Below are 72,089 nucleotides of genomic sequence, written 5' to 3'. Positions count from 1 at the left end.
TTAAATAAATAAATAAAAACTTTAAGAAAATAAAATATACTAGTTGTCCTACCTTAAATTTAATCATCTCCAACCAAAGAAGTGGGTCTTGAAGAACTCCCTAAGTCTTCCATAAGCTCTACACAAAAAGGAAAAAATAAAGCATAATAATTAAAACAAATTACTAATATGATATACATTTTAAAAACACTTAAAGAAAAGGTGAATGATGCTACATACCTGTATCAAATTTCTCAAACTCCTCAACATCATCCATTAAAGTGCGAATGTTTAACGGGGTAGAAGATGAGCGAAGTCGATTTTGTGTATAGATAAGGGCTTCAACCATAAGTGGAGATAGGCTAATGCGGAAAGGATCAAGTACTCGACCTGCTGTGCTAAAAGCCGACTCAGAAGCCACTGTAGATATCGGAACTGCAAGAACATCCCGCGCAACTTTTGAAAGCACGGGGTATCTAATGCTGTTAACCTTCCACCAATTCAACAAGTCAAATTTTGGATTACTCTTTTCACATTTTTCAATTAAATACCTCTCCAATTCAGATTTACTCTCCAAAGAGTTCTCCGACTCCAACCGCATCTGAACTTTTAAACGAATATATGATCCCATTGATCCAAAATCACCTTCACCTACCCCAGGATTTGAACTTGTAGTAGTAGCCCATCCCTCACTTGATTGGCTCATAGTTTGATCTTGTGCCCCAACATTACTTTCCTCATTTGCACAATAACTATCATATAAACGAGTCAAAGCATCTTTAACTAAATCCAACAACATAAGAACTTTTGAAGTGTTATCCTCATAGAATCATTCAAAAAGAATATCTAGACATCGCATTTTATATTGAGGATCAAGAATCAATGCAATATACAACAAAAGATTCATTTTTTCAATATTTCTCCAATACTTCTCAAATTTAGATTTCATATTAAATGTCATTGTCCTCAATTTATTAGGCCCTTCCGTACACTCCAAATTAATTGCAGCATGAATTGTCGCAAGCTCAAATGCAAAACAGTTGCAAGTGACATAATTGGCCCCAGAGAAACGCAAGGTTACATCATAAAAAAGTTTTAGAAATTTTACAAACAACCTACTCTTATCCCAATCATCCATGGTTGGAGGCCCTAACTTGGATGCCCCTCCTTTACCCAACTCACTAACACCATCATCATCCTCACTGTCATCCTTCCCAAGGCTCTTAACATATCCTGAATCTTCATGTTTTAGCCGTTGAAATGCTTTTTGAAACTTTTCAGCCCTATCCAACATCATAAAAGTGGAGTTCCAACGAGTTGGTACATCTAAACATACACTACTTTTACAAGTAATATCCTCACTATTACAACATTGCTTAAATGTGTTCCACCTTTGTGGAGATGATTTCACATACTTCACAGCTGCTCGAATTTGTGCAATTGATTGATCATATTCTTTCAACCCATCCCGAACAATTAAGTTCAAGATATGAGCACAACATCTCATATGCAAGAACTCATGTTCCAAAATCGTATCTTTTTTTATTCCTTGTCTTTCTTTTGATATACGAAACTATCTCATTATTTGAACTTGTATTATCAAGTGTAATTGTAAATATTTTGGGCCTCCCCCATTCAAGCAAACACATTTCAATTTTTTTCCCAATGTCTCACCCTTATGGTTTTCCACCTTACAAAAGCGGATAATTCTTTTGTTCATTTTCCAATCTTCATCAATAAAATGTGCAGTGAGACACATGTAGTTAAAATTTTGCACGGATGTCCATGTATCCGTGGTTAGACAAATTTGCTGCCCCTTAAGAGCACTTTTCAGCTTGTCTTTCTCTCTCAAATAAAGTTTAAAAATATCTTTTGCAACCGTTACACGTGATGGAATCCCATTCCATCTAGGTTGTACAACAAGCATAAATTTCTTAAACCCTTCCCTTTCGACAAATTTAAAAGGAAGCTCATCAATAACCAACATTTCAGCTAAGGCTGCTTTACAAGTCTCAACACTAAAAGCAATAGATACAAGCCCCCCACTGCTTTCTTCAGACTGGAAACATAATACAGATTGGTTTCTATCCACTTTCTTAAGTGGAGACTTCTTACAGGTTTTTTCCAAGTGCTGTAACATTGAATTTGTGCCATTTATATTAGGATCACAAGCATAAGTAGTCCCGCAAAAATTACATGCAGCTCTAGGTCTTGAATTATCTTCAGTTTTAATCTTTTTAAAATAGTCCCAAACTACAGATCTCTTCCTACCACTCTCAGATGGCTTACTTACATTGGAAGGTGGAGAAAGTGGATCATTAGTCACCGTTGATTCTATGGTCTTTTGACTCATTTCCTTTGAAGGTCTTACATCACCGAGTGTTTCATTTGATTGATCCATCTATAGTAACAACAATAAATAGCATTAATATTAGATTACAATCACATACTTTATAAAATAATAGACCAAGCAATTTAGCAATCACATGCTTTATAAAATAATGTTCCAAGAAATTTAGCAATCACACACTTTATAAAATAATAGACCAAGCAATTTAAAAAACATATTAATATTATTTAAGCCACATGCACGTACAAGTAGTAATTTAGCAAATTACCAAAATAATGTTCATCAAATAAATAAACTAACAAAGAAAAAATATATCACATTGCCGGATCGTGTTAAACTCCAATAGATTTCTTTTTTCACTAACCAAGAATATACTACGGTTACTACCAAAATAATATTCATCAAATAAATAAACTAAAATATATATATATATATATATATACTAGGTGGGAGCAACGTGCAAAGCACGTTTATCTAATTTTATGAAATGATTATTTGTAAAAAATAATATATATTTTATAAAAATTATTGATGTCACTTAATAATTTAAGGCATGTTGGAGAAGATAAAAAAATTAGTTCAAAATATCATATAATCTAATACATATTTATAACATCCATAATTTTAGCAAAGATGTATACGAAAAATTTAATAAAAGTCTAACACAAACGGTAGTTCAAAATATGTGTCGTTTAATATTTGTATTATAATTCATCAATTTATGTAATCCTATAGACGATCAATAGAGACAATATTGAAATTCTTATTTTACTGTTGGTTGAATCGATCAAGATCAACATAAAGTTAAAATATAATTTTTTTATAAAATTTGTGGTATAATATTTTTTATATATAGCTTATATATAAATCCTAAAATATATTTTGAAGTTGTTGGCCGAATTTACTTTTTCTTGATTAGCTCAAGGATCACGACCTTTGTCACATGCCCATCATAGCAAGCTCACGTGTGGAATATGACTTAGTGGAAGCTACGTCCTACTACCATGGAAAAAAAAAACACTTTGATTAAACACACTTGTATTATATATTATATGAGATTTTTAAATTTAGAATACTCAATAATCTGATTTAATGAAACGTATAATACACATGTATTATACTTAAGAATTCACGTCTTATGCACCTAATACACGTGTATATGTTAAGGAGAAAGAGAAAAATATAATAACTAATATTTAATTACTTATTATTATATAAACTATTAAGTATTGTAATTATTGTGATTAATAAATCATATAACAACATTGAATATTATCTTTCTCAACATTTATGTCTTCATTCTATATGCCCATTACATTCACACGTATTTAAACAAACGGTGTTAACTTTAACGGAAAAACAAGAAAAACCGTTAAAACAAGATTTTCCGTTTTATACACACTTTTTATATATAGAAGATATATGTGAACTAGCAGTTAAGTTAGTCTGTAGTCTACAAGCTTGTGAAATCCATAGTCTACAACCTGAACAAAACTACAACTTCTGACATCCGTAGTCTACAACCTGTACAAAACTACAACTTGTGAAATCCGTTGTCTACAAGCTTTCTAATTAGTCTAACTACAAGCCCCTCAACCGGCTCAACGTAATTCTGTACACATCTTCATTTATTGCAAGAACTAATGAAGTGCTCTAGCCTCTAAGCCTCTAACTACTAACTAGCCTTGTAGTTGTAGTTGTATAATAAATGCAATAAAGGATAAACGGTACCATACATGTATCAAGAAAGAGCCTCGTAGTTGTAGCGTGCTTCAGTGCTTGGTCCAGCTGGCGTTAAAGCAGAGAAGAAGAAGAAGAAGAAGAAGAAGAAGAAGAAGAAGAAGAAGAAGAAGAAGAGGAGTCGGCGCAGTAGATGGTCTGGAAGCAGAAAAAAAAGTCTAGCATGCTTTACTCTTTAGTTTAACCTAATTTGAACTGGGTTGCTGACTGGGCCGGGTCGGATCGCTGGGCTGTGGTGGCTGGGCTTAAAATAGATTCCAAAATACACTTATATGGTTAAAATAAGTGTCCAATAAAATAAAAATAGTACAATAAAATAAATATAAGACAATTAAAAACACTATAACAATTATATTATTAAATACAAAACAATGACTAAAACTATTATAGTATTAGTGTCACTACTACATATAATGATATTAATACTATAAGTCTATATATAGGCTATATAGTTATACATTAAATAATATAATTATTAATGACTATTAATATTAGTATATATATAATAAACTATTAGTATTAATACTATAAGTCTATATTAAACTATTAGTATAAGTATATAAATATTAGTATTAGTTATAGTTATATAATATATTAGACAATATAATAGTATTATTGGTAAACTATTAGTATAGTTATATCTTAGTATTAGTTATGGACCTTATGGTGAATTGGTGATTTAGTATAACTATATCAGTATGAGTATAACTATAGTCTATATTAGACTATTAGTATCATTATAAATATTAGTATTCATTATAGTGATTATAGCTACCATATAATGATATTAATATTTGTTAATTGTTATAGTGAGTTTATTTTATTATAAGTATATTACTGATAGACTATACTGATAGTATTAGTATATTAATTTAGTATTAGTGTTATTATATCATTATTTTATATATGATTATTTAGTATAATGATTTATATACTAATTTATAAAATTATACATAGACTTAAAGTATAATACTAATAGTAATATAGTTTTAGATTATTAGTATTTAGTATTAGGTCATACAATTTAAATTGTATTAATATAATAGACTATATATATATAATAGACTACATAGTTATACATAATAAATTAAAGAATATAACAATGCAATATAGTATTAATACTATAAGTCTATAAGTCTATATTAGACTATTAGTATTAGTATATATATTAGTATTAGTTATAGCTATATAACTAATATTAGACTATATTAGATTATATAATAGTAATAGACTATATAATAGTAATAGTATTAATATTAGACTATTAGTATAGCAATATATTAGTATTAGTTTTGGTGATTTAGTATAACTATATTAGTATGAGTATAACTATAACCTATATTAGAATATTAGTATTAGACTATTAGTATATATGTGATTATTTTTTATGTAATTAATGATTATATAGACTTAAAGTATATTACAAATAGTACTATAGTATTAGACAATTAATATCATTATAAATATTAGTGATTATTATAACTATATTATTAATAGACTATAGTGATTATTTTATATGTGATTATTTAGTGTAGTGATTTAGTTACTAAAATTAGTATAGTAGTTTAAACTTTAGTATTAGCTTATTATAGTTTATACATAGACTGAAAGTATAATATTAATAGTAAATTAGTAATATAATATTAGACTATTAGTATTTAGTATTAAGTCATAATATTTGACTATTTAGTATTAGTGATTATTTCAAAATTTAGTAATAATATTTGACTATTTGAGTAATTTTTTTTTTCTTAGTTCTTACTTCTTATAATAAAATGTTATTAATAATATATATTTATAATATTATATATTAAAAGCATATGATGAATTACATTTTTATGTTCAAGATTAAACATTTATTTTATAAATTATAATAACATTATCTTATATATAATTATAATTTATATTATTTTATATAAAAAGTATATATAATATAAAACATATTATATATAATATTAATAAATATATATATATATAAACAGTACCGGTCCGGTCCGGTCCGGTCCACTATTAAGCGGAACCGGACCGGTACTGTCCGGTTTCCTATTTATAAAAACCGATTCCGGACCGGACCGGTTCAAAACCGGCACAACTGGTCCGGGCCGGTTTTCTAGTTTTCTGGATTTTTTTTACACCCCTAACTACGCACAAGAAATCTCTCTCTCAACTTTTGCTGAGCAGTTATAAGGTGGCTATTTTGAGTTTCACCATGGTTTCTACTAATTATGGTGCACTCTACCTCTAGGAGGAAGAAATGAGATGATAATTTTAAGAGTACTATTTATAAGTTGGTATGAAAAACAATCTTTAGAACATTGACATGACATGATTTAATTTGTAAGAAATTTGAATTTTAAATTGAATTTTTCTAATTTTAAATGAGTTTTAATACGTAAAAGTTGGTGTTAACACATCAATTGTTGTGGGACCCATTACAACTTTTAAAAAATGAAAAAAGCAATTATTTTTTAACATAGTTAATGTGAAAAAAAATACTCTGGAATGAGCATAAGACTTTCCAACATTACCAAGTTAGTATGCACAACGGAATTAACTGCCAATATTACAAAGCCAATGATCGAAAGTGAAGTGCTTTAGTAATTGCTTACTCTTTTTCATGTACTCATCATAACTATGAGAGCATGCATGCCTCACACCAATGCATCAATTCACTTCCGGCCTATAGTATAGTCACAAGTTGTTAGTTGGTTTTCCTTGAAGTTATTTATTTATTTCTTTAACTTGTTTCATTTCATATAAACAATATATTAGTTGTGTAAAAAATAAGGCTTGTAAATAAAATTTTCATTTTAAAGAGGAAAATTATAAATGAGATAATAATTTCTTAGAGAAAAATTATTTGTATAAGTTGTCGACACTGTTAACATGACATAATTTGATTTGTAAGTGAAATTTATAATTAAATTCTCTTTATCAAATCACGATATGTCATCGGCATGAATGATGTGTCCTCTACACCAATTTATAACTAACATTACTCTTTCAAAGATTTGTGAGTTTAAATGTGAGTGTAAAGATATGGGTATGCGCATGTGTGTCAGTGTGTGTGGGTGTGATCTGTTGGTGTAGTATGTGTTGTTTGTATGTGAAAGGGACTAGGTGTAGGAACATGTGTGTGGGTGGGTGTGGAACTGTGGGTGTGGGTATTGGTATTTGCTTGTTTGTGTAGTGTGTGGAGAAGCTTTTTACTTGCAAGATGGTCTAAAGAACACACCCTTCACAAGTTTGTGTGTGATGACCCGCTTTTGCGTGTATTTTCCCTGAATGATTGTTTTTAATTTAATTAATATATTGGTTTATTTATTTTAAATTATTACGTTTTAAAATTGATTTTTATTTATTTGATGTTGTGTTTTATTTATTTAGTCGTTTTACAGTTTTTAATGTCGTTTTCGGCGGATCCGTTTTGGTTTCCGGAGTGAGGATTGGACCTTATTTCTTTCCTACATCTTTTCTTTTCCCTTTTTCCTTTTTCTCTTTTTCTCTTTTCTTTCTTTTTCTTTTTTCTTCTTTCTTTTTTCTCCTTTTTTTTCTTTTTCCCCCGAGCCCCCCCGTGCGTCGACCCTCTCTCTCTCTCCTCTCCTTCACGCCGTTCGACCATCAGCCCTGTCCCACTGCCATTCGGCCACCGTGGTCGACACCACCCCCGCCGGTCGACTCCCCTCCAGCCGGCGCACCACCCCACCGAATCCCAACCCCAGCCGTGCCGCCGTTTAACGGGAAATAGCCCTTTAAGCCCCACGAATTTTGCTCCGATCCGCCGCCGTCGCTCCACCTCTGGCCACCACCTCTTCATCACTTCATCACCGACTCCTTGCCGTCCTAACCCACCCATTTCCGACCTCTAATAGTCACCGGAACAGCTCCCACGAGCTAGCTTTCCATTTTGGGAAATCCGGCCATCAACCACCGTTTCCGCCGCCACCCACGGCCAACCTCCACTTCCACTAGCTTCATAAACATTCTTAGACCCTTCCCTATCAATCCCGAGCCTTGGTTTGTCCCTATTCAAAAGTGGGTATTTTACAACCCACGACCATAGTGAAATTTCATTGTTACGTTGCTTTCCTCTGCCGTTTGCAACGCCGCGTATTTTCTAAAAATACCATATAGCGCTGTAAGTATTTTCCAAACCCTACTTTCAGATTTAAATATATTTTGCTCATTCAATAATTATTTGACTGCTGGTTGGTTGATTCCGGACTGAGTCTGAGGAGTTCGGGGGTCGGATGGATGGAGGACGGAGTTGTTTATTTTATTGATTTATGGTTGGTTGATCTTTTTGTGCATTGATATCGCATTTACATGGTGCATGCACGTGCGTTTTTATTTAATTGAGAAAAGCCTGTTTTATTGGCGTAAATGGATTTTCGGGTGCGTGTGTATCAAGACCCCAAGCCGGAATGGGGTATTATCTCGGTGGAGCTCCTCTGGTCACTCGGGAGCGGAATAAACTGAGTGATGTCCCCTGAGTTGTCGCTGGGCGACGACAGGAGCGGGGGCTAGGGGATGCTTGGCTACGAACGCGCCGGGCGCGGAACCAGGCATCGCTCTACACACCGAGTTCGTGGCCCTTCGCTGGCGAGGGCTAGAGGATGCTTGGCTACGAACGCGCGGGGCGCAAAACTGGGTATCGCTCGTTAGGTGTCACATGCGTGGTCGTAACCTGCGGTGTGACAGTGGAGCCAGAGTGTGCGGATGACCCCTAGGGGAGGTCATGGTGCATACGGATTAATTGGATAATGGTTTGAGATGGATATGGGCCAAATGTGACTTTTGGCGTGATATTTGGAAAGGATATGTTTTTGGGCCAAACGAGATTTTTTTGGCGTGCGTGGAAAAATATGTTTTTATGGGTTTTGAGATGTGGTTTATGAGACATGTGCATTGGGCATACTTCATGCATATTGTTTGAGTTTTATATATTTTTATCTGGTGGTGTTTGGATTTTACTTACCTGCGGCGCCATTTTGGTTCCGTAGATTTTGGTGCAGGATTTGAGGAGGAGAAGGAGGCTGAGCCCGAGGATGCGGCTCCGCCAGAGTTTTGAGTTGAAGTTATGCGTTGTAGCTATTTTTAAAACTATATTTGTGTTATGTAGTATTTTATTTATGTATGTTTTAAACAGCTTGTATTATATTAAAAAAAATTCTGGTATTTAGTTATATGACTTTCGTTATCCGCTACATTTCTTTTTGCACATTTGTTGCTCTTACACACACTTGGCACTCGTCGATAGGGTGGTGACCCGGGTTGTCATCATCCAGACATCTCGATTTCCCCGTGTCCGTGCGTGGGGATTTGGGAGTGTTACATTGTGTATTGATGTATGTGTGGTGTGGGTCTGGATATTTGTGTAAGGAGTCCTTCAACCTACAAATTGGTGTGGATGATACACTATCCACATTACTTATATGAAAGATTTGATTTTTCCTAGAGATTGAGAGCCCCTTGCCTCACCTTTTTTAGTCTCTCGTTATTGCTTGCTTACTTAGCAATATTTAAATATTTAAATTTTTCTTTCAAATGAAATCATAACATATGAGTGGAGTGAAAGATATATCCTCTATATGATTTTTCATGTGCGGGTGTGTATGGTGTGTGGGTGCTATATGGATATGGGGAGTCCTACTTACAAATCAGTGTGAAAAAACACACCATTTACATGTCTTTTATATCATTAACATGACAGAATTTGATCTATAAGAGATTTTACTTTTATGTTGAGAAAACTATTGTCAAATTTACATTCTTTTGCTATTTTCAAAACTAGTACATAGGATTTAAAAAATTTAGAGCTAATATTTATGTTAGAGACTAGATGTCGGACCACATGTGTGGGTAGCTCTGGGTATGTGGTGGTGTGTGGGTGTAGGGGTATGGAGAAGTTCTTTACTTGCAAGATGGTGTGAAGAACACATACACCATTCACAAGTCTATGTATGGTGTGGGTCTAGGTGTTTGTGTGAAGAGTCATTCTATTTGCAAATGAGTTTTGCTACACATAAGTCCACATGCCACACATTATACATTTTTTTTTAAATTTTTTACTTTTTTTTATTTATTCTTCTTAAACTAATTGAATTCTTCTACTCATTATCCATATTCCAAACATTTGGTAAAAAAAAAAAAAATAAGAAAAAAAAGTGTGGTGTTGTGTGTGGGCTTATGTTTAGAATTTTTCTTTACAAATTGGTGTAGATGATACACCATCCACATTGCTTACATGGTGTGAAGAATACACACCCTTCACAATTTGATTTTCTTACAATTCAAATCATGACATATGAGTGAAGTGAACGATATATCTTCCAAACTAGCTTCTAAATATGATTTTTCATATGCAAGTGTGTATGGTGTGTGGATGGTATATGGATATAGGGAGTCCTACCTACAAATCAGTGTAAAATACACACCCTTCACGTGTCCTCCATATCACTAACATGATAGAATTTGATTTGTACTAGATTTTGTTTTAAATTCAAAAAATACTATCAAATTTATGTGGTTTGCACTTTTTCAAAACCGGTACATAGGATTTAAAAAGTTTAGATCTAACATTTATAGTTATGGACTGGATACGGGACCATGTGTGTGAGTGGATGTGGGACTGGGGGTGGTTGTGGGTATGAGTATGCGGTTGTGTGTGTGGTGTGTGGGTGTATGGGTGTGGGGAAGTTTTTTACTTTCAAGATGATATGAAGAACACACACCCTTCACAAGTTTGTGTGTGGTGTGGGTTTAGGTGTTTGTTTGAAGAGTCCTTCTACTTGCAATCTAGTGTGGATGATGCACCATTCACTTTGCTTATATGGAAAGATTTGATTTGCAATATTTAAATTTTTTAATTTTTTTTTTAGAAATCAAATCATGACATATGAGTTGAGTGAAAGATATATCCTCCCCATTAACTTACAAATATGACTTTTCATGTGTAGGTTTGTATGTTGTGTGGGTGGTATGTGGATATGAGAAGTCATATTTACAAGAAAAAATCTATTCATCATCCTAATTCTCATCATTCTATGATTTGGCATTAGATAATAGGTTCACAAATAAAATATAATAAATAATCTCCAATCATCTAATGCCACATCATAAGATAATGGGAGGATGACGAGAATTAGGATAATGAGTAGCATTACTGTATTTACAAATTGGTGTGGAAAAATATACATTTCACATGTTTTTTATATTGCTAACATGACATAATTAGACTTGTAAGATATTTAACTTTAAATTGAGAAAATATTGTAAAATTAGCTTTTTCAAAACTGGTACATAAGATTTGAAAAGTTTAGAGCTAACATCTATAGTTAGAGATTAGGTGTGATTGGGTGTGGGACTGTAGGTGTGTGTGGGTGGGTATGGATATGTGGTTGTGTGTGTGGTGTGTGGGTGTATAGGTGTGGGGAAGCTTTTTACTTGCAAGATGCTGTGAAGAATACACACCAATCACAAGTCTATGTGTAGATGTGTGTATGGTCTGTGTCTTTGGGTCTAGGTGTTTGGGTGAAGTTGTGAAGAGTCAATCTACTTGCAAACTGGTGTGGATGATATACCATCCATACTACTTATATAAAAAGATTTGATTTGCAATATTTAAATTTTTAAGTTTTTCTTACAAATTAAATCATGACATTTGAGTGAAGTGAAAGATATATCCTCCACACTGGGTTTCAAATATGATTTTTCATGTGTGGATATGTATGATATGTGAGTATTATATGGATATGGGGAGTCGGCTTACTTACAAATCAGTATGAAAAAAAAACACCATTCACATGTTTTCCATATCGCTACCATGATAGAATTTAATTTGTAAAAGATTTTACTTTAAATTGATAAAAATACTGTCAAATTTACGTGGTTTGCGCTTTTCAAAATTGGTATATAGGATTTAAAAAGTTTAGAGCTAGCATCTAAGATTAGGGACTGGTTGTGGGACCATGTGTGTCAGTGGGTGTGGGTACATGGGTGTGTGGGTGTAAGGGTGTAGGGAAGAACACACACCCTTCACAAGTCTGTGCAGATGTGTGTGTGGTGTATGTCTGGGATTGATCCATGGGTTTCTCTATTTGTGTGAAAAATCCTTCTACTTGCTAACTGGTGTGGATGATACACCACCATTCACACTGCTTACATGAAAAGATTTAATTTGTAATTTTTAAACTTTTCTTTGGAATCAAATCATGATATATGAGTGTGAAACTATATCTTCCACGCTAGCTTCAGTAGCAGAACCACATTTAGTAAAAATTTATGAAAAATCCAAACTAATTAAGTTGTTAAAGTGACTAAATTATTTAACTAAAAAAATGAATTAAACACTTAATTATGCAATAAATTATAAACTGGAGTCAATTGTTAAATCATGATATTTTGCCCTTAAAAAGTTTGTAATGAAGCTGGCACACTCACATAGTTAAGACATCAAAGTTAATCTTCTCATCTTACCCTTATATGCTGAAAACTTAACTCTAATTGTGTAGGGTAATTTTGAAATTAGGACTGTCAACTAGACTCGCTGATATGAAGGACCACCACTTGGAAAAGAAATTGTAATAGGAGATGGAGAGATGGTCTATGGGTGCCAAGGCAGAGCACGATGAACCTGTGCAGAACCTCACGGACAGCAGAGGAAATGAACGCAGAGCAGGGAAACGCGCAGCAGATCAAAAAGCATAGAACAATGGGCAGTTTCGCATTGTTATTTGGGGATATTTTTGTTGGATATTATTTAATTTATTTCTTGTTTTTAGAAGGACTAGAAGTCCGCAATCTATGACTTTTTTTCTGCAATTTCTTTTCTTGTTTCTTTAGTTTTTAGGCTTTTAGTTGGCAGGTCTTAGGCTCTCTCGTTAGTTTTTAATTTCACTTCTAGTTTTGGTTTTGGTAGGAGGTTCCAGACCTTAAGGGGTCGGCAGCTAATTTTATTTTCCTTTACTTTACGTTTTCATTCCAGTTTTCATCTTTTTCTCAATGATTACTCAACACATTTTATGTTCTTCGGCTGGTTTTATTTTGATTTGAAGCTTAAGTTTCGTTTCAGACCTTTTGGTGAAGAGTTTATTTTCAGCATTTGATTATTTTCTGCACTTGCTTCTTGCGCAGCAGTTATTTTTCTTGGCTATTTCTTTTATTTATTTTTCTTTAGTTTATTTTTACTTCAGTTTTTTTTTTTCAATAGATTGACAAATGTTTAGAGAATACATTTATTTTGAGATGTTAGACTAAATTTCTAAGCCTACGTTTTGGGGAGGAACCCATATTTGGATTAGAGTTGATTTCTCACAATTCATCCATTGATTTCTTTTTCATACTCTATTGCTTTATGAAACAAGTTATATTTGTGAAAGTTTGGAGTGCTTATTGCTGATCTTGATTTGTTGATGATGTAAAACACAACTAATGCTTGATTGTGACTTAAGACTCCATAAATTTCTTTCCTCTTACATTGACTAAACTTGTTTTACAACTCGGTAGGATTTTTTTGGACAAACTATAAACCGGACATAAATTGTTTTAATTTTCAGTCATTATCTCTTTGAATGAGTGAATGATTGAGTAAAAAAATGAATATGAGGAATGTTCAATTCTAATTCATGAATGGGTGAAACCTAAAACTTAGGTGTTTGATAAATTGTTTTTTAAAATCCCTTTTTGAAATCCCAAGTATTTTTAGTTTAGATTTTTGCCACTTTTATTTTTCTTGCACTTATTTCTCTAGTATTTATGTGATGACCCGTTTTTTAGTGCATTTTCGCTGAAATATTTGTTTTTATTTTAATTAATATATTAGCTATTTATTTTAATTTATTTGCGTTTTTTAAGTTGTTTTTTTTTAGTTAATTGAATTTATTTGAGGTTGTGTTTTATTTCTTTTAGTTGTTTTGTGGTCTTAATCTTTTTGGCGGTTTGTCTCGTTTTCCCGGAGTGAGGATTGGACCTCATCTCTTTTCACATCTTTTCCTTTTTTCCCTTTTTCTTTTTTTTCTTTTTCCCTTCTTTTCCTTTTTCCTTCTTTTTCTTTTTTTCTTTTTTTCTTTTTTTCTTTTTTTCTTTTCTCTTCCTCTCTCCCGCGTTCGGACCCCCCCCGTGCTCTCTCTCTCTTCCCTCCCTCTCCCCCGCGCCGGCTCTCTCTCTCTTCCAGCCCAGCGCCGTCCGGCCACCTCCCGACCTCCCACCGGTCCCATTTTCTTCCCCTCCCTCCGGTGTACCTCCCCACCGAAAACCACCCCCAACCGGCCGGCCATTTGGCCGGAAAAAGCTTCCAAAGGGCGCACGGATTTCACTCCGATTCGCCGCCGTCGCTCCACCTCCGGCCACCATTTCTTCACCACTTCATCACCGGCCTCTTGCCGTCCTAACCCACCCATTTCCAGCCTCCAACGACCACCGGAGCAGCTCCCACGAGCTTGTTTTCCGATTTGCTCTTTTTGGCCATTTTCGGCCATTCCGCCGCCACCCACGGCCGTCCGTCACTTCCAATAGCTTCACAACCACCTCTAGACCATTCCCTATCAATCTCGTGTCCTAGTTCGTCCCCGTTCAAAAGTGGGTTTTTCGGACCCACGGCCACAGTGAATTTTCACTGTGACGTTGCTGTTTTTCCGCCGTTTGCAACGCCGCGAGCTTTCTAAAAATACCGTATAGCGCTGTAAGTATTTTCCAAACCCTATTTTCAGATTTTAATATATATTGCTCATTCAATTGTTTTATTTATTTAATTATATATTTTATTAATTGTTGTTGGTTGTTGATTCCGGACTGAGTCCGAGGAGTTTCGGGGGTCGGATGGATTGAGGACGGAGTGTTTGTTTGGTTGGTTGTGATTGGTTGGTTTGGTTGTGCCGTGCGGCGTGTGTTGCTCTTTATTTGCGTGCGTTGCATTTTATTGGTGTGCGTTGCATATTGTGTGCATGTGCTTTTTGGTTTATTTGTGTAATCATGTTTATCGGCGTTTGTGGGTGTTTGGTTGCGTGTGTATCACGAGCCCAAGCCGGGATGGGTTATTATCACGGTGGAGCTCCTCTGGTCACTCGGGAGCGGTCAATACTGAGTGACGTCCCCTGAGTTGTCGTCTGGGCGCTGACGAGTTCGGTACTAGAGGATGGGTCTAGCCCGGTACGTGCTGAGCACGAGTCTAGGCATCGCTCTATTCACCGATTCTGAGGCCCTGCGCGATGACGGGAGTAGTATTAGAGGATGGGTCTAGCCCGGTACGTGCTGAGCACGAGTCTAGGCATCGCTCTACTCACTGACTCCGGGAACGGAAATTAGAGGATGGGTCTAGCCCGGTACGTGCTGAGCACGAGTCTAGGCATCGCTCTATTCACCGACTCCGTGGCCCTTCGCTGGCGAGGGCTAGAGGATGGCCCGGCCCGGTACGTGCTTGGCACGAGTCTGGGCATCGCTCGTTTAGGTGTCGCACGCGTAGCCGTTCTCTACGGTGTGGCACTGAGCCAGGGTGTGCGGATGATCCCTAGGGGAGATCATAGTGCATACGGAGCGGGTTGTGGTATGGTTTTTCGGTTATGATCCATTTTCTGGGAAAATGGTGGTTTGGGCCATTATCAGGGATAATGGCGAGGTTTGGCTTTATGGAGGTTGGTGGGCCTTATGGTTTTTTTTGGCGTGCGTGGTAATATTTGTGTTGCGGGGCGTGTGTTTGTTTGATCTTGCATTCTTGTTGTTTGGGTTATATATATTTTCATCAGGTAGTGTTTGGGTCATACTTACCTGCGGAACCTTTCTTGGTTCCGTAGCTTTTGGTGCAGAGTTCGAGGAAGAGGAGGAGGAGGTTGAGCCCGAGGATGCGGCTCCGCCGGGTTGCTGATGCTGTGCTTTTTATCTGTTTTTAAACCTGTATTTGTGTTTTGTAATATTTTATTTAAGTATGTTTTAAACAGTTTGTATTACGTTAAGAAAAATTCTGGTACTTATTTATTGACTTGCTTTTCGCTGCGTTTATCTTGTGCACTTTGTTACTCTTGCACACACTTGGCACCCGTCGATAGGATGGTGACCCGGGTTGTCACCATCCGGACGTCTCGATTTCCCCGTGTTCGGGCGTGGGGATTTGGGGGCGTCACAGGTGGTATCAGAGCGGTTTGGCTCTGGGTAAAACCACATGTCCCGTAGGTAGTACCAGAATGTTTTAAAGTTGTGTTTTAAAAATTATGTTAAGTATCGTTGATTCCTTTGTTTTATTTGTTTGTGCTTGTTTGCTTGTTTTTATTTATTTAGTTATGTTTTTTGCATGTTGGTTCCTTTTGTTTCTCGCTGTGTAGTGTTGTTTTGTTTTGTTGGTTTTACGATGGTTTTATTTGTTTTCTTAAAGGAGGGTCAAGTGTGGTGTTGTGTCAGGAAAATGGGAAGACCAGGAAGACCAAGGAAAAATACTCAGGAACCATAGGACAATACTTCCAGAGATGACTCCATAGCCGAGGCAATAAGGCAGATGACGGAGTTTATGCAACAGAGTGCGAGGCCACAACAGGCAGGGCCTTGGCCACCACAAGGACCCTGGCCACCACAAGGGGATCCTTGGCCACCACAAGGAGGGCCTTGTCCACCACCCGGAGGGCCTTGTCCGCCACAGGGAGTGTATTGGCCACAACCAGGAGGTCCTTGGCCATATCAGGGAGGGCCTTGGATGTATCCAGGCGGGTCAAGTAGCATGGTGCAAGCCGGATGCACCTATGAGCGCTTCCTAGCGCATCGGACTCCACACTTCACTGGAAATGAGGATCCTCTTCAGGCTGGAAGATGGATCAGAGACCTGGAGAAAACCTTTGAGGTGTGTGGATGTACTGAAGCTCAGCAAGTACTCTACGCCAGCTATCTTTTGCAGGGTATCGCTTCTGATTGGTGGGATACCAGGAGGGTGATGCTGGAAGCTGAGTTGGGATCCTTCGCTGCGGTGACCTGGCAGCGTTTCAAGAAGGAGTTCAATGACCGCTTCTTTCCCGCCTCGGTAAGAAAACAAAAGGCAAGAGAATTCTCTAATTTGGTCCAAGGGGGCGCATCAGTGGAACAATACGCCCGGAGGTTCATAGAACTTGAGCAATTTGCTCCTCATCTTGTTGCCACTGAGGAGTTGCGAGCAGAGCGTTTCCAGGAGGGACTACGCCCTGATATACGCCGTTTGGTGGTCAGCCATCGGATATCCACTTTTCAGGAGTTAGTGGATGTGGCCACCCTTATAGAGCGGGAAAATAATCTGGGTATGGGCTCCCCTCCAGGGTAAAAGAGGCGGAGTTTTTCTGGTGAAGGAAGCAGCTCGGGTTCGCCCCAGAAGTTTGTTCAGCGGTCCGGGACTCGATCACAAGCATCCTCAAGTGTTCGCATGGGAGGGCGTGTACCTGTATGTGGAGTTTGTAATAGAGCCCACGTGGGCGAGTGCTCTTCTGGTGGAGCTCGATGTTTTACTTGTGGCCAGCAGGGCCACTTTTCCCGAGAATGTCCAAGAATGGTTCAAGGGAACCGTGGAGGTAGGCGCGGTGGAAGAACCAACCCGAGACAAGCAGTGCAAGCCCGGGTATATGCTGTCACACCCGGAGAGGTGGATGATGAGGCACCAGCGACCCATGATGCAGGAGTAATCACAGGTATGGATTAAATTAATTTTAAGTTGGATTTAATTTTTGGTGCATTTGGTTCTTTCTTTGGTTTTTTTTTTGGATTTCATGGGTTGTGTGTTTGGTTCAGGAAGAGTTCGTTTGTATGAGTTTTATGCTTGTACTTTGTTTAATTCCGGTGCTTCACAATCGTTTGTGTCTTCCACGTTTGCTCGGGTGTGTAACTTGGTCACGGAACCGTTGCCGAAGGCTATGGTAGTGGCCCTACCCGATGGTGAGAGGGTGTGGTGTTCCAAGGTTGCTTTGGGATGCCCGTTAAATTTTGAGGGAAGGTTTTTGGATGCTGATCTGGTAGTGTTCAAGCTGTTGGGTTTTGATATCATCCTCGGAATGGATTGGCTATACCGATATTCTGCGACTATTAATTGCAGGAGTCGGACAGTTAGCTTTCAGCTTCCGGATGGTGATTGTCTGGAATTCGCGGGGAGTAAATTGAAAGAAAAACCGATGATTATATCGGCGATACAGGCAAGAAGAGAAATTGCATGGGGAGCTGATGCATTCTTGGTCCAGATGGTGTCCACGCCGTCTGAGAAGAAGTTCTTGGCAGACATTCCAGTTGTGGAAGAGTTCCCCGATGTGTTTGTGGATGACTTACCCGGACTACCCCCCCGTGCGAGAGATGGAGTTTGTTATAGACTTGGAACCTGGAGCGGCTCCTGTGCATAAGGCTCCTTACCGCATGGCACCGGCTGAATTGAAAGAGTTGAAGACTCAGTTGCAAGAATTAGTAGAGAAGGGGTTTATTCAGCCTAGTACGTCGCCGTGGGGTGCTCCAGTTTTATTTGTTAAAAAGAAAGATGGAACTCTTCGTATGTGCATTGACTATCGGGAGTTGAACAAGGTGACCATCAAAAATAAATATCCTCTCCCGCGGATAGATGATTTATTTGACCAGCTTCAGGGAGCAGCCGTGTTCTCTAAAATTGATCTGAGGTCGGGATACTACCAGCTGAGAATCAGAGAGCAGGATGTGTCTAAAACTGCCTTCAGGTCGAGGTATGGACACTATGAATTTAAAGTGATGCCGTTTGGGCTAGCTAATGCTCCTGCTGCTTTCATGGATTTAATGAATCGGGTGTTCCAACCTTATCTGGATTCTTTTGTGGTGGTATTTATTGATGATATACTGATTTATTCTCGAGATGTTGAAGAGCATGTGTATCATCTTAGTTTGGTGCTTGAGAAATTGAGAGAACACCAGCTGTATGCCAAGCTCAGTAAGTGTGAATTCTGGTTGGAAGAAGTTAAATTTCTTGGGCATGTTATTTCCTGAGACGGAGTAGCTGTTGATCCCAGTAAAGTAGAAGCCATCTTGTCATGGCCACGCCCGACTACAGTGCGCGAGATCCGGAGTTTCTTGGGGCTTGCCGGATACTACCGAAGATTTGTTGAAGGTTTTGCTCGCCTATCCGGACCTCTCACAGCCTTGACTCGGAAGAATACAGAATTTGTATGGTCAGATAAATGTGAGAGAAGCTTCCAGGAATTAAAGAACAGGTTGACGACGGCACCAGTGTTAGCACTCCCAGAACCCCATAAGCCTTTCGTAGTCTTCAGTGATGCGTCAAAGTTTGGTTTGGGTTGTGTCCTTATGCAGGAAGGACGGGTTGTAGCCTATGCATCTCGCAGCTAAAGGACCATGAAAAGAATTACCCGACGCACGATCTAGAATTGGCTGCGATTGTTTTTGCACTCAAGATCTGGCGGCATTTCTTGTATGGGGAAGCTTGTGAGGTATTTACTGATCACAAGAGTCTGAAGCATTTGTTTTCCCAGAAAAATTTGAATATGAGGCAAAGGCGGTGGTTGGAGCTAATCAGTGACTATCAGTGTGAGATCAAGTACCATCCAGGAAAGGCTAATATAGTTGCTGATGCTTTGAGTCGGAAGTTACATTTGGAAGATGAAGCTGAGTCGTCGGAAGTGGATTCGTTGCTTTGTGGGATGAGAAGGCTCCTATTAGAGAGTTCGCAGCAAGTGGAGATCTTATCATCAGTTCTTGATATTCGGGTAACTGATTTTGAAGAATTGAAAGCTCTCCAAAGAAAGGATTCGAAGCTGCTGAACATCAGGAAAAGAGTCAGAAAATCTCGAGGACTGTTGCATTATAGCATGGATAATGATGGGATACTTCGGTTCCGAGATCGCAGAGTGGTCCCAAAGGACTCAGAATTCAAAGAGCGGATCATGGCGGAAGCTCATGCGGCCCCTTATTCGGTTCATCCCGGCAGTACAAAGATGTATCGGGATTTGAAGAAAAATTACTGGTGGGATGGAATGAAGAAGGACATCGCCTTACATGTTGAAAAATGCCACACATGCCGACAGGTAAAGGCCGAACATCAGAGACCTGCAGGTGTGCTCCAACCCCTCCCTATTCCTGAGTGGAAATGGGAGGACATCACGATGGATTTTGTTGTGGGTTTGCCGAGAACGCCTAGTGGGAAGAATTCTGTTTGGGTGATTGTGGACCGGTTGACGAAGAGTGCTCATTTTCTGCCTGTTAATAACACCGACTCTTTGGGTAAGTTGACCCGCTTGTATGTCAAGGAGATAGTGCGGCTGCACGGCATACCAAAGAGTATAGTGTCGGACCGAGACCCGAGGTTCACGTCGCAGTTCTGGAAGAGTTTGCAGGCAGCTTTGGGTACTAAATTGAAGTTCAGTACTGCTTATCACCCGCAGACAGACGGCCAGTCAGAACGCACCATTCAGACTCTGGAAGACATGCTGCGAGCGTGTGTTATGGAATTCCAAGGGAGTTGGGAAAATCATTTGCCGCTCATTGAGTTTGCCTACAATAACAGCTTCCATGCGACCATTCAGATGGCTCCCTATGAAGCTCTTTATGGGAGAAAGTGCAGGTCGCCCTTGTGTTGGGATGAAGTTGGGGAGAGTAGAATTATTGGACCCGAAATAATTCAAGAGATGCAAAGCCAAGTCCGGATCATCAGAGATAAAATGGCGGCAGCTCAGAGTCGCCAGAAAAGCTACGCTGATACCAGGAGGAGAGAATTGTCATTTGAAGTTGGTGATTGGGTGTACCTTAAAGTCTCTCCCATGAGAGGTGTCAAGCGTTTTGGTAAGAAAAGGAAGCTAGATCCGAGGTATGTCGGCCCTTTTCAGATTCTGGAGAGAGTAGGGTCCGTCGCCTACAGAGTTGCTTTGCCAGATTATTTTGGGGATGTTCATGATGTCTTCCACGTATCATCCCTGAAGAAGAGCTTTGGACAGCAAGAGCCACGCTTCGTCGACCCAGCAAGTATTCAGTTGCAACCGGATCTCACTTATGAAGTTGTTCCGTCGCAGATTTTGGATTGGAAGGAGCAACAGTTGAGGTCCAAGACGATACCGTTAGTTAAAGTGGCTTGGGGAGATCCGTTAGCACAAGACTTCTCTTGGGAGCGAGTGGCGGACATGAGGGAGCAGTATCCATATTTGTTTGAATGATGAAGGTATGTATTTTAATCTTGGTCTCAGTTGGTTTATGAGCGTTTATGTGGCTTGCTTTAAGTTGGTGGTTGATTTGCAATTTCGAGGACGAAATTGTTTTTAAGGAGGGGAGGATGTGATGACCCGTTTTTGAGTGCATTTTCGCTGAAATATTTATTTTTATTTTAATTAATATATTAGCTATTTATTTTAATTTATTTGCGTTTTTTAAGTTGTTTTTTTTTAGTTAATTTAATTTATTTGAGGTTGTGTTTTATTTCTTTTAGTTGTTTTGTGGTCTTAATCTTTTTGGCGGTTTGTCTCGTTTTCCCGGAGTGAGGATTGGACCTCATCTCTTTTCACATCTTTTCCTTTTTTCCCTTTTTCTTTTTTTTCTTTTTCCCTTCTTTTCCTTTTTCCTTCTTTTTCTTTTTTTCTTTTTTTCTTTTTTTCTTTTCTCTTCCTCTCTCCCGCGTTCGACCCCCCCCCCTCGTGCTCTCTCTCTCTTCCCTCCCTCTCCCCCGCGCCGGCTCTCTCTCTCTTCCAGCCCAGCGCCGTCCGGCCACCTCCCGACCTCCCACCGGTCCCATTTTCTTCCCCTCCCTCCGGTGTACCTCCCCACCGAAAACCACCCCCAACCAGCAGGCCATTTGGCCGGAAAAAGCTTCCAAAGGGTGCACGGATTTCACTCCGATCCGCCGCCGTCGCTCCACCTCCGGCCACCATTTCTTCACCACTTCATCATCGGCCTCTTGCCGTCCTAACCCACCCATTTCCGGCCTCCAACGACCACCGGAGCAGCTCCCACGAGCTTGTTTTCCGATTTGCTCTTTTTGGCCATTTCCGGCCATTCCGCCGCCACCCACGGCCGTCCGTCACTTCCAATAGCTTCACAACCACCTCTAGACCATTCCCTATCAATCTCGTGTCCTAGTTCGTCCCCGTTCAAAAGTGGGTTTTTCGGACCCACGGCCACAGTGAATTTTCACTGTGACGTTGCTGTTTTTCCGCCGTTTGCAACGCCGCGAGCTTTCTAAAAATACCGTATAGCGCTGTAAGTATTTTCCAAACCCTATTTTCAGATTTTAATATATATTGCTCATTCAATTGTTTTATTTATTTAATTATATATTTTATTAATTGTTGTTGGTTGTTGATTCCAGACTGAGTCCGAGGAGTTTCGGGGGTCGGATGGATTGAGGACGGAGTGTTTGTTTGGTTGGTTGTGATTGGTTGGTTTGGTTGTGCCGTGCGGCGTGTGTTGCTCTTTATTTGCGTGCGTTGCATTTTATTGGTGTGCGTTGCATATTGTGTGCATGTGCTTTTTGGTTTATTTGTGTAATCATGTTTATCGGCGTTTGTGGGTGTTTGGTTGCGTGTGTATCACGAGCCCAAGCCGGGATGGGTTATTATCACGGTGGAGCTCCTCTGGTCACTCGGGAGCGGTCAATACTGAGTGACGTCCCCTGAGTTGTCGTCTGGGCGCTGACGAGTTCGGTACTAGAGGATGGGTCTAGCCCGGTACGTGCTGAGCACGAGTCTAGGCATCGCTCTATTCACCGATTCTGAGGCCCTGCGCGATGACGGGAGTAGTATTAGAGGATGGGTCTAGCCCGGTACGTGCTGAGCACGAGTCTAGGCATCGCTCTACTCACTGACTCCGGGAGCGGAAATTAGAGGATGGGTCTAGCCCGGTACGTGCTGAGCACGAGTCTAGGCATCGCTCTATTCACCGACTCCGTGGCCCTTCGCTGGCGAGGGCTAGAGGATGGCCCGGCCCGGTACGTGCTTGGCACGAGTCTGGGCATCGCTCGTTTAGGTGTCGCACGCGTAGCCGTTCTCTACGGTGTGGCACTGAGCCAGGGTGTGCGGATGATCCCTAGGGGAGATCATGGTGCATACGGAGCGGGTTGTGGTATGGTTTTTCGGTTATGATCCATTTTCTGGGAAAATGGTGGTTTGGGCCATTATCAGGGATAATGGCGAGGTTTGGCTTTATGGAGGTTGGTGGGCCTTATGGTTTTTTTTGGCATGCGTGGTAATATTTGTGTTGCGGGGCGTGTGTTTGTTTGATCTTGCATTCTTGTTGTTTGGGTTATATATATTTTCATCAGGTAGTGTTTGGGTCATACTTACCTGCGGAACCTTTTTTGGTTCCGTAGCTTTTGGTGCAGAGTTCGAGGAAGAGGAGGAGGAGGCTGAGCCCGAGGATGCGGCTCCGCCGGGTTGCTGATGCTGTGCTTTTTATCTGTTTTTAAACCTGTATTTGTGTTTTGTAATATTTTATTTAAGTATGTTTTAAACAGTTTGTATTACGTTAAGAAAAATTCTGGTACTTATTTATTGACTTGCTTTTCGCTGCGTTTATCTTGTGCACTTTGTTACTCTTGCACACACTTGGCACCCGTCGATAGGATGGTGACCCGGGTTGTCACCATCCGGACGTCTCGATTTCCCCGTGTTCGGGCGTGGGGATTTGGGGGCGTCACAATTTATCTCTTTACTTCTTTTAATTTAACAAGCATTCAGAAAATTATTCCGTGAAAATATAGAGAAAAGATCCAAATCATTTTTCATTAATCCATTCCACATTAGTACATAAATTCCATTTGTTTGTTTCTTTTCTTAGTTGTGTAAATAGCCCCTTTTACAAACACGCCCCTCACACAAACACGACTCATTATTTTCTTACTCTTCATGAACATTGTTGTCCCTGTGGAAATGACTTTGGAACTCATCCATGTACTACTTTGATAGCTTCTACACTTGGAAGACAGATTTAGCAAGCTATCAATATATGAGTGTGAAACTATATCTTCTACACTGGCTTCAGTAGCGGAACCACAATTAGCAAAAATTTATGGAAAATCCAAACTAATTCCAAGATTCTAAGACTGTAGTCAATCTAATTTTATAAATATAGAAAATGGCCTCCTCTAAAAAATTTATAATCCTCCTATACTTTTTGAAATTTTCTAGAATTTCATTATACTTTGAAATGTCTCTCTCCAATTTGTTTTTCCTTATAGTTCCTAAATTTTGGATAATTTCTATATAAAATCTATTTTCAAGGATGTGGTCTCACCAAAATTAAATTAAAATTAATAAAGAAAATAATAAATTTATTAATTTGGATCCCGAAAATTTTTATTATACAATAATAGGTTTCTTAAATGTATGGAGTCTAAATTAAAATTAATATAAGAAAAATCATTTAAGGCTGATAATTTATATGAAAAATAATTGAGAATTTTTATCCTCTAGAATTCATTAAGCAAGAAAAAAATGTATTTAAAGTCTTAATTATAAGATTACATGTTTAATGTAACATAAAAATATCTAGATTTCAAATAAAATTTAATAAACTAGCTTACATACTAAAATAAAAAATGACATTCTAAAATATCACTTGATAGTTTTTATGAAAAAAATTAAATTCTAAATATATTCATTACACAAATAATAATGGTTTAATATTATTTTAGGAAACATTATTATCAGAAATCTGAAACATGTATTAAGTTGTACTTTTAGTTATTTCTACGTGAATATAGTGAATTATCGAGATCCTATTTTATATGTAGTAATGTTTTTATGATTTTTTAATTTCTGTTTATTTTACATAAATGTGTTATACTGTAAAAAAGTTAGCCATTCCTCAAAGAAATTATTAGTTTCTCCACTAGCTGGCTTACAAATATGATTTTTCATATGCAAATGTGTATAGTGTGTGGGTGGTATGTGAATATGGTATGTGAAAAACACACCATTCACGTATCTTCTATATCGTTAACATGATATAATTTGATTTGTAAGATATTTTTATTTTAAATTGAGAAAACTAATGTCAAATTTACGAGGTTTACACTTTTTAAAATTGATACATAGGAATTAAAAAGTTTAGAGTTCACATTTATAGTTAGGGACAAGTTTCAAAATGGTTCCTTTGTAAGTACTTCATTAGTCTTTTGACAAAATCAGATAACGTGATTATTGATCGATATATCATATCCAATAAAAAAATGTTACTTTTTATTCTTACATCCATTCAATTTTTAAAAACTAAAAAAGAATAATTATATTCTCGAGTTAATGTGTAGAGCACATTTAGTAAAATGCTTACATGACATAATTTGCATTTAAAGATTAATGTTAAAATTTGAATTTTACAAATCAAATTTCACCATTTAAGTAATGTGGATGGTGATCCACACACCAACTTGAGAATAGAATAACTCATCAAAGATTTACGAGTATGGGTGGGGTGTAGAGATGTGGGTGTGCGTGTACATGTGTGTGTAGGTGTGATATATGTGGTTTATATGTGGAGGGGTGTGGGACCATGTATGTGTGTGCGGGACTGTGAGTAAAGGATCATGGGTGTACGTATGGGTGTGGGTGTGTGGTTGTGTGTGTGGTGTGTGGATGTAAAGGTGTAGGGATTTTTTTTTTACTTGCAAGATGTGTGAAGAACACACCTTTCACACGGCTATGTGTGGAAGTGTGTGATATAGGTCTGGGAGTGACTGGTGGGTGTGATTATGGATATGGTGTGTTTGTGTGGAGGAAAAATTATATTTATAAGTCGGTGTAGATAATACACCTAGTAAAGTACTTACATGTCATAATTTGATTTGGGAATACTATTATTCTAAGTCATCTACACCACACATACCTTACAAGATATAATTTAATTTGGAAGATAAATTTTAAAATTTGAACTTATAAATCAAGTCTTATCATTTAAGTAATGTGGATGATGTATTCCACACACCAGTTTGAAAATATAATCAGATCTTTTAGGTTAGCATTTCACCCAACATTTATAGGGTTCAATCATGTCCAACCCACTTTTAAGGTCAACCAGACTTAACTCGGGTGGGTTGGGCTCACAGTGTTTATGCACATTCTTATCTTTCACCATTGTTTTGGATTCATTAATCTCTTAATTGAAGTCAATATTTTTGTTTAAGACAATAATTGAAGATCAGCTAGAGATTGAAGGTGAAACATCTAGAATTATTATAAGATGATGCTAAACATGGTTTGTTGGTACAACCACGAGGGAGTCATTTGACCACGTCAAACTAATGAAACCATTATGTTTCATTGAGAAGAACTTGCAGCTGGGTGGGGAGATAAAAAAAATTGCAACCTAGGCGAGAACTTGAATTTGCTAAAATAAGGGAAACTGCTTAATGAAATAGTATGTTTCATTTAAACACAAAAACATACCGTTTTGATCTCCCTCTTCATCAAAAGTTAAACACACTGCAGTGATCAAAACGCTCTGTTTATACATCAAAGATTCCTCTTCATTTCTGTCACAACAGAACCCTAAGCCCCGCTCTTTCCTCCCTTCTTCATCTTCTTTCTACTATAAGCCCAGTGACCAAAATTCTTATGCGTCCCCTTCTTATTCGATCTTGTTAGAGATAAAGTCCCTCCTAAGCCTTGAGATAGAGTCTGTTAACCCTAAGCTTAGCGGTAGAGTCTCTCTCTACCTATTTCACCAAGACAAAATCCTAACCTTAAGCCTCGTGAAATTTCAAATTCATCATACTCATCACACGTTGGCTCTATTGTAGATGGAACACTGAAGCTCACCACTCTAATAGTTGAGGGTTTTTGTCCTTTTTTGTGCATTATATCTCTTATTTGATTTAGTTAAGGGGTGACATATGTATTAATGGAAAAATTCATTGAAAGAGTTCTATGCAATACATGTTTTAGGTAGTACATTTCCCTCTTTCGGCATTTGTCGATTAAATTTAGAAATAGGTTTTAGGTACTAAAGCATACTAGTAGATGACACTTGTAACATCCAACCTCTAGCTTAGTCAAATCAAATGACGTAAGATTTGAATGATGAAATTAACTGGTAGTATGCTAGCTAATGTTTATGCGAGAATAATGCAGTTTGGACATGTATTACCTATTTTTAATTGTCCAGCATCATGTTTATGTATTAGAGAAGATCAAAAGGTTATTTTAATAAATTTAGTATTTATATCCAATATTTCAACTTTGGACATGAGAGTTTTGAATGCTTCAATCTTCATGGGCTTGCTTGAGGTTAGCAATCAAATATCACACCTCATATTTCAGTAAACTAAATATTTCATATACAAGTTTAACCAAATTGCAAACTGGAATGTTCTTCTTATGAGCCTTGAATGTGTTCAATTGCCCATATTTCTTTTTAACTTATGTTAGATGCGAAATTTAGGACATAATAATTGGCACGTAGCATTAATTTATTGGACTAGTGGTCTCACATGGTTGCCTATTGCCTGCTTATCTTGTTGGAAAAACTCAAAAATAAATTTGTGGACCAATCGCCTTACAAACTTAGGAAAGCTCAAAATGGTACACTGATTGATTATTTTCCCATGTAACCAAGTTTATTGCACGACAAAAGGCTAGCAAACAATTTTAGTAAAAATAACATGTGAATCTTTGTGTCATTTCTTAATTTGCTGCATTTTTTGTCAATCTTTCATATATTTCTTTGCCTCTCAGATTTGCAGTTAAAAACACCTTAGTTTGATTTTGTACAACTTTTATACACCATTTTGTGACAATTGGAATGTCATTGTTAGTTTCTTAATCGTTGTTTGTTCATCGTACCTTAAGTCAAGTTTAGATGTGCATATGTAATCATAAAACCACGCCCAAAAAATCTAGTACACAAAAAATCATAGACGATCATTTTTTGTGTGTCCAAAGTACAATACATAGGTGAATTGACTTCATGGCTTCATCCACATATACATATTAAAATAAAATTGTTGACATCTCGGTGAAAAGTAACTCAGTGATCTTGGTGCAAAAATTATAAAAGTTAGAGACTTCCATATCCATGGTTGGCAATGTGATCAAAGATACAAAGGAGCTCATGAATTGTTTTCAAAACTATGAAGTGAGACATGTTGGAAGAATATATAATAGAGCTGCACATAGATTTGCGAGATTTGCTTGAAATGTTAATGACATTAGCTTGTGGTGGGGATTCTTTCCCTGATGTAATTGCTTAAGTCCTTAGGACTGAGAGGCATTTGTAAAGTTGATGTCTTTTAATGAAGGTGGTTTTCTATTTAAAAAAAAGAAAGAAAGAAATTGTTGACATATGACATGATCTGTTTTATGTGTAATATTAACATGGATTACATTTTTGCAATTACTTCAAATGGGCTAACAATAATGATCAAAGAAAGCAAGAACTTAAAATAGAAAATGAATTGTTAAAAAATGAGGAAGAGATCCACAAGAGAGAGGTTGAGATCAAGAAGAGAGACAGTACTTCACAAGAGAAGTAATCATATTGAGAAGAGAGTGTTGGAGCTCCATAACACACAACTTGAGCTTTTGAAGCAACAAGAAAAAGTGCGGCGTTTATGCACACTACTTTTTGTGTAATGGAGATTTTTTATACTCACTTAATGTTATTTGATAAGATCGTTGTGAACTAAAAATTGTCTTACTTTTGTTAAAAAACAATTGTACTAACCATATGGTGGTTTATGTAACAGTTGGATATGCTAGGTTAACTATATATGTAACTGTTATGTTTTATAAGCTTTATTTGAGAAAACTCGATCTTAAATGTTTGTGTTCAATATCTTAATATATATATATATATATATACATGTTAATCTAAACAACTTCATATCAATTGTTGACGACAAATAGATTTGGCTAAGTAGAAGAGAAGTTGATGTGATTATTTGATCTGTTTTTATGTATTTATACTACCCATTTTCATAATTGTGAGTGGGTAGCATAACTGAGTAAGTAAATTTAATAAAATGATGATGGTGGTGAGTGGGTAATATACCTGAGCAAGTTTGACAATAAGTTCCTCCCCATCTACAATCTCACTTTATTCATTCATTTTCTATTTTCTATTTTCTCTCTACAATTAGATAGTAATATTAACAGGCATGAAACAAACAATCTTGGAAACAACCCTAAGAATACACAAAGGTTTTACAATTATATACATACACAAAGCAACTAAAATAACTCAAAATTTAGAAAAAAAAAATTATCCCCCAAATATATATATATATATATAAAGCGAAGTCCACAAATGTCATTACAGGAAACTCCCCAAATGTAAGAGTTCTTGAACCCCAAGAATTCAAAAACTGCCAAAAGTTATTGAACACCAAGAATACACAAATCAGCAAAATAAATGTAAAATATGTATTCTACACGAAGATTGTTACGAACCATACTAGACAACTGAACATAAAAAATACACCAGTTCAATTTTTCGAACTAATACTTGAGGAAACTCAACAACAAAATCTTGTACTTGTCATTCTTCATCACAAACTAATGCAATAACAATATGCTTCATGAACTCCCAGTATTTAACTGCAAAAGCTCCAACATACTCCAAGTATCAAGAATAAATAATTTTTGAAAACATCGTTAATAGAAACATATACTGCATCCTACTTAATTACCTGTTGATGTTCTAAAAATTGCACAACAGGCTGGAAGGGGAGAAAAAGTCATTCCCCATCCACTGAGACCATCTGGGGTTCAAACAAAGTGGTCTGATGTCACCGGCAGTAGTCTGATGTGGCATGTACGGTGTCGATGCTTACACTCATACTATAAGGAAATAGATGTAGAGAAAATCGTGAAGTAGACACACATATTTAGGTGGTTTGGCGCAATGCCTACGTCCACGGGTATTTGAGGAAAAGGAATTCACTATAATATTTTTATTTACAGTCTCTCATAATCTCTCACTTCTCACTGTACAATGATAGTTTTGGATACATTTGCTGAAGAGGAACACCTGTGCTAGAGCTCTCTGTCCAGAGGTTGAAGGTGGAGTTGAAGAAGAAGAGAAAACTGAGGAAGAAGAAGACCCTAAGAAGAAGAAGAGACAACCCCTTTTAAGGTGGGGGCTCTGTCTATGTGACATCCTTTCCCTTGCCAGCCCCATGCCCGTTACACCCCCTGACCCCATGCGACCCACAACCTCCTGCTCCCCCTTGACACTCCATGTCCCCCCCCCCACACTCCTCCCGACGATTACCTCCTAACTCCCTGACTCCCCTTTTGTCTCCAATCTCCTTTCTTCTCTTGTCCCTAGTGATGGTTTGACAGGCTTAGCCTAAATATGAGTTAAGTTTTTTACTCCCCTCACATTACCCATTTAACATAATAATCAATTTGTTGTAAAAATTACCCATTAATTTGCATTATACTTACTTCTACAATAGGTGCTCCAGCTGTGTGACATCCATCCCAAGTTGCATCTATGAGCATAATAAAGTGGATGTTCAACAATTATAAACGGTGCAAAGATAGTAAATATTAAAAAGTTATAACTGCGTACACTTTCTTGAATCCCAATCATTGGTTGTCTCAATTATGTTTCACTAGCTTCCAAAGTTGAGGTGTCCACCCTATGCAGCTATAATTTATGCACAACAAATTATAGAGTCAATCAAATAAATGCAAATACAATAAAAACCAACAAACAATAAACTACATTTGGATATAGTCAAATTATTGTACTTAATATACCTGAATGAGAAGAGTCTCAAATGTACCAATGACTAATAGGCTAAATAAATTAACGCTTGTGTCTATAACTTGGATATCTCCTCCAAGTGCCTAAGAACCAATAAAGAAAAAAACTAAATCCATATTATATAACTGCTTGTAATGTACAAGATGTGCATTAAGTAATAAATGAATTTGTTAACCTGTTTGCGATTTTCCTTTCTAGTAGCTTTCTTCTTCTTTGTTTTTATCTTCGTCAATTCTTTCTCCATCCTGGATGCCCTCCTTAGAGATGTGGGTCTCCTTTTGCCTCACCTAACTTGGGGACTACGTACTTTCATCGAACTCCTAGCAATAGTTGTATTGACTATTGCAACTTCAACACTGGAACCTGTTCGGTGAGAGGGCTTGTTGATGTGGTAAATATCGTTCATTGCATATAACTTCTCAACCATATCTTTAGTATGCTTATCGCATGACGCACATTTGTTATCACATCGTAACAAATATTTAGGAGACATGAATATCTGTGAGCGTATAGCCTCTAATCAGGTACATCTTAGCTACTTTGGATAAGAGTGTATATCCTTTTGATGTTCTTCTTCCATCGATTCAAAATGCATTTATCTGGCAATGAATGTACTCAGTTTAATTAGGAAATGATTAGGATATGTCTACATAGTATCCCCCTTATCTTAAACAATCCACATGAACACTTCACCTCGCACTCCACCTTATTCAAGTCCACAGAATGTTAACCTCTTTGATGAAATTATCGACATAAATTTCATCCTCTACAAGATATATTGAAATTATACTATCTTTTTGTTGTAGAGATGGAGCACAATCAACCATCCTCATTACTTGTTGCTGAACTTCTTTAAATTTAGCGTTCATGTATACATCATGAAATCTTTTTTTAAGTGGAAAAGTAAAAATGCAAGGAATTATGACATTGAAAGAGTGGAAGTCCATCTCATTTTCATTCTTAATCTTCTTCCTCAAAGAATTGTTGAACCAGTCGACAAACTCTTTTAAGTTTTTCTTAGCATGAACATATATATCAAAGAAGGCATACATGCTCTCACTTCATTATATTGTACGCATTCCTGTCCAAAAGTAATTTTTTAGGCATACTAGTACCTAATGCCCACGCTCATTGTATAAATTTTACAACTAAGCATTTTCATGCAAGTTATACATGGTTATTAACACGTCTCAACATCTCTCAAACTCTTCAATAATTTGAGAGCCATACATATTTCATCAACTGAGTTTTCAATTTGATTTTATATGTAGCATGAGAATATAGCTTCTTAGGCACTTTTTCAATATGTGCTACAAGTAAAATCTATGTTGACTATATGAGAAAATAATAACAATTGTATTTTTCATTACTATCTCGGTTTATAATAAAAAGCCTTTAGAGTTTTACCATCCACATACTACAACCAGGTTTGAAATAATTATGTAAAGGTCTTTGTATTTTCGCTAGAAATCAAAGTTGCTCCCAACAGAATTGATTGGTCATGGTGGTTTATACCCACGGAGGGTGTAAAAGGCATACTATATCGATTTGTTAAGTATGTGGTATCAAATGTTATAACATCACTAAAATATCTGTTGGTTGCCTTACTTCATGCAACCACCCAAAAAATATTCCCTAACCTACCATCATCATCTAAACCGGTCAGTGCAAAAAAGCCATCATTCTTACACTGCATCCTATAAAAATACTCACAAACCTTTCCAGCACCACCTTTCTCAAGTCGTAGATGTCGTGCATTGTTAATGTAATTGCAACAATCATTTTCCACGAATAGAAGGTTCTCAAATCTATCCACATCAATGATAAGAGAGTTGAAACTCTTATTCATTAGAATGCTAGCTAAATCATTTGTATCTAAAACTCTCTTTACCGAGTCACTCACTTCTCTATTGCATCAAAAGAATTGGTATATATGTGTACTTAGGTCTTGATTGTGGGTATACTGAACCATTTTTAACCACAACATCCCATCCATTTTTAAGGCATTTATCATTGCCTTATAGTCCATCTTTCTCACTGGACGTGGCTTGGCGACATTTGACATCCTATTTAGTGTCATGCCACCACAAGCACAACCAATTGTGACATATTTGATACTCATCCTCTCCTCTCTCACTCTTTTGTGTCATTACCCTAAAACTGCATTGTTTAACGTATCGCTTATAATAAGCAATTAATTCTTCCAAATAATTAAATTGTATCCCTAACTTTTGCTCATTAATGCTATCACCCCCACCAATTTGCACTATCTAGGGTATCCTGGAATTGTTATCGTCATTTTTTGTTTTATTGATATTATCTAAAGATGAATCTCACATTACTTCAGTTGCCCTGGAACTTGGTATGACCTCTTTAATTTCTTTCACAACTCTTCAGCTTGTAGCGTTGAGTATCGAGGGGGGGCCAATTGCATTCTGAAATGGGTATGCAATATTTGACTATAATAAACAAGACCAAAAACATAAATGAATCATTGTAATTAGTTGTTAACAACGAAAGTAAAATATCTTTAAGTTGAATTCATCACATGGTTGCTCAATGGATAAGAGTTAGCATTTGGACGAGGCACAAAAGGTGGAAAAGAGGAACTAGGTAGCGATTGAACTTCTATAGGGTGTATAGCGGTGGGCCTCATCAGAGAGTTAGGTCCACCGTGTAATGGGTAATTTTGCTGCAATTTATCCCAATAACAAACATTAGAAAAATAATAACAACATCAAAACACACTTAAAGCACAATAAATCCCTTAACTACTTCACATCGCCTAGTAGTGACTTGGATATGGATTGGCAGCTGGACAAGGCATAAAAGGTGGTAACCATGCATGTGACATTGTTCCATAGTAACCATCCATGTATTTTGCATAGTTTCAATAAAGTCGTCTAGGTATATCCTAATACCAAAAAAATAATGATAATGAACCCAAGGTTACTGTACTAAAAATACATATCAATTCGACACATAGATACTAAATTTGAAACAATATTGTAATACCTAGGTTGGAGGATTTGAGGTAGGAGATGTTAGGGTGTTCTTTCCATTTCCCCATCTAGGTGATCTCAATAAGAACTATATCTATGAGTAGTACAACAAATACATGTAGACTGACTTCAAATAAGAAAAAAAAAAAAGAAAAAAAAAAGACATAAGAACTCATAAAATAAATCACTAATAATTTGAATTTCCTCTAATGCTATTCCAATGATAGAAATCCCCTTTTATAATAGTGCAAAACTAGGAACTCAATCAACAGTTATCTCATTTGCAAGAGTGAAAGAACACCATCTGTGTTAGCTATTCCAAACATTTATACCATTTCAACAATTATAACGATTTTTGAAATGCAACAATTGCATAATACTCAAAATATTTTTGCAAAATTGCTCCCTCTTTTTAAAAATCCATTTTAAAAACAAAGCCATATTGCTTGTCCAGTAAAAGAATTGTCTTCTTAGTCATATTGATTGATGTTAGTGTATTTTTAGTGACTTCAAAGATCAACCACTTGAATTAAACTCCACTTACAATGTAAAATTATAAATATGCGAAATTTAGATGATAAAGTTCTAGATGAAAGAACAAAATTCTTTTATTAATTGATACAATAGATCATATTTATAAGATGTTCAAATCCAACATATGGTTGGATGGGATTCATTAATCATTATGCTAACCGGATATAAACATGTAAGGAAGGAAACTTGGCTCTTTTTCACAAGAATCTTTTCTTGTACACCCATTTCCCTAGTTCGACACTAGGGTTTGAGCAGGTACTTAAGCATGTGAATAGGAAGAAAAAAGCTTAACACAGTCTTTAGGTGCATATCTCAGCCTTCTCCCAAAATTTACAAAAATTTTATAAATGGGACTATCATTTCCTGTCTTTCTCAATTTGTTTCTTTCAAATATTTTTGTTTTGGATTTCATTCAGGTACTCAGTCAGGCAAATAACTTTGAAAAAACAAAGAAGCAAGCAGTAATCTCAAATCCCAAATTCTAAATGTTTAATAGCTTTGAAAAAACACAAATTTCATAGGTGCCGGATCGAGATTAACTCAAATTTCAAATATCAGTAGCTTTTGAATATGATTGTCAAACAAAAAGGATGAATTTTAGTATTGTTAATAGATAGAGGGGGGTAGAGGACTCAACAGTCTTGGTGAGCGACAGAGATCGACTCTATGGTTCAATCTAAGATAGAGGGTGATGAACTAAGAGAGGAACCGAGATCTGTGACGTTGTCTTCTGCTTCTTTTTCTTCTAAGATCCAACTGAGTTCTCTGCTTCTTTGTTTGTTTTTTACTTTTTTTTCCTTTCTGGTGCTGATATGTCGTTGTGCCACATCAGCTAATTTAACGACGACTCTCCATCCATGATTGTACGTAGCAAAGCTGTTATAAGTAGGCCTATGCAAAAAAATTTTTAAAAATAAAAATAAATCAAAGGCCCAATCTGTTCGAAGGACCCAACCAATCCGACAAAAAATGGTTTAGACGGACTTTCGAGTCAAACCCATTAAATGCTAGTTTCGACCCGACTAATGTTTAAAAGAAAATTTCTACTTAAGCTTGCAGATCAACCCTAGCCGCTAGCCCTCCCCATTCCATTCATCATCTCATTGCCTCTGTTCATCGTCATCATTGCCTCCATTTCTTGTAGTCTTCATTCCACTTCGTTTGTCACCGGCTTATTCCTTTCCCTTAGTTTGTCCCTAATTTATTCCGTCTCATATTGTCGTTCAATCTCCGGGAGAGTTTGCACATCCTAATGTTCTCAAAATGGCTCTAGTAGATGCAAATGGGGCTAATGGAGGTAGCCCTGGTTCATGGGTTCTAACTTTTCATAGAGGGCAAGATGAAAGGGTCTCTAAGGAAGAGCTTTAGGTGGATCAAGAAATTACACACCCAAGTGGTGATGGATGGTGGTGACAGATGGGTATATATTTCTTTCTTTCCCTTTTGGCAATTTTAGGTTTTGTTTTGGTTTGTGGGCTTCAACATCTATTACAAACTCGAAGGGGTTTTGGAGGATTGGAGTAGGAATGGGAGGTGGTGATTTTTTTTCTTTTGTTTTGGGTATAAATGACAAATTTTCTTTCATATATCTTGGTTAATTGGGATCCATATATAGAAAGCATAGGTCTTTTTTGCTATGCATAGCTTTGAATTTGGCAAGAATTTCGATTTGGTTTTTAATTGGGTAGTATCTAAAGGTAAAATGAGTAATTTTTTTGAAAGCTTTCCATAAAATGGAGTAGAGTAGAGTATGATCCAGTCTCAGTTATCATACTGCAAACAAAGTCACTTCTATTGGCTGGATTACGATCTTGAATTTTGGATTAAATTAAATTTTAAAATAATGTAATTTTATGTTTGTGAGATAATGGGTAAAAGAGTTGATAATGTTGTAATAATTAGTAATAAAGAGTTGATACCTTTGTAAATTTTCCTCTCTTTTCATTAGTATTCATTTTCGTTTTCAGGACCAAAATAAAAAAATAAAAATCAAAGGGTTGACCCGACTCGAAGTCGGATTGTCCAACCCAGATAATCCAGCGGATCCGGTGAAAGAAAAAAAACCCGGCATGGGATGGTCGGGTTGTAGGCTCAGTTATAAGATCCTTCGATCAAGCTGGTGCGCCATCTGCATGTAGCTGAAGACCTAGCTAGCTTCTTGCTGGGACTTAGCTGAAGCCGCAAAATTTCTATATTGTTGACACCTCTAGCTAGCTGCGTACATTTGCGGCCGCATTCTAGAAGTGGTTCATTGAAATACATATTTTATCGAAGATGATTAGAAGATTTATAAATAATAATTATTTTAAAAAAATAATATTATATTTTTATCTTAAATTATTAATTATACTTTTAATATAATATAAATTTATAAATAGTTATTATTATTTAAAAAAAAAACTATATTTTATCTTGAATTATTAATTATAAGACAAGAAAAACGTTAGTCGTGATGGAAAGAAAGGTAAATATCAATCAAAGAATAAAATTAAAAACCCCCGTCAAAGACATTCTCTCTCTCCTTTAGTTCGTTGACGCGAAGCCTCATCTATTTCTCTCGTGTCTCCAAAATCTGAATTCTGCAAGCGATGGACTTGAGAATTTAGCCGCTCTCGACGTTTGTTTGTTAACTTTGATTACGTTCGGCCATGGAGGAGTCCTCCAAACAAGAGCTGGTCCAGCTTATGAAGCGCTTCGGGGCTTTTCTCACCGTCAAGATTTCCAAACTCCTCCCTATCTCGCTCCAGAACCTGGTTCGTACATCCCACTCCTTCTTCTTCCACCCCCTGATATCGATTTGTGACACTCATTCGAAGTTCCATGGCGGATCTGCTGCTCATTTCATGTCAAGGATCCGTCCTTCTTTTCCAAATGTTTCCCGTAACCTAATGGTTTTTGTTACCTCATGCTATAGTTTTAGTTTTTCCGAATTAGGTTCTTGCTTGAATATTACTTCCTGGTTTAGATTCTTTAAGAAACATTGATTTACAAACGAACATTGACTGAAAATTATGGCTGTTTCTGATCAAGAAAATCTATATATTTGGTGTCTTAGATTGCCTGAAAAAAATATAGATTCTCACAAGATTTGATTGTTTTAATTAATATTTCTGTCGTTTTAGCGAAAATATTAAGCTGTATCGCGCTAGAATTTGAGTTAGTGAGGCCTAGTGTTCATTACTTGTGGTTAGAATTGGATACAAAAATAATCTTTTTCTTTCACCATATTTTGTATTTGTTTGGAGACATTATATTTGTCCATATCAGTTAAAATCTTGACCTCCCTAGTACTACGTGAAAGTCAAGCTCTTTGTTGCAAGCCAAGCAGAACAGAAGATAGAGGGCAGTGTTAAGGCATTGCTGACATGATTAAAGGAGTATACTTGTGCTAGGGGAACTACTTGAATTTTTTTTTAACATTTTTAGTACTTTACCAAGCTTATTCGAATCGGTGGCTTGAGGATCATATTGTTTTCACATATCTGTGCACTTGGTACTTTTGAGTGTTAAGGAGTTTGGAATTATTTCATTGATAGTAGGACTATGCAATGCCCTATCAGTAAGGTTGCTATTGCATCATTCAGTCAGCTAAACATGGCATCAAGTCCTTGGCATGTTTATTCTAGTAATTGTTCGCAAAATTAGGAGGGAATTGAAGCCTGATGGACCTATAACCAAAGTTTGGTAAGCTTAATGAAACTCTATAAAAATTATATTGGTTACTCGTGCTATCAAAAGAACGGAAGAGGTAATGAAAGAAAGAAATGATGTCTAGACATAAAAATAAGTTTTTTTGATAAGTTGCATATCAAACAACTTATTTTTATTTCTAGAAATCAAATAAAAATAAGTTTCTATAGGCCTTCCTTCAATGTAACATTACACGGATTCAATCTATTGTTAGTTTTTATTTTGTGATTAGGGATTATCCCCTACACAGATTTCTATCTGGAATGATTAGGTGTTTCTCACCACTTTCAACATGGTAACAGAATTCACGATCTGTTGGGGCCATTGCGGGGCTTGCTGTTGCTATAGTCTTCACTTGGAGGCTTTTGAGATCACCTAATCAACCTCGAAGAAGGCAACCCAAACGACAAGCCAGTACACCTAGCAGTTCTGGTGTTAATACACATTCAAATGCAAATCCACTACTTCCTGGAATTTCTTCATCCTTGGAGAATTCGAGAGCGCAAAATGTTGTTGATGAGTTCTTTCAGTCGGTAAAGGTTAGTGTTGAGTTATTTACACTACATTTGAATTACATATTGCTTTATGTTGGCATGATTTATCTTAAGTTGCTAATTTCCCCTTTTTCAGCCAACTTTGGGGCAAATTGTAAGGCAGAAACTGAGTGAAGGAAGAAAGGTAATTGCAGATGCTTTATGATAGTCTTGTTACCTAACCAAGATTATGTTGTTTTCTTATCACAGATATGTTATTTACAGGAAGGCTTAAGGACGTAGTAATGGTTCTCAAACAGCCACAAAATTTGAACTAAAATCCATAATAATCAATCCATTCCTTTTATTTTTCAACGTGAAAGTATGTGATTTCTCTATTTTGGTGAAGATATTGTAAAAGTTCAATGGCCATGAAGGACGGAACTGCCTGCCTATAGATTATCCAATCAAATATGCTGGGTGGAGGATTCTTTGATTTTCTTTGTATCAAGTGTTCTGAAGTAAATTAATATAATAAGTTAAATTCATACAGTTCGTGTATAATGCATGGAAAGTGTTATAGAATATCACTGATGCTGATAAGTTTCAACAACTCAGTCTCCAATGTCTAGTTCTTATGCTTTATGATAACCTCGCAATATTCTTTAGGAAAACAAGATACCAAAAACTATGTGTTATAGAATATCACTGATGCTGATAAGTTTCAACAACTCACAGTCTCCAATGTCTAGCTCTTATGCTTTATGATAACCTCACAATATTCTTTTGGAAAACAAGATACCAAAAACTATCAGCAAAGATATTAAATTATAAAGTCTACCTACTAAGAATCTGCTACAAGTTGGTTTTTGATTGGTTGCAATAATGTTTTTGATGTTTCTTTCTAGGTTTAGGTTTTATAACTCATGGAAGTTTTGAAGGGCAGTGTGGCTTTCGGATGGGAATCATAAGCTTCTTCTATGATATGCAGAGCATATAATCGACCAAGTATTATAATAATAAATACTTCAAGAATATAACCAAGAAATGTTATAGTAGAAGGATTTCTCAAAGTTTTGACTTCAAGTTAATTTGCTTAAGAGGTTAGATTACCTGTATACAATGTGAAATTTGCACATATAGGCTATATGTGAGAAGACTTGGGTTTAAACCCTTTAGTATCCTTTTTAAGCATATTAGACTATTTTTAGGTATTAGCCATTATCAAATAGACCATTCCACCTTTATTCTCGAGTTTTTTTTTTTTTTTTTTTTAAATGCTTGTGAAATGCCCGCCCCAAAAAATAGAGACCATGGAGGTCGTGAGCCATAGACTTCAATGCCCCTCCACAGTTGTGGAAATCCTTGTTTTGTTGAAAAATCTTTTCTTTGAGGGTATAATTGGCATTTTATTAGCATTGTGTTAAAAAAATCAACAGAATACAGACAGAATGATCAATTTGATAACAGCTTAAACTTCAAGGATCTATTTAATAAAGTTAAAAGCCTAAGAAAATTTGGTAATGCTCCGAAGTACGAGGAGCAAATATTTTCCCTATTCAATATGAATAGAAAACCTAATGATTTTTTTGATAACATGGCAAAGCACAATGAGAGATATATATACACATATATATGTATATTCCTTATCTAAGATATGGTAGTGGAATTAAGGGGTAGAAGATAGCAAAGTAACACCAATAGATATTCCTTTTTCTTATGAGCAAACACCAGTAGACGTTCACACATAAAAAAGTTATTTCTTTAATACCATGCCCTGCTAAATTTAACACCTACTTTCAATAAAGCAAGGCTGTAACTGAATCTTTTCTGGTTTAGGTTTGATAAACCAGATTATGGTGTTAGACTGATTTCAAGAGCAAGAGTGTGATCATCTGACTGTTGAAATAATATTTGCATTTGGAACTAGAGTGTTCGTGTGTATATATAGTGAGCTGTGGGTCGATGTACATTAAATGCAAGGTGTGCTTCAAGTCTCAACATACTATAATTCCCACCATTATTGCTGAGGAATTCTTGAATCTCTTGGTTTCATTTGTTTTATATTAGCTAAAGCTTCCATCTGAAATGTGACTAAATTTGTAAATCTGGCTGCTACTGTTTTTCTTGATGTCTGAAGTTTTCTCTGCTGCCCACTACCATCATTTTATTTAGAAGACAACACCTACGAGTTCAGCTTTTTCTGTGTTTTGAGTGATTGGAAGCCTCTTGTTGCACTGCCTGATTACCGTGCTTCTCAGCTCTCTACTGTTTGTTATGAAATTAATTTCCACCAAGTTTAACTGCATTAAATCCTGGTTTGATTTCCACTTATAGTTTTGGTCTAGGTTTTAATGCGCTTGTAGGTTTACCACTGGTAATTCGCTAGTATTCAGTACTTTACAAAAGAAATTGCTTCATATAAATTATAGTTTGTTTTGCTTATTTGATTTAAGACTTTTCTCTGTCTGTAGGTAACCTGTCGTTTAGTTGGAGTGATCCTTGAGGAAAGTAGTCCAGAGGAGATCCAGGTGATGCAACTCTTTGTTTAGTGAAATCTGTTTTTGTAAACGCAGCCTGGAAAAGGACTGATGTTGTTTACTATTTTTATGGCAGAAACAAGCTACTGTAAGGTCCTCTGTGCTGGAGGTGCTGTTGGAAATCACGAAATTTTGTGATCTTTATCTCATGGAAACAGTTTTGGATGATGAAAGTGAAGTGCGTACGGGCCTTTTTAACTATTTTATTCTGTGACAGTTAACCAATATTATATTCTTCTGAGAATGTGTTGTGTCATGTGATGTGCTTTATAATGCCAGTGGGAAAGTTTTCAAAATTTGTACTTTTCTGCATGTTTACCATGTTCAAAATTTGTTAACTATTTTTACAGTGCTGATACCTTAACACAGTATTAGCATTTTCTTAAATATGAGAATATTAAAAAGAAAGTGTACTAGTAGTATTTACTAATGGTTGAGGTTAAAATATATTTCGCCTGCTTCCCCTCTGCTTGGGTTTCTTGTGCTTGTAATATGTTTATTTTACAAGGATTTTACAATGTTATGGTACCATATACTTTATCATCTGGGCTGACTTGTGACCTGCAAAATTTGTACCATCTATAGAGACAAATTTGGATACGTTGACATGTAAGAATCCAAGACAATAATTTGTTTATGCTTCGTACTTGATTGCTAAAACTTCTATTTTAGTATCAGCATGGTTGGGGTTGTGTTATCCTAGTCGCTGCTAATTGTTAGTGGCTTGAAGTAAAATTCATTCTGCAGACTGCTCTATTGTAGAGTTTTCTTGCTTCTGTATTATAGCTTTTTTACTTAAAACATTAAATCTTGTCATATATGTGATAAACTTTTGTGTACAGAAAAAGGTTCTTCTAGCTTTAGAAGATGCTGGGGTTTTCACATCTGGTGGTCTGGTCAAAGACAAGGTAAATAAATGTCGTTTTCAAGCATTATGTGACCATAATCTATTTACAATCTTATGTTAAATGTTGTGGAATTGCTGGATATGCATTTACTATCTGTGCATGAGTGTGGGCATACATGTGTGATGCCAAATATACATAATGTAACCGTGTATCAATGTACACTCAGTCTGTATACCATGGTAACAAGCATAGGCCTTCAGCCTTATGTCAAGTAGTGGGACACGTCCTACAAAAAGAATAACAAACTGCCACTCACTGGACATGTTTGAATGACCTTGGCTGAAATTGGAATCTGGGAAAATTACGAAGCTATAACCAAACCTAATCAGGGATTGGCAACCTTGGATGTTGGTGTTTTCTTCTTCCTTGTAGCCTACAATGAATTGACTATAATAACATCAGGGCAAGTACCATTATTGTTGTTGTTGTTGATATCATATTTCTTAGTTATTCAATTGTGAAATGCGTTGCAGGTTCTTTTCTGTAGTACAGAGATTGGTCGGTCATCTTTCGTACGGCAATTGGAACCAGATTGGCATATTGACTCAAATCCTGAAATCATTTCACAGTTAGCTGTATGTAATCGCCACAAATCATCATTTTATATATATTTATCTGCAATCATGTTGGTAATGTTTTGATATCAATATATAAAGCATCATAATGCATGCCTTCTAAATATTATACTTATTTTGTTACAGAGATTCATCAAATATCAACTTCACATATCTCCTACCAGACCCGAACGGACTGCCCCGAATGTATTCAGTGCCCCATCCTTGGAACAGTTCTTTGGATGTGTCTAATTCTGAAAACCAGTAAAAAGATGCAAATATAATTTGAACTTTTGTTAGGTTGTCTTTCTCCCTTCTAAATTTTCCCCGTACCTCAAGTTTCTGCTCGATGCAGCAGAATGTTCTTTGGGGGTACTCATACGGTTGGTATTCAGACAAAAACTTGTAGTCCTCCTATGTTTTCAAGGGAGAGAAGTCTTCTTTAAAATTTGTGTAATAGATTTGGTCCACATTCAAACTTGGACATCGGAAATTTAATCAAATGGATGCTGTTTGTATCGTATTCCTAAAAATGTCGCCTTATTTCAATTTTGTCTCGTGTTTGTCTGTCATTGTAACTTCAGTGCAGGCCAGTTGGCTAGTTTTGGTGGATGTCTTGCTTGGCCCCTATGCTTTTAAGTAATTATTAAGGTGCTCCCGAAGTATGGATGTGTGGTACTTTCATCCTATTATAGGATTTCATGTAAATTAAAATTGCTGTTTATATTAGTAATTTTAATTAAATGACATGTATATCCATACTTTGAGAGTGCCTATAAGTTTTCTATTCTTTCAATCTTTAATTTCTTTATCATAAGAAATATTCTTCATATGATATAATCTTCAATGTGCATGCTTAAAGATTTCATGCATTCCCTTGATTGGTTATCGCCAAAGATATAAGTCGACTCATTTCCCTTTTGTATGGACCCATCTATCAATTAATTGCCACCAAAATTATGAGTAAGAATTCCTTTTCAACCAATAATGCACGATTATAATGTCTATTGACAGCTTCTAAATATTGAAATCTTTTTTGCAGTTTGCGCCATTCTATTCTCAAATCTTATCTAAATTAATAAAGAGGCATTCACCCAAACTCGTCAATAGTCATGTTTCTAATACCCTTTAGATAATTTCTTTCCTTTCAATTACACAAAATAAGGAATACAGAACATCCCACAAGGTTCCTCCTACACAATAAACTTTTTATGATATTCAAAAGGTTACCACCACTGCTGCAGCTTAAAGAATAGTGTCATTTCTCTTTTTCTTCTGAAGTTTATTCACTGTCACTTGTATCATCTTGATTCTTGAGTGCTATAATCATTATTGTCCATATATGTATATATAAATAGAGACACCCACAAAAACAAAAAATGAAGATGGCAATGCTAGTAAACAAACATCATGAACAGAGTAGGGATATAATTTGTCTTAAGTAGCATTACAATGCTTCATGCTGTCAGCCATTAAAAACACAACAAAAAGATAAAACCTTGCAATTTTTCAGATAGTTGATAACAAAACAACATTTTAAAAAAATAATAATAATAAGGTCTCCCCAACAAAACAACACGATAACACTTCAATTCTTGACTTTTTTATTTCCCATCCGCTTAATGAAATCAAGCTGAAACTCTGGGTCTTTAAGGGCCACGAACATCTCTCTATGTGATCTAGTAAGCAGTACCTCGCTCGCCTTCGTAAGAATGTCAATGTTATCTTCTATCTTGATAATCTCGAAGACAACATCCATGACCTCTTTAATACTACATCTAGGTTTATCAATATCCCCGGATCTCATTAAACTCCTTTCTAGTGCATCACAAATACGACTGAAGTGTTGATCAATGATTTGAACTTCATTTTTCCTTTTCCTAACTTGCACTCTAGAACTAAACCATTTCTTTCCTTTATCCTGGGTGTCAAAATCAGCAGAAATATCATCACTATCATTTGCATCGAGATCAGATTCGTCATCCGAGTCATCTAAATGCTCTAACAACACATTTTTATCCTTGTCACAACTCACACCTGCATCAGTTGCGGAACCAATATCATCAAAAGGCAGCCTAGAGGAAGGTGCCCAAGCCATCTCATTGGTGGTAGTTATATCGTTAAACAATATTTTCATCTTTGCAACATGAGCCAAACCTACACTCTGAAACTTAGCTGCTTCTGGAATTTCCTGCATTCAGGGACATGGAAGTATTAATAATTAATCTTTATGAACAATATGAGAGAAAACATATAGGAAAAAGCATGATACCTGCAACTTTTTTGCCCACCAAGCCTCGGTAGCATCAATTGTTTTTTTCACTGGATCCCATCCAAGGCCAGTTTCATTTCCTATTAATTTCATCCAAATATTCCAATCTTTTTTCAAATTATCCCATTTGTTCTTAAGTTGTTTATAGGAATATTGTCTGCCCATCTTTTCACTAAATTTGTTTATCACGTTTCTCCACCCTATCTTATTAAAATGTGTTCTTGGGCGGTTACCAGCCTGAACCTCGCTAATACATACGTCAAGATAATTTTCCAACATTTTATCTGTCCAAATTATTCTCATTGTCAGATTATTTGCAGTGGCAGTGGCAGTGGCAGCAGCAGCATCAGCAATGGTGCTTTGGCTTTTCTTAGTCATGTTTGTTTCCTACACAATAAATATGCAAAAATTTATGAAAGATATGTTTGTGACAGAATCGAAGTAAATACAGTAAAATAAAAATCTCATGATTGGGAACAACCTATGCATTAAATAAACTAAGTAGAAGCTTGGTGACGAGATAACTCTCACAAATGGCATAGTCATCATTGCAATAACATGATCCATTCACACTTGATCATAGCCCATCTTAAGTAAAAAATGATCTAAGTCAACAAGCAATACTTATAAGTGAGATATACAATCTGAACCAACTCTACTAAAAGAACAGTGATAGAGAACATGAGCACAGACTACCTCTTCTACAATTACTAACAAAAGTTTTCGTATTAAGATCAACCATAACAATGCCAATGGTATTTTTCTCCACATAATAACAGGCATTGAAATTTGGCAAAGGAAAACCAGAAAACCCAATTAATATACAGGTATAATAAGTACAGAGTTTTCCTCTAAACTTCCTCCAACCCATTTAAAAAATTGACATGTGTGCCTTGAGCATGGGACCCAAAACAGAGCACGCCAAAAAAAAAAAAAAAAAAAAAAAAACCTGATAAACCATATCGTATTGCCTCTAGCAAATCACACATCTCTTAGGTCAGTTACATTATCAACTGCCAAAACCTTGTCCAATACCACTAACTACCAAAAACGTCAGCCTTCAACAAGGAGCAGTGCACACCAAATCAAAAAATGCTGAAGAAAATGCACCAACATGGCGACATGGATCACACATACAATGAAAAAATAGTTATAGTGGAAACTCAAATTTTTCCTATATATAACTTCAGCAAATCTCTCATTCAGGCCATGATCTCACTAGAAAGCAGCCACCCTGATAATTGCTCTAAAAACAAGACAACCAGACAACTCCAGTCTCCCCCTTTAAGAGATAAGAAAAACAACTAGTCCTTAGTTACTCCTAAACCAAAAGGATCTGGAAATTGAAAGTGCAATGAGTTAATCCACATGGCACATTTTTCTGCGGTGAGAACATAACCAGGATTTTCCTTCTCGTCATCTCTCTTTACTGGGCAACGGGGTTCATTTCGGCATTTCCAAACCTGTATTCTGATGAAGGTGGGGACTTGATTCCAAACCTTTGCTTTAACAAGTTGTAGAGTTCACTAACATGTTTCCAGCTCCTTTGACGGTCTCCTATGTTCCATATTACTGTATAAAGTTAATGAACACTTTAATCTTTCAGTTAATTCATAGATTACCAAAGTTCAATATCTCATCCATGACTCCACTTAGAGCAATATTCCATATAGGTAATTTTTTGACAATTGAGAAGCTTTTTTAAAAAAAAAAAAAAAATTGGAATATCACTTTCAGAAATTTTATTTGCCCAGTCCTAGTTCATGTCGCTTTCCTACTCTATCAAAGAACTCTTCCCTCCACTACACAAACTAACTTCAACCCCTATTTTTCACATTGAATTACTATTTAAACCTGAAACAAACTCATGACTACTTTGAACTCAGGTGAAATTGAGATTTTATTTCCAAGGGAGATAAAAGTTCCACTTCAAGGCTTTCCTGATTCTATGTTCCTTTGAACGTTTCACACATTGAGTCTGTTCAACAAGAAGTACCACCTAAGAAGGCAGTTTAGTTAAAACTAAAACTAAATAAAAATGTATGATTAAAAATTTTAAAGAAACATATTGGGTTTTACCTTGAATATTACTATTCAAAAATTTTCACAAGTATTAAGGAGGGTATTCAAAAAATAGGGAACAGTTTTCGATTAATTCCCTAATTGTTTTCAGCAAACTAAAATATTTTTATAAAGCACGAACACATGCTTCATAGCCTTGTGTTTGATGCCCTGAAGTGACAATATCAAATAGATTCCGGCATTCTATAATCTATTTACCATATCCATGATTATTCAACGTGCCTTCCACCACTAGAACAGAACAGTCTAAAAATACACAGAAAGCAAGTTCAGATGTTAAAATCAAATTCTCGCTCACAAAGAAAGAACGAACAAGCAAATAAATAAATATACAGATTTCTTTTTTATAAAGAACGAAGAAAGCGAAGAAGCATTACGTAATTGCAGCAATGTGCTCTCCAATATCAACAAAATTCCATCGTTGGTATTAAAAGAAAGAGAACAAAAAACAAAAAACAAAAAACAAACGTATTGCTCTCAAATCGTCAAAGAATGGGGTTTCTGCGAACACCAAAAAGTTGAACGAAAATGGGGGAAAATGCTTGAAGTGAAACGTACCAAATCTAAGGATTGGAAATGAGGATTGGCAGAGAGATTACACGGTGTGAAATTAATAATCTTCATATATTGCCCGACTGTAATTATGTGAAATAGATATGTTTCCTGTCCGATTAGAGATGAGAATAGAGTAACTGTAATCCGAAACTACCTCTTTTTTTTTTTTTTTTTTTGGGTTAGTTCGCCATTTTCACTGAAACCAACTTCTTCTGTTTGCACGTTTCGGGGCAAGCCTTCAAATTTGAGCTCTTTTATAGCATTTTCATACGTCATTTTCAAATGCAATTTTAACGATTAATGTTAGCTAAATAATTCTATCCAAGAGCATTCAGAATGAATTATGCATATGTAGGACATTTATTATGAATGTAAGATGAATTTAAATTTTGACTATTCCATTCACATAAATTTCTATATTGAAATAATTATTTTTTCATTATATAATAATAAAATAATGAGATAAATTTGATTTTGATTATTTGCATCAAATCTTCACATTGGATTATTCATTTATTCATTATATAATAATGAATAATTAATAATTAAAACAAATATTTAATTTTTTAATAATAAATTTATTTTATTTTATCATATTTTACTATTCTACCTATTATATGTTAATTAATATTCATATTCTAATTAAATTATGTAAATGTTTGTGGATGTAGATGGAGAGAAAAAAGTTATAAAAAATAATAAAATATATATATGCTTCTTTGTCAAGATTCCGACGGCAGGAAGTGATGATAAAGGAGCAGTCGCAGCAGGAGAATGGAGAAACTATGAAGAAGTCGAAGTGTGTGGAAGTGAACTGAAAGTGTGCTTGAAGAGAAGTAAAGTGAAGTGAAGTGAGACTTAAGTGTGAAAGAGGAACGACGTCGTGCACTTGTGTGAGAAGTGAAATGGTGTGTGGAGAAAACAGCACCTCAGAATCTTTAAATGTGAGAATTTGAGTAAAAATTACAAAAAAATTAAAATTTTTACATTAATTACAAAAACACCACAACTAACCAGTATTGACTGAAATGCACCGAAATGGCCGGTACATAAAAAACTGGCCAATATTAACCAAATCGTATCAAAATGGCCAGTATTTGACCTGGTACGAAACACCTACCTCTTGTGTCGATTACTATTTTGGCATGATAAATTATAGCCGTACTGGCTAATTAGATACGGTATTCAAAACATTAAATAATAGTCCTATAAGAAACAATGGTCTATCATCTTTCAAATATGGAATTTATTAAAGAAACATAAGTTACAAGTTTCCTCATTAATATACCACGCAATTATCTAATAACTAAAGATTTAAAAAAAAAAAAAAAAAAAAAAAAAAAAAAAAAAAAAAAAAAAACAACCTAGTATCTAATTGTGAAATTCAAATTTCCACTTTTTTCAAATAAAAATTTTAAGTACAGTCATTTTTACATACTCCCTTAATGTGATTAGTTGCATCACTTTTTTTTAATATAAAATAATTATTTTAATTAATCACATCAATGAACTGAGCAAAAGTGATTGTAGCGTAACTCACAGGTGGTCAAAATTCAGGCATTCTGAGTTTGATTTCATATTCCTACCTTGATGTGATTTTTCCATCAATTTTTTTCTTTTTTAAATACAATGCCTGCATGAAAGAAACTGATGGTTGAGTTATCCAGGAGAAATCAAAACCAAAAATCGCAAAACAGATGGGCACCGATGCAAATTCCTCCAATTTTGAAGTTAAAAACAAACAATTGTGTGGAATGGCATTAACTCGTGTGCCCAAGCATGCTGCTACCGTGGTAGCCTTCAAATTTGAAAGTACCCAAACCAATCTCTCTGAAAAAATAAAAATTGGAAACCTCAAAATGACATATATCCAACAAAGTGAATCATTACATCCACAGAATCTAGCTTTGTACATGATGCTCACTACCCCATATGCTTCCACTGATTGATAAGAACACATGAAGAAAAAGCTAAAACGAGATAACATCAAAATTCTTAATACTTACATTTAAATATCAAATAGTGTCTACATTAACAATCTCTTCTTCGAGCCCATCCACATCCACGTTCTCATTATCACCCTTATACTGCAAAACAAAGCCAAATCAAACTGTTCATACCAGGTGAATAAAAAAAAAAAAAAGATACACAAGAGGTCTGCAAGGGGAAAGTGCATTCTCGGCTTTAATTTAATGCTAACAAGTTATTAAAACATGGGCACGAAGCATGAAATCAATTGAGAGAGAGAGAGAGAGAGAGAGAGACGAGGAGAAGCAAAACTAATCTAATGCCCAATAGGGGTTACAACAGCAAAAAGGACAAACCAGCGAATAACTATTCTGACGGATTGGAGGAGGCGGGGGAAGTGGAAATGGCACACCCATGATCTCATTAGCGGGTCCTTTCTCAATTCCTGTAGTGGCAGTTTCAAACACTCCAGTTCTGTCCTCCAATTCAATTTCAACTTCATCTTCTACATGAGCAGCCATGCTGGTTGGTGGTACCACAGGTGCTGACTCCAAACCCTTCATCTACATAGTTAATTATACTAAGAATTAGGATGAAAATATGACAATGAGGGTGCATTACCACACAAAACTATCACAGAGCATTAGCCCCAAAATATGAGAGGAGAAAAATTAGGGAACAATTTTCCTAGGTTAGAACAATATTGAGATCAGACTTCTATTTATTTGTTTGTTTTTAATTTTTTGCTCCACAGGAAGGGGGGATGGTGGCATCACCCCACCACCACATGAGCATGAGGGTTCTGGAACCAAGCCTGGAGTGAGTATAATGAGCGTACAACTAATACACTACCTGCAGTGGTTCACTGCAATTAGAATTATAATAGAAGGTAACTGCTGTCTAGATGTGGTGTAAAATTAAGTTTTACACCCTCTAATGAAAACTTGACACGTCTCCTACTATTTTCTAACAGGGCTTGAGATACACTAGATTATTTTTTATAAACTATTTAAAATGAAAAAAGAAATCTACCACCCCCCAGCACCTCGCTTTATGTTTTTATTTTTTCTAATTGTATTTTTAAATTATTTTTTATCTTTTAAATGGATTGATTCTGTATGAGTTTGCTTATTTGATTCTCCAATAAAAAGCCAATGCGTCAACTTTTTATTGGAGGGTGTAAAAGACCTGATTTCCACCCCCAATCTTGATTGAAGTTAAATTTCCTATAACACTTCTAAAAATAAAATATTCAGCTATTGGGCTTGGTTACCACGTATTCACCAGCTGAAGTCATCGAGAAGTGCCACAACCACAAAAATATCCCACAAAAGTAAATCCACAGATTGACATGGTTTCATATGATACATTAGATCTACTTTACAATAAAAATAGCTTTACAATCTAATGTACCACATCAAGCCATGTCAATTTGTGGGTTAACTTTTGTGGGATCTCTTTGTGACTAAAGCATTTATCTTTTAGGAATAAGGATAAAATTTGCGAAGACTAATCAAACTTGGCATTCATGCCTGTGCAATATCTGGAGGTAAAAGTGTGAAACTTTTTTTTTTTTTGACAAATAGGTAAAAGTGTGAAACTTAAAACTGCACATCAGCATGTATTGCTGGTGGCTTCACTAAAGACTTTGCCATCTTATGCAAAGTTCCCAATCAAAGATGAAAAAGGTGTACCTTAACTGCAGTGAGGATGCTAGCAGTAACAGTTTTTCTTCGTTTAAGCTTGCCTTCATTCGCAAGGCTCTTAGTACTGTCATTTCCATTGTTCATTGCCTTAATTTCGTTACCTTCATTTAGTGGAACAGGTTGCAGATTCCACCTAGAAAGCTTCTTGGATCGGATTGTTTTTTCCGGATGTCCTAGTTTTGTTAAATCAGCTGGATCACCGGAAACATGCCAGACTCAATACAAAAAGAACAAATATAATATACCCATGCCACTAAATGGTACAAGAACCAGTGATAACCATTCAAAACTTCAGGCAAGAAAACACATACTCTTACTTATCAAAAAACAAGAAAACACATACTTGCAGACAACAAAAAATAAAACATCTAAAATAAACTTCTCCAAAACAGAGTAACACAATAAAAACAAACGAGTATGACGCAAATGGACAACCCAGCCACCATTTTATATGAGAAGTCCATATACAAAGTGTTGTAAGGTAGTTTCCCTACAAATCTTTTACTGCATTGTTTTCCTATTTTAAGGGAAGTAGGCACTAGTACAAGTTGAAAACTGCATCATGAAATGTACATGCTAACTCTACAACATAACAAAGGATTAACAAAAAGGTAAAACACCAACTGAACTAATGAGCTTCAGCACACCAGGTCCATGATCTTTAGAAAGACAAGCAGTACCACAGGTAGAGTTGTAGATCTAAGTCTAACTTGGAAACAGGTCCATTTCAACAGGAAACGAAATCTTCTTGTCCCATTCAATGAGGCAGCATGTCAAACATATAGTGAAATCTTCTTGTATGTTGCAAATTCAATGATGAGTTATTGAACAAATCTGGTATTTACAACCAGTTCCTAAACAAGTGTCATTACTCATTCCACTAAGACTTGAAGAGAGAGAGTGTGTGTGTGTTTCATTCACTTTCCATCTTTGTCATCGCATACATTGTTCATGAAACTTTCAAGAGCACTAAAGTAACCTGGACTTTCCATATAAATCACGGCATGCTTCTATCCATTATTGGCTTCTGGAAAGTACTAGTTGAATCATCCTTTACCATTTTGACCAAATAGCAAGAACACTTTGGCAATATTTAGCAAGAAAAACATAATCTAGGTACAGAGAAAAATAAATGCTGTAAATTCTAATTACTCCACAAACTCTATGCATGAAAGAAGTGTCAATTAAAATAAACCTTGTTTTGGTCCTTTAGAAGGATCTTGATTAACACAAAGCCCTTTCTTGCCGGAAGAAGCATCATTCTGCAGCTCATCGTGTGGAGTGGTTACAGGAAAACCACCAGTTTCTCCATCACTCACAATATTTATGGAATCCTCTTCATTGGCAACATTTCTATTAATATCAGAACCAAGTTGATCTCCCAACTTCTGAAGTCGCACTTGTGATCTATAATTTCAAAAAACTCAACTAAATTGCAGAAATAAAAAAAATCCAATGCTTCAGATTAGAGAATAAGACCAAAGTTTCAATGCTTTAATGAGCAGAAAGAACCACAGAAATAACATAAAGTATTTGCCTCTTCAGTTCATCTTGTATACGTGAATGACGATTCTGTGCCTTCACAAACTTCTTCATTCTTGAGGTGATCCTGGATATCCAATTACCCACCCCCAAAACACAACCAAAAAATAAATAAATAAATAAAAAGGGAAGCAAGAGAGGGATCGTGAATTTGCAAGGAAATCAGTAATTCCATCTGAAACTACCTTTTACATTCCTCTTTCTCTTTGTATAATTGAGCCTCAAGCTCTTGAATTCTAGAAGTCAGACTATCCGCTTCTTGGACCCTCTCTTCCAAAAAGACCTTTAAACAGCATGCATCAGATGTCAAAAAAACAAAACCTCTATATTGAATTAGATTAAAAAAAAAAAAAACTAACACCAGCAGAAATGAACATATCTTCCTAAGAGAGAAAAAAGAGGTGCATGTGTGTGACCGTGCACTCCTTGGGGGTTTTCTTGTCACAACCCAAGCCTGCTGAACTGGAAGGAAACAATCATCCTTCCAATCTAAAACATAATACCTGTAAATATAGGTTCCCATCACTGTATGTTTAGAAGGCCATTGATATAATCATGACCTTCCATCAAAATTAACTGAACTATGAACAGCTTAGGAACATCATATATTGTAATAGATTATGAACCAAATTTGTGTGACAAAATTAACTGCCAATAAGCTGAAATGATATAACAAATAATCAACATGAGGAGTAACATTTTCACACAGTGAGTACAAACATTTATATATGTTTTCTGTGTCTGCGTGCATGCTCATGCGCACGTCTGTGTAGTTGACTAATAATTTTTTTTATCAGTTTGTAGTGGACCAATCATTAATGGCCGAAAGGATGAATCTGACCCCTAGTTGAAGTTTCCGATGTTCAAGCACATTAATATCCAACTGCATTTGCTTCAACTGCACATAATTGCCACAAGTCAGAAAAGAAAATTTTTAGATGAGTAAGAAGATTCAAAGCAAATTCAGGATGAAGTATAAGAACAAATTTTAAACCTGCTCCTCGAGAACATCCCTGGGATTGGCGGACACGGTTTTTCCTTCTTTGATCTGATCTTCAGTTCCCTCAGAGATTCTCAAACTTCCAGAAAAATCACCTTGACCATCAAAGTGCTGTTTCTTCCTACGTTTTCTGGAATAAATAGTTTTAACACATACGTGTGGATTAATATGAAGATGAAAGAAGAGAAAAAGAAAAAATCTGTAGTGTTTTAGTAAGAATCAGTAGAATGGTTCACGGCAAGAGATAATTGCATTATCTTTTTGTTGTTGGTAAAATAATAGACACCATCTTATACACACTCACAATATATGTGTTTTGAGAAGTTCATGATTACTTACCTTGTTCGTTCAAGTGACATGGAAGAGCTATACTCTGCAAATACAATTTCCACCACAGTAAGTTTTACCAGATAACTATTAATTAAAAAAAAAAAGTTTCACACGTTGAAAGTAAAAGACAAAACCACAACTATGTTAAAAAATTAATAGTAATTATAGCATTTCAATAAAAAATAATAATAATAATAAATAACATAAACTGAAGAGCTCTATACGAATAATCTCTCACATGTAGGCAACGAAAATATATGCTACAATTTAGAAAACAAAGAAAGTGAGGAGTTTAAAGCATATTATGTCTGACCACGAAGTTTTTGTCGGCCTCTTGTATCTCTCACTGGTGAAAACCTTTGTGGTGGAGAGTGCCTTCTTCCAAGCTTACTCCTCAAGTCACTACCATGATGATCCCGCCTAGCTGCAAGAAGAAAGCAAACAATTTCCAGTACAGAAAACTAAGTAAATATCTATTAATCTCTAAGAAAAAGATGTAGAAGGCACTAAATCAATAATGAGGCTAAGCTTACCATTACATGGAACAACAAGAGAAACATAATAAGGAACATTACTAGTGCCTTTGTGCCAGTCTCAAAAGGGCCATGTAATGAATAGACGTAATAAAACCCATTTTGAGCTTATAATAATGAGAAAACCTTTGTATATCATGGTGGAATTGAACAAATTAGAACTGATATCTCCATCTTCTTGTTGAGCAATAAGATATAAGCAGATAACGAGGCTAAAGTTACCATCACAAGGAACGGCATGAGAAACACAATAATGAACAGTATTAGTGCCTCCTTGCCAGTCCCCAAAGGACCATAGAAATCCATGTCGAGCAATAAGATAAAATCCAAAGAGAAGATACATCACTGAGATAATCTTCACACATCAAAGTAGCATCCCATAAAGACAAGTTGACATCCCTGTCATGGTGACAATTAGGAAATATAAACAAAATCTGAAGGGTACAGATTTCTTTGTCCGGCCATATGATGATACGATGATAATTTATCGAAGAGAAATAGAATTTAATCTTATCTCCAATTAAACTGCATTTTGATTGACCAGAGAAATCCCATCGCGAAATCATTCAAGCAGAAGTAACAAATGAACCAAAACAATAAGCTTCTCGAATAACTAACTGCAGAAGTTGCTTCAACATGCATTTCCCTTTGTAGTTAACATGGAAGAAAATATAGCGTGGTCCTATGAGAAATACTTTGATGATTCGTGGATGCATTATAACCATGATAAAGCTCTCCATGTAAATACCACAGTCGTCGTTGAGATAAAACAACCACCCAACCGACCAGCACAATCCGGTCTGAAGAAGAAAGCCACTAATCTTGTCAGTTGCTGTAAACTTTCCATATTTAATGAAACACCCCACTGCTATTATTACAACATGTCCCGAAATAAGACATTTTGATAGATTCTTGTCACATAGTGCCATGCTGCATGACGTAAGCCCTCTTGCTCTGGCTTATACAGAGTTAATTGATAAACATAACTGTCAACATACAAGTATGCCAAGCCATAAATTTTGCACAGGAAAGCAAAAATTATATGTTTACGGAATTCAAGCCAACTTTATATAGACCAATGCCTGTATCTATACTTGTACACACATTATATTTTTCTTTTTTTTAACTATTGAACATATATGAAAAAATTATATAATGTGTATAAGTACAGATACAGGCATAGGTCTATATAAAGTTGGCTCGAAGTTCATAATATGATTACCTAACATGATTGCAATTACATGATGAATGGAAAGAATGGAAAGATAGTGGAAATGGATAGTGGAATAGTTGCTTATGAACCTCAAAACAGCATATCAAAAGTACTTGCACTCATTACGTAATCATATAATGTAAAACGGCAACGGATGCTAATATCCTTTAATGCGCTGCACCATAAAAAGCGAAATACAAACATAACCGCACTTATCCCCCTCCCCCTCTCTAAGTGTCAGGTAAGACATACTAAAATAAATTAAAAAAACTGATGCGTAACGATAATACGATATTAGAGATGCAATGCAGTCGCAAATTCCAGAAGCATTGATACCAATCAAAAGCCAAAAAATTAAAAATCAATCAATTTACCCAACAAATCGGAGTAATTAATCACAATTCACAACAATGAAGAAACGGAAGATTTACCAGTATAGGAGCCGGATACTCCCCGGAGCTCCGAGTTTCCGTGCGCGAACGAGCAACTATTGCGAGAGCAGCGGCCCTTCTGATACAACACGCACAGCTTCGTCTTGAATAATTTCCTCTCAACCATGTTGATATATATATATTTTTTTATATTTCGAACTTGGAGAATCCCTTAGCGAGATGGGTGAATGTGAAAAACAAGGTATGAAACCAACGAGAGTTTTCCTAATTAAGAAAAATCACTGGAGCTGACAACAGAATAATGGGGATTAGAGAATTCCTGCAAGAGAAAGTAGCCCTACACTGTAAGTTTTGGGGTTCAAAGAAATCAAGAACGAAAGAGGGACAAAGTTGGATGCTGAAGCCGTACGTACCGTCCAGATATTCGGTGCTGAAAAGGTATCAAGCCCGAGCTCAGCCTTCGATTTTAAGCTTTCTTGGGCACAAACGCACAACCCAACCCAACCCCAACCTGCACCCATTTTCCTTTTTGTAAAGAGACACTCCGAAATACCGCAAACATGGATTTCAAATTACTATTTTATCTGTTATAAAAAATAAAATAAAATTACCATTTATCATATTCTACCTTAGAATTAGGATGCGATTGAGTAAGTCGAGGTTTGAAGTTTTATATAATTATATAATTATATATTAATTTTGATAATAATAAATAAATAAGTCTTAAATTTAAGTTATTTATACAATATAGTTAAGTATATCAAAGAATCAATTATGAGTAAGAAGAAAACAAGTTTATATTAGAGCTCATAAAATAATTTTAAAAATTTTTTAAAAAAATTTGAAATTAAGATTAAGACTCAAAATTAATATTTTCTCATAAAAAATTATATTACATTTTTCACATGTGTATGATATTTTTAAAAATTTAAATTTAAATTTTTGAAAGATAATTAATTGTCATCCTCCACATATGCATGACATGATTAAAAGTTTAAATTTTAAAAATATTAATGATGATTAATTATCATATTTCACATGTGCATATTTTATATAAATATTTTCAAAAGTGATTGATATTTTTTTTTTTACTTTTGTAAAAGGTAAATGATTTTGTTTGAAAATTTTGAAAAGTAAATAATGTTTCTTTTGTCGTATACAAAAAGTAAAAATATTATGTTTTAAATTCTTAAAAAGTGAATAATGTTGTTAAAAAATGAAAAACTTTTATTTGAATTTTTTTTAAAAAAAAATGAAAGATGTTGTATTTGATATATGAATCTTTTTAAATTTGAAATTGAAATATCATATGCCTATAAATAGGTCAATTGAGATATACAAATTAAGAACAACAAAAGCATATAATATTCATTAAAGTTTTCAATCTATTTTCTCTAAACATTGAGCCTTAACCGTTATTCATTTTAAGAGATATAGTTTCCGATGTACTATTCTTATTTCACTAATTGAGGAATATTCTCTGATAACCTACCCACTATCAGCTATTGTATCATTAAAAGTGTGTATATAACCCTTCTGTTGTAGAATGTGTTCTATACAAAGAATAATTGAATCATCACGTATACAGTAATTGCAAGTATAAATGGTGTTCTACATAGATTTTTTGTAACAGTATTGCCCAAATATATAATAGATTTATATCTCTACCTTAACGAGGTTAAATAGTGAATTTAAAAATCCTTAAGGGGTAGCTTGAAGCGAAGACGTAGGTAGTGGGCCCAACCTCGTTACTGAGTTTGCTTCTTTCTTAACCTTACTCTTTATATTTATTGTTGTTTCGTATTTTGTTCATATTTTATATTGTGCATTTGGTTTATAATTGTTAATTTTTAAATATAATCCAATTCACCCCCTTCTTGTGTTAGTCATCTAGGCAATAATTGATATCAAAGCAAAGACTCTTTTATAAGATTAACTATCTTTTGAATTAATATCTTATAACTAACATTATAGTTACATTTAGTAAAAGACAATCTAGCAATCAACCTCTATTATTTTGTGGAGACAATTACACATTCTAGAAAGCCAGAATGAGGATCTTCCTTCAGATTCAAGTTCAAAAAATTTGAAAATATATTGTAAACGACCTTATATCCCAACAAAAGTTATTGATGGATTAAAAGTAAAAAAAGAAAAATAATTGGATAGTGAAGATGATAGAATTATAATGTTGAATTCAGTTGCTATGAATCTCCTATATAATGCTCTCAACGGGAATGAATTCAATAAAATAATCACTTGCAAATACAGTAAAGGAAATTTGAAATAATTTGAAAATTACTTATAAAGAAATTTTACAAGTCAATGAATCAAAAATTTATATTCTTACTCATAAATATGAAATGTTTAAAATGAATGATGATGAATCTATTTCTAGTATTTATACTCATTTTATTAATATCATAAATAGTTTGATAGCTCTCGGCAAATTTATTCCAACATGGAGATGGTAAGAAAAATTTTCAATCCTCTAACAACACTGAAAATTAAAAATGATGGAAATTCTTAAAGCTAGACACCTCAAAACACTCGAAATAAATGAACTCATCGGATCACTTACCACCCATGAATACATATTGAAAAGAGGTGAAAAAGTAGTAAAACCAAAGAAGAGTTTGGTATTCAAAGTTGTTCCTCATGAAAGTGAAAGTGATAAAAATGAACAAAATGATGACAAAGATAAAAAAAAGTTACGATAATAACAAGGAGAATTAAGATATCCTTAAAGAGAAATAGAGTTCATTCAAGAAAATCTTACAAAAAGTTTTCCAAAAAAGATTAAGGTAAAAATGACTTTTTAACTTGTTATAAGTGCAATAAACTTAGACATATCAAGACAGATTGTTCACTGCTAAAGAAAGATCGGAACAAGGGGAAGAAAGTAATGAAAGTTATATGGGATGATGATTTAAGTAATTCAAACAGCAAAGTAAGTAATAGAGAATTAACAAATCTTTGTCTTATGGCTAAAGATGATATTGAGGTAACAAATCTTAATAATATTGAAAATCATTCATATGAGGAATTGCAAAACATTTTGGAATAGACATATGAGGAATTTGAAAAATTGGATATCAAATATACTACTTTAAAAAATAAAAATTATTTTTTAACAAACGAAATTGATATTTTAAGAAAAAAATATTGTTTCGAAAAATGAAAATCTTGAGTTGAAAAAGAAAGTAATTGATTTAGAAAAGATTTTTGAAAACTTTACAAATGGAAAAATAAATTTTGAAAAACTTATTAGTAGTCAAATATGTGTTTTTGACAAGGCAAGCTTGGAATACATGTCAAAATAAAAATATAAATCTTATAAAAACTTCTTTAATGATCATTTTAAATCAAAATCTAGTATTCAAAATTTTTTTCATAAAAATAACTTTTTCAAAAAAATATATTATTACAATCATTCAAGTTCTTCATATATGCAACATGTTATTTATAATTTTTGTAATAGAAATGGTCATAATTAGCATATTTGTCCTATTATAAGAAAATATATAATGACTATTAGGGATATATGAGTATTTAAAAATTTTATTTCTTCTAATACTAATAATTTATAAATGAATGACCTAAAGAACTTAGGTATAAAAAAAAATCATTTTAATTATTTTTGTAGGTATACATGAAGTCATTTACAAGCAAAAACAAATAATTTTTAGATAGTGGATGTTCAAAACAAATAACATGAGACAAGATTAAGTTTTTTGATCTTACATCTAAATAAGAAGGACACGTGATATTTGGAGATAACTCAGAAGAAAAGATTGCGAGAATAGGTAAAATTGATAATAAGTCTTCTCTCATAATTAAATATGTTTTATTTGTTAAATGTCTCAAATATAATCTTTTGAGTATAAGTTAATTATGTGATAAATGATTTACAGTTACTTTCAAAAGGAATAAGTGCATTATTTTGAATGATCATGATTGCAATGTTTGTTTTATTGTTTTTAGAATCAACAATGTTTATATAATCAAATTTGAAAAAATTGTCTCACATGATGCTATTTGTTTTTCAGCTCAAAATGAAACTAATTAGCTATGATATAGAAAACTAGGTCATGCCAATATGGAAACTTATTTCTAAACTTTCAAAAAATGATCTTGTGAAAGGTTTACCAAAAATAAATTTTTTTAAAGATAAAATTGTGATGCATGTCAATTTGGTAAACAAACAAAAATTTCTTTTAAAACTAATAAACATATTTCTACTATTAAACCACTGCAACTGATACACATGGATTTTTTTTACCAAATAGAGTTGCAAGTTTAGGGGAAAATATTATACATTGTTATTGTCGATGATTTTTCTAAATATATTTGGATTATCTTTCTTACTCATAAAGATGAGGCACATAATGCATTTACCAAACTATATAAAAGAATTCAAAATGAATTTATACTATTTCAAGCACCCGAAATAATAGGGGAAATGAGTTCATTAATAAAAATATTAAAATTTTTTGTGATGAAAATAGTTTTATACATAATTTTTTTTACTTCTCGCATCTCGAACTCCTCAACAAAAAAGCATAATAGAGAGTAAGAACAAATCTCTTCAAGAGATGACAAGAACAATACTCAATGAGAACTACTTGCCTAGTTATTTTTCTATGGAAGCGGTAAGTACTGCATGTTATGTTATAAATAGAGTTATGTTAACATTTAAGGTAGATAATTAAAACCCCCTATGAGATATGGAATAAGATAAAATCTAAAATTGGTTGCTTCCATGTATTTAGATGCAAATGTTTCATTTTGAATGACAGAGATAATTTAAGAAAGTTTAATGCAAATTCTGATGAAAGTATATTTCTCGAGTATTATATACTAATAGTAAAGCTTATAGAGTATTCAATAAAAAGATTTTAACTGTATAAGAATCTATACATGTAGTATTTGATAAATGTAATCCTCTACTCTCTCAAAAATCTGTTGATGAAGAAATAGGATGACTAACTAATATGGAAAGTCTCAAATTCACCAAAAAGAACATAATAGAGGAAGTCCAATAATATGAAGACATCAAGAAAGATAATAAAGACTTGATGCAAGATACAACCAAATAGTAAAAATTTGTGAAAGATCATCCAGTAGAACAAATTTTAAGAAAACTTTTACGAGGTGTAAGTACTCAATCATCTCTTAGAAATATTTGCAATTATATTACTTTTCTATATTAGATTAAACCCAAAAATATTGATGAATCAATTCTTGATGAATTTTGGATTCTAGCTATGCAAGAAGAGCTAAATCAATTTCAAAAAAATGATATTTGGACAATTGTTCTTAGACCAAAAATCATACTATTATTAGAACAAAATGAGTTTCTAGAAAAAAGAAAGATGAGTCTGGAGTCATCATTAGAAACAAGGCTCGATTTGTATTCCAGATTTCAATCAAGAAGAAGCTTTAGATTATGATGAGACATATACACTAGTCGCAAGATTAGAAGTTATTTGAATGTTATTTGTATATGTTTGTTATAAAAATTTCAAACTTTTTAAATGGATATTAAATGTACTTTCTTAAATGGTTTTGTAAATGAAGATGTATATGTTGAGCAACCTCTAGGTTTTGAAAATCATATTTTCAAACTCATAAAAGTATTATATGGACTCAAACAAACTCCTAGGACTTGGTATGAGAGATTCAGTGGTTTTTTGATTAAAAATGATTTTTCAAGTGGAAAAATCAACACAACTCTTTTCATTAAACACAAAAATGATGATATTTTTTTAATTCAAATTTATGTTGATGATATAATATTTGGTGCTATTAATGAAAATATGTGCCAAGTTTTTACTAAAAGTATGTAGGAAGAATTTAATGAGCATAATGAGAGAACTTACCTTCTTTCTCAGATTACAAATTAAGTAAGCAAAAAGTAGAATATTCATTAATCAATCAAAATATATTAATAAATTACTCAAAAATTTTGATATGGAAGGTATTGAGCCCATCCACCAAACTTGATAAAGATGAACTCGGTAAGCCAGTTAACTCAAATGTATATCGAGGTATGAATGGTAACTTATTATATCTAACAGCCAGTAGACTGGATATTATGTTCAGTGTATGCTTATGTGCACGTTTTTAATCATTTCCAAAAGAATTTTATTTGATTGCAGTTAAGCGCATTCTTAGATATCTTATTAGTATAATTAACCTAGAATTATGATATTCTAAGCACACTTCTTTCTATCTAATTAGCTACTCAGATGTAGATTATACTAGTTATAAAGTTGATTAAAAAAGCACTAGTGGAACATGTCATTTATTAGGTCATGCATTTATTTCATGGTTCAACAAAAAGTAAAATTCAATTGCATTATTTACTGCTGAGGCAGAATATGTTATTGTAGGTAGTTGTTGTACTCAAGTTCTTTACATGAAGTAACAACTTGAGAATTTCAAACTTATGTATAATCAGATTCCAATCAAATATAATAATACAAAGTGTTATAAATCCTTCAAAAAGCCCAATACAACATTCTAGAACTAAACATATTGAGATTATATATCATTTTCTTCGACATGATGTGCAGAAGGGTAATATTGTACTAGATTTCACAAGCATACATTATCAGTTGGCAAACATTTTCACAAAATCTCTGCTAGAAGATAGATTATGCATGATTAGAAGAGAAATATGAATGATGTATGCTATAAGTACCTGCTAAATATTTTATTTTATTATCTCAAATGACTTACAAAAACTTGAGACTTTTAGCCTTATTTTTCAATTGGTCATGCTATTCATATATTAACATGTCATCTTTATCTAAAGGATTAGACAGTCGAAATGAAGAGTCAAGTAAGGATTTTAAATTCTTATTCTTCTGCCTTAAATCTTGTACTTTGTTTTAGACTTGTAAACAAGTCTTTGAAGTACACAAATTTTCTTGTTAAGTTTTTCAATCTCACGAGTTTTGGACTGCAACTATTGGAAAAAATTCGATAATGGACGATGAGTATCGAGTACCAAGACTCACAAGTTCATAAATGGCATTATCATCTGACCTGTTAGTCAGATCACTCTTATGCTGTATCATGACACCTATGGCAGATATAACAGGTGGCTGAGATGTAGAATACCTCATATTGCGATCAAGGGGATTGTTGGAAGAAGATTAGTGAGCCATCACAACAAGAAAAAGCTTAGAGAGTGAGAATGCATATGGATTACAAAGAGTAAAGAATAGTTGATTTGAATTAGATGAAACGCAAGACTAATTTTATAGAGATAGGAATGAGAATAAGACAAGCTATTATCTTTTCAAATTTTATGTAGTAAGATTATAAAAATATGCTGGAAGCATATTGTCAAAAGTTATCTTGCTAAGCTAGCAAGATTAACTGTAGGTTGTCCTTATTTTTCTCGTAAACGCTAAATCTTTGTTGTTATCTACTGATGTTGACCTAGTATTTGAACTCTCTCTCATTCCAATTCCTCAATTCGTGGTTGTAGGTTATGAGCATACAGTTTGTAAATTTTTTCAACTCCTTATTTTCTCGTTTTAACATTTTATTTTTTCTATCCTTATTAGCAAGCTTTTGAGGCAACTCAGATATTTGGTTGTTAAGCTGATCAACCTTACTCACCCTCACCAATAACCTTCGAGAAATGATCGTAACAGAGACATCATATTGAGCACTATGCATTCTTGATTCAGCAACAACCTCAGAATTAGTCCTACCAAAAAAATGGATCTCTGCTCCTGTCATGTTGTTAATGGCCTTAGAAGAGAAAATTGGTGGTTAAGGTGTAAATGGTTCCTGGTTCAAATCTAAAACATTAATGGAAGAAAGATGCTTGGTCATTTAATCGTTATGGATAAATTAAAACTAGGTAAAAAAGTAATGTGAGATTTTTTTATTTCTTTGGAGTATTTGATGGATGAAAATGGTCCTTTTTAAATAGAAACCCAAAGTTTTCAAATCTCCGTAAAATCCCGTTTGTCAACAACATCAGACAATTTAAATCTCCAGCCACACTAAGTTGATAGAGTTAGGCCTCAAGAATTTGCAGCACTTGTCGAGACACAAACGTCTCCAATTATTCGACTATTTATAGTTTTTACTAACGCACAATTTTCATTAGTCCAATTACTTACGGTGGTTTCTTTTTGATGATGCCAAATGGGGAGAAATTTTATACTAAACCATGCCAATATTTTTTAAATGATATTGTTTGAATTGTTAAACTTGTTATATATGCTTAGAATTATATCAATCTATTACTTGAAAAACTAATGTACATTTTCAGAAAGAGTTTAAGTATTAATACAGGTTTCAAAGTTCTACTAAGTATTTGTTATCATAAAAAAGAAGGAGATTGTTAAACCCAATATTTCAAATTTTATGTAATTATATATCAACATATTGATTTTGATGATAACAAATGAATTCAAAGAATAAAAGAGTCTCAAGTTTAAGTTGTCTACACAATGGAATCAAGCACATCAAGGAACTTAGCATGAGCAATAAGAGAATAAATTCACATTAGAGCTCATAGAGTAATTTTGAAAATCTCTTTAAAAAATTTGAAATTAGGATTAAGGTTCAAAATTAATATTTTCTTATAAAGTATTATATTACATTTTTCACATGTGCATGATATTTTTTTAAATTTAAATTTAAATTTTTGAAATATGATTGATTGTCATCTCTCAAATGTATATTACATGATTAAACGTTTAAATTTTGAAAATATTAAAATGATTTTTTGTCATCTTTCACATTTGCATATTTTATTTGAATATTTTCAAAAGTGATTAATGCTCTTTTTTTACTTATGCAAAATGTAGATAATTTTGTTTGAAAATTTTGAAAAGTAAATAATACTCATTTTGTCATATATGAAAAGTAAAAATATTAGGTTTGAAATTTTTGAAAAGTGAATGATGTTGTCTTTGACAATTGAAAATGAGAAACTTTTATTTGATTTCTTTTTTAAAAGTGAATGATGTTGCTTTTGACATGTGAATCTTTTTAAATTTGAAATTGAAATCTCATATGTCTATAAATAGATTAATTGAGATCTTTAAATTAACAACAAGAGCATACAATATCATTCAAAACTTTCATTCTCTTTTCTCTAACCATTGAGCCTTAACCCTTGTTCATTTTGATAGAGATATAGTTTGGACTGTATTATTCTTATTTCACTCATTGAGGAGTGTTATCTGATAACCTATCCACTATCAACTCTTGTATCAGTAAAAATGTATGTATAACCCTTGTGCGTGTAGAATGTGTTCTACATAAAGAATAGTTGAATCACCATGTATACAGTGATTGCAAGTGTAGATGGTGTTCTACACGAATTCATTATAGTGGTGTTGTTTAAATGTGTAATAGATTTCTATCTACTTAAAGGAGGTTGAATAGTGAATTTGAGAATCTTCAATTGGTAGCTTGAGGCGTGGACGTAGGAAGTGTGGCTAAATCTCGTTAAATTACTGAGTATGCTTCTATCTTATCTTTATTCTTTATATTTATTGTTGTTTCTTATTTTTTTCATATTTAACCCAATTCACTCCCCACTTGTGTTAGTCATCTAGGCAACAAGTAGTACAGTGATTTCAAATATTTTATGACTAATAGTGAAAAAATAATAATAAAAAAAAGTAATGATAGGATATTGAATAATAGTAAAAAAATAGGTTAAAAGTAATAATAAAATAATGAATAATAATAAAGTATTATGAGAATACACTACTACCCAAACAGAGCCTTAAACTACCATCTACCTATGCAAAAGTGCTTGGCATCCTGAGGATGACCATGGGGTAAAATGCTCTCAACCTTGATGAGAAATATGAAGGAGCATGAAACTCGCAACCTTAGTGAGCAACGTAGAAAGGGAAAGTGCTCGCCCCAATGCAAGTACCATTGTGGTGCCTCGTTCTTCAAGAAGGTCTAGGCAAGGATCTGTAGTGTTAAGGGTGTTGGCCAACAGTCAACACCCAAGAGGGAATTGAATTAGACGTATTTATCTATGTAATCACAGTAGAAATTTAAGCATAATACGTTATGGTGACAACCCTAGTCATAAAATACCAAAATACTAATCTTCAAAATAAAGGGGTTTCTTGCCCTTCATTAAATCCCAAGATATTACATCATTCAAGTGTACATAAATTTTGTCACGTTAAAGTGGCAGAAGTACTACAAGTAGTCGCTAGACTTAACATTGTAATATTCTAACAGAAGGTGCAAGGTAACTATGGCGATTATGGGTCTCTGTATTTAGGACTCGGGCAGGTTTGATTCTTCTTTCTCGGGCGTCAAGTAAGGATTTGAATGTGCATCAAAATCTATGATTAAAAAAATGAAACTATAGGTAGGTTAGACAGTTATGATAAGATTGCTAATAAGAGATAATACTATCAAAGATACTGTGAACACTTTCATAAAAAGGTAGGATGGACTTGTATATAAGTAGCGAGGAATCACTCTCACTCTTAATGCTATGTGCATCCCCAAATGTAGTGAGGAGTCACCTTCTCAAATAATACATGTGCATACATAGGCATGGCGAGAAATCACCATCTAAGACGTTGCCCTCTCTTTTATGCAAAATACAAAAACACATTAGTATTAATATGGAAAGAAATAATCTATCTCTGATATAAGTATAAAACCTCGTAAAAATTAGTATTTGGCCTGTTTCAGCTGCAGTAACATTCTTCTACTACACGAGTGCTCATCACATAGATATTCATCACTTGTTCCAGCTTGATCCAACATTTCGAATATAAGATTCTTAGCCTTCCGAGTACTTTCTTTGTCTCAGCAACGTTCCTCCTTCATCCACTGTTGTTCAACCTCTTTCATCCCATTCTCAAGTCCTTTTTCTAAGAATCGATGTATGATTTTACGTGGCATACCTACCCTCCAAGCGGTTCTTTTTTCTCGCACCATCTCGTCTCCCAAGGCTTATTAGCATTGAGTTGGAGATTAGGAGAAACAATGACCTATTTGTAATAGCCCACTAGAAATTCAATGGTAAAATTTCTATAGGCTTTAGGAATCTCGTGAAAACTCTGTAAGTTTTCAAAAATCAACTAATCAAGTATGTTTTAGTCTGTTAGCACACTTACCATGATGCTAGAAATGTAATTTTATTTATTTGATGTAGTTACAAGTGTTAGATTGTGTTATAGTTTGCATGACTAGACTCCGTTAATTATTTAAAATTTTATGGCTTAATAATTTCATTTTCAACTTTTGGGCGAAACGCTTATTTGAAAATGTGTTTTTATTTTTATGGGCACTTCAGAGTTGAATTTCAATAAACGAATTAGACTGTTAGATTTGTATGAATATTTAGGATTTTACAGTGTAAAGTTTATTGTTTACTTTTCTGGAGTAAATAATAATATTGATAAGCTCACCAAGTGCAATGTTTTCAAAATCATAGTGTGGAATGTCCAAATTAGATTAGAGAGTTTTTATTTAGACATTTGGTAAGATCTTAGCCATACATGGTGAATAGTAGTAGACACTTGGTACCAAAAGGAACTTTTAGATGGATTGTGAAGGAATTAAGGTGTGAGATCATGCCACCTAAGCAAAACCCTATTCCATTTGACCAACCAAATTGTGCTAAACCAAAAAGAGTTTCAACCCTAACAAAACTCTAACTGGTTGGAATTCAACTGAAATCCCAAAAATATGGTTGAAACTGAAACCCTAAACTGTTTTCCCTAAACCCTAACTGAATCGGTTTATAGTGTTGTGTTTAATCATTTGATTAAATCACTTCCACATGCTATTAATCTTTCAAATTTATGTTATGACATAATTATCCAATATTTTAAATCTTGGATATTTGATTGGATCAAGAAAAACTAGATTTAGGCTTGATAGCATCACCATCTTTATACCCTAAATTGAACCCATTCGGTTAAGACCCATTAGGGCCTACGAATTAGGCCACCTTGGCAATACTTTCTAGCTCCACCTTGGCAATACTTTTTAGCTAAGTGTTTTTCCCCCTCAAGGAAAACCAGCCTCAGCCCATATAGCCCTTAGCTTATACTTGAAGTGAAGGCTAGAAGCCACCTCACTCTTCTCCTCTTACACAATATCTTGGAGAGAAATATCTTGGGTTGGTTTTGCCCACTGTCTTGGGTTGACAAAGCCATCACTCAAGATCACTCACAGCCCTCTCATCATCCCTCATTTGTTTAAGAAGTCTTCTAGCCTATTTCACACTACCTCTATCCCTTTCTTACACTTTTCTTGGGGAGAAAGCAAAATGTCATCCCAGACAGTTTTTTTGAGTCACTTTGCATGTCCTTTTTTATTTTGTAGGTATTTTCTTACTAATGTTTCTTCATGGAAGTTGTTCCTTTATAAATCTAGTATTTTTATATATCTTTTTTATTCCATTTAATGGTCATTTGATTGGTCAGACATTGTTTTAACCCTAGAAAGGTAATTCTGGGTGATAAAATGGAGAGTGTGTTATATTTTGGAGCTTTTGACAAAGCTAATGGATAGATTTTGATTTGAAATTTTTATGGAGCCTTTTTAACATATTTATATGATTATTGGTTGAGGATTTGTTACATTATTAAAGCTTTTGGTGAAAGAGTTTCTTAGATCTAGAAACTTAGAAATTGGAAGAGGAAAAACAGTTTTTGTTTTAAGAAAGTTTGGATCTTTTATGGTCTAATCTTACTCCAATAGTTTTGATATTTTTATTTAATGATCCTAAGCCTCTTATATACATTTTAGGATATTATTTTGAAAATTTTTTATGTTAGTTTCAAATATATGAATTTTTATGCAAGAGCATATTCGGTTAGGCCAAAGGATTGATTTTTTGGCTAGATCCATGTTTTGTTTGATTTTTAGCCATGTGATTTTAAGTTTGAAGTTTGAATCTGCTTTAAGACATATTTTTAAACCACTTGATGTTTTGGTTTGAAGATCTCATCTTGGTTAGTCATGGATCAAGTAGTTGATCAAAACTAGTTAAAAGAAAATTTTTGTTTTTGGACTAAGTATGGAGCCGAGTACTCCAACACTGTTGTTTTGTGATTTTTGATGAATTTTGTTCAATGATTCTAAGAATTATTTTTCTTAGGAATATAATATATTAGAAGAAAATTTTAGTGATTTTTTGAAATTCTTGAAGATACTTTGAAACTGATCGAACCATATGATTCAAGGGTTTGCATTTTTAGTTAAAACATTTGGATATTTTTACTAAAAAGTTTGGTGTTGATGATTAGTATATTTTTATTGAATTTTTTAAGTATATTTTTAATTTAGGATAAGAAGATCTTTATTGCAAAAATTCAATTTGATCTTGAGTACTAAAATTAGAAGAATTGCGACAAAAATCAAGAGTTTAACCTATGGATGTTTTGGCCCTATGAAGTTTTTCATAATTGTGAATAGTTTGAAATTTTTCTAAATTGATATTTGATTTTAGAACAAAATTTTTATGAGGCATGTAAATTTTGGTAATTTTTAGAATTAGGATGCAAAATTTTTAAGTTAGGGGTAAAATTATCATTTTCTCACATGTGGACTGTAAAATGGTAATTTTATTCTAATTTAGTATTTTTCCATGTTCCTATTTGTTAGTGATAAAGTTCTAACTTTTAGACTCACCACCATAGTTCCTCGTGCTCACGCTTGAATTCTCGTAAAATGCAACGATCAATGTAAGGTAGCTTTTAACTTACTATTAGTTTACTGTATATGTGTGACGGCTAAGAGAACTACAGTTTATGTATGTATATTACCAGGTATGTCATGACATGCCACGTCATTATTACATGTTCATTTGTTATACATGATTTATTTTATCATGAAATACTTATCTGTTATACAATATATTCTGTCACGTATTGTTATATGTTGCAAGTATGTCATATTATGTTATGTCATCGATTACATGTTTGCCATGTCATGAAATATTCATAGTTACATGTTATGTCAAATGTTTTCTGTCAAGTACGTCATGTCTTTCGACTTATGTTCATGTCATGTTACGCTGGTTTCATTGAACAGGGTTTGGAGTGAATCTAGTTAATTACCCTTTTACCCTTTTTTCTCTCTAGCATTGACGTTAGGGTTTGGAGTGAAAGTTCACCCATGGCTGCTGCCGGGGCTCCATCGGGGTCATCGGTGATGTCTGGGCGGCAGAGAACTCTCGCTGATCTGGTGGCTCAGACCCCGCAACCTCTGCCGGAGGTGGACATTCCTTTTCGTCCGTCGAAATTAATTGATGGGGAATGTTGTGTGATGTTTTCAAAGGAGGAGGTTGATAGATCGGCTGCCCCCTTTCGTTTCTCTATGGTTCTTAAATTCCTCAAGCAGAGACCTTCTCTAGATGTGATTCGGGCTTTCATACGGAGTATATGGGGGTTGGATGCTTAACCAGTTGTTTCGGCGATGAGAAGGGCCCGTAATGTTTTCGTCCGATTCTCTAACGAAGGGGATTTTGTGAAGGCTTTGTCCAGGAAAGCAACTGATATTGAAGGAGTGCCCTACCATGGATTTTGTTGGAAACCGGATTTTGAAGAGAATTCGGAACCTGCATCAGTGCCGGTCTGGGTCTTTTTACCTGGTTTGCCCCCAAACTTTTATCATGAATCTTGCTTAAGAACTATTGTTGCACCAGTTGGTCGGTTCCTACGCCGAGATAATGCTACCCGATGTGCTACAAAAACTGATGTTGCTAGAGTGTGTTTGGAAATTGATGCTGGAAAACCACCAATTCACGGCATCTGGATAGGCACTTCGCAACAAGAATGGAGTTGGTACATTGATATTGAGTATGAGACTTTGCCCGCTTATTGTAATAGATGTAAAATGCAGGGACACAACTTGAAGCTATGTAAATGGAAGGATGGGTCAGGTCTGGACCATAAGATTGGTGAAAAAATGATAAAAGTGTGGAAGCCTTTGAAACAGCAGGGAAAGAAAAGCAGCACGTAGAGATAGGTATGAATGCTTTGTTGGCAAATATTGAGGATACAGGGGAGGCTGGGCCAAGTGGTTTGCCGGTGGAGAGTCTTGGTATTAATTTGGAGGAAGATGGCAAAGCAGTGGTATCAGTTGGTGAGACGCAAACAGCAGGGGCTTTAACTGAAAAACAGAACACCGAAAATGTTATAGGGATATAGGAAATTATGCAGTTGCCTAGTGAGCAGAGGAACACAGAAACTCAGTCTAGTGATTTCGAAAATGCAGTAGGGGATACTCACGTGTCTGAGAATGTAGGGGATGTTCATGGGATGTTAGGGACTGTTGGGAGTAATGTCAAGGGGCAGACTAGCAGTATAGATATGATGCTGTCTAGGCAAGAACAGGTGGAAACTGATAATATTTCAGGAAAAAAATTGAATGGTGGTTCTGCGGAAATTGAAAATGTTGAGATTAATCTGATTGGGTTGGAAAGGTCTACGCTTGAGGTTAGTAACGAACCTAGTGACCAACCCGTGAGGAATTCAAACTTTGATGATGTGGTGATTGAGGATTAGAATGAAGAGGAGGAAGCGGATAATGGGCTAGTAGAGAAGTTTCAGGAGAATCAGAATTTTGGGAATTCGGTAAATGAGGAGTTGGAGTCTTTGGAAATTAATGGTAAGGATGTTTGTGGGTCTGAGCCAGAGAAAGAGTATGGGGAACATCTTGGAAAAAATAAAATCTACCTATCGGACAATGATACAAAAAAAAAAAAAGGGAAGATCTTGGCTAAAGGGGGATGTTTACTCAGAAGTTCGACACGGGTTCCTAGCAAACCCATTCGCATGAATTTATGATTTGCAACCCTATGTTATGGAATATCCGGGGCCTCAAATCGTCTCGGAGGAGGTTGTGTAAATTGGTAAGGAAGTTGCATTTGAATTTTCTTATGTTAGCTGAGCCTTTTGCTGATGATCAAAGAATGGTTGCATTGAAACAATTGTTGAGATTTGATTGCTGTTTTTCTAATTTATGCGTTGGTGGTAAACTCTGGTTATTATGGAAAGAAGATTTGCAAATATCGGTTGTTAGTTATAGTGC

At 34.9% G+C, this 72,089-nt stretch overlaps 4 protein-coding genes across 10 annotated transcripts in view; 2 read left to right on the top strand and 2 right to left on the bottom strand.

Moving 5' to 3' along the window:
• Positions 1 to 36,725: 36,725 nt before the first annotated feature.
• On the top strand, positions 36,726 to 42,961 carry LOC122307584 (peroxisome biogenesis protein 22-like). Its single transcript, XM_043120537.1, has 8 exons — positions 36,726 to 37,016; positions 38,256 to 38,492; positions 38,584 to 38,631; positions 40,901 to 40,957; positions 41,043 to 41,144; positions 41,809 to 41,874; positions 42,348 to 42,449; positions 42,576 to 42,961. The coding sequence occupies exons 1-8, from the start codon at positions 36,912 to 36,914 to the stop codon at positions 42,678 to 42,680; spliced, it is 822 nt and encodes a 273-aa protein (XP_042976471.1). The 5' UTR covers positions 36,726 to 36,911; the 3' UTR covers positions 42,681 to 42,961.
• An 875-nt stretch (positions 42,962 to 43,836) lies between these two features.
• On the bottom strand, positions 43,837 to 56,586 carry LOC122307356 (zinc finger CCCH domain-containing protein 40-like). 7 transcript variants are annotated; one of them, XR_006241740.1, is made up of 16 exons: positions 56,435 to 56,586; positions 56,061 to 56,340; positions 55,112 to 55,216; positions 54,197 to 54,307; positions 53,893 to 53,926; positions 53,548 to 53,683; positions 53,395 to 53,451; positions 52,739 to 52,836; positions 52,549 to 52,620; positions 52,207 to 52,418; positions 51,000 to 51,202; positions 49,662 to 49,868; positions 49,344 to 49,424; positions 48,878 to 48,970; positions 44,701 to 45,087; positions 43,837 to 44,619 (listed from the first exon to the last, which is right to left on the bottom strand). XR_006241740.1 is itself a non-coding variant. In XM_043120205.1 (14 exons), exons 2-13 carry the CDS (start codon positions 56,185 to 56,187, stop codon positions 49,353 to 49,355), a joined length of 1,434 nt encoding a protein of 477 aa, XP_042976139.1. In that variant the 5' UTR covers positions 56,188 to 56,340; positions 56,435 to 56,586; the 3' UTR covers positions 48,877 to 48,970; positions 49,344 to 49,352. The 7 variants fall into 7 exon arrangements, 4 of the variants coding, with proteins under 4 accessions (XP_042976139.1, XP_042976138.1, XP_042976137.1 ...); XR_006241742.1 differs by having other exon boundaries at positions 48,924 to 48,970; XR_006241741.1 differs by lacking the exon at positions 48,878 to 48,970.
• On the bottom strand, positions 44,017 to 45,078 carry LOC122306289. The gene is made up of 3 exons (XM_043118722.1): positions 44,934 to 45,078; positions 44,701 to 44,780; positions 44,017 to 44,619 (listed from the first exon to the last, which is right to left on the bottom strand). Exons 1-3 carry the CDS (start codon positions 45,076 to 45,078, stop codon positions 44,017 to 44,019), a joined length of 828 nt encoding a protein of 275 aa, XP_042974656.1.
• A 14,626-nt stretch (positions 56,587 to 71,212) lies between the features above and the next one.
• The window catches only part of LOC122306288, a 5,410-nt gene continuing 4,533 nt past the window's right edge, over positions 71,213 to 72,089 (top strand). The window contains exons 1-3 of the mRNA XM_043118721.1: positions 71,213 to 71,494; positions 71,564 to 71,700; positions 72,081 to 72,089. The exon at positions 72,081 to 72,089 is cut by the window's right edge and continues 272 nt beyond it. Coding sequence (XP_042974655.1) covers positions 71,213 to 71,494; positions 71,564 to 71,700; positions 72,081 to 72,089 — 428 coding nt within the window. The remainder of the gene's footprint in view (positions 71,495 to 71,563; positions 71,701 to 72,080) is intronic.

The sequence above is a fragment of the Carya illinoinensis genome, chromosome 4 (genome assembly GCF_018687715.1).
Source record: "Carya illinoinensis cultivar Pawnee chromosome 4, C.illinoinensisPawnee_v1, whole genome shotgun sequence".
In the NCBI taxonomy this organism is placed as follows: domain Eukaryota; kingdom Viridiplantae; phylum Streptophyta; class Magnoliopsida; order Fagales; family Juglandaceae; genus Carya; species Carya illinoinensis.
This window is presented reverse-complemented; position numbering and strand designations above follow the sequence as displayed.

Excerpts from the sequence above, each read along its gene's own strand:
- LOC122307584 (XM_043120537.1), top strand. The coding sequence starts at position 36,912 with ATGGAGGAGTCCTCCAAACAAGAGCTGGTCCAGCTTATGAAGCGCTTC. Across the intron at positions 38,632-40,900 it reads AACTGAGTGAAGGAAGAAAG|GTAACCTGTCGTTTAGTTGG; the intron begins GTAATTGCAGAT and ends CTCTGTCTGTAG. Across the intron at positions 42,450-42,575 it reads AAATCATTTCACAGTTAGCT|AGATTCATCAAATATCAACT; the intron begins GTATGTAATCGC and ends ATTTTGTTACAG.
- LOC122306289 (XM_043118722.1), bottom strand. The coding sequence starts at position 45,078 with ATGACTAAGAAAAGCCAAAGCACCATTGCTGATGCTGCTGCTGCCACT. Across the intron at positions 44,781-44,933 it reads TATTAGCGAGGTTCAGGCTG|GAAATGAAACTGGCCTTGGA; the intron begins GTAACCGCCCAA and ends TGAAATTAATAG. Across the intron at positions 44,620-44,700 it reads GGTGGGCAAAAAAGTTGCAG|GAAATTCCAGAAGCAGCTAA; the intron begins GTATCATGCTTT and ends CCCTGAATGCAG.
- LOC122307356 (XM_043120205.1), bottom strand. The coding sequence starts at position 56,187 with ATGGTTGAGAGGAAATTATTCAAGACGAAGCTGTGCGTGTTGTATCAG. Across the intron at positions 54,308-55,111 it reads TGCATCCACGAATCATCAAA|CTAGGCGGGATCATCATGGT; the intron begins GTATTTCTCATA and ends TTCTTCTTGCAG. Across the intron at positions 52,419-52,548 it reads ATACAAGATGAACTGAAGAG|ATCACAAGTGCGACTTCAGA; the intron begins GCAAATACTTTA and ends TTGAAATTATAG.